This window comes from Erinaceus europaeus, chromosome 15 (genome assembly GCF_950295315.1).
Source record: "Erinaceus europaeus chromosome 15, mEriEur2.1, whole genome shotgun sequence".
In the NCBI taxonomy this organism is placed as follows: Eukaryota; Metazoa; Chordata; class Mammalia; order Eulipotyphla; family Erinaceidae; genus Erinaceus; species Erinaceus europaeus.
The window spans coordinates 47,989,327-48,061,415 of NC_080176.1; the positions used below are offsets into that span (position 1 = coordinate 47,989,327).

Consider the following 72,089-nt stretch of genomic DNA (forward strand, 5'->3'; position numbering starts at 1 on the left):
TGAAGTGGGAGAGAAAAGGGGAGAGGAGGGAGAGAGATACCTGCAACACTACCTGTCATATGGCTTCTGCTGCAGGTGTGGACTGGGGGCTTGAACTCAGATTCTTGCACCTTAGGTAATATGTGTACTCAGCCAAGTATAATAAAATAAGAAGCCAAGCGTCTTATTTTATTGATTTTTTAATGTATTTTTGTAGAAAGAAGCTCATGCATGTTTAGTTTTACCTCTGCTGGGTCATATAGATAGAGACATTGAGACAAACAGAGAGAGACAGAAAGAGACACAGACAGAGAGAAACAGAGACCACAACACCAGAGCTGTGGAACTCCCTAATGGTGGCATAGCTTAAACCTGAGACAAGCATAGCAAGGCATGCAACCTACATACTGAGCCATCTCTCCTGCCCCCAACTGTTCCATTCTTTAAATAAAATGAAAGTCTTACTAAGAAGCACATACACAAATTCATTTTGAAAGGTTTTTTTTTTTTTTTTTTTTTTTGCCTCCACGGTTACTCCTGGGGCTCAGTGCCTGCACCAGGAATCCAGTGCTCCTGGAGACCATCTTTTTTTTTAAAAATTCTTTTATTATTTATTTATTTAAGAAAGGAGACATTAATAAAACCGTAGGATAAGAGCATCTTTTAAAAAATTTTTTAAATTTTTTATTTATTTTCCCTTTTGTTGCCCTTGTTTTTTCATTGTTGTTGTGGTTATTATTGTTGTTGCCATCTATGTCATTGTTGTTAGGACAGAGAGAAATGGTGAGAGATGGGGAAGACAGAGAGGGGGAGAGAAAGATAGTCACCTGCAGACCTGCTTCACCGCCTGTGAAGGGACTCCCCTGCAGGTGGGGAGCCAGGGGGCTCCAACCGGGATCCTTACACTGGTCCTTGCACTTTGGGCTATCTGCACTCAACCTGCTGTGCTACCGCCCAACTCCCATTTTGAAAGTTTTTAAGTAGAGGATATCCAGGCTCCTGGACTCCTGCCTATGACTGGCACAGCATTACATGGTATCTGTGCATTAAGTATCTCCTCACTCAATGAAAAGTAACTGTACTTAATTTCCCATGTAACTTCTGTATTCTTCAATTTCTGGCAGAGTGTTTCTTTTTTATTATTATTATCTTTATTTATTGGGTAGAGATAGCCAGAGATCAAGAGGGGCAGAGGAGATAGGGAGAGAGACAGAGAGGCACCTGCAGACCTGCTTCACCGCAAGTGAAGCTCTCCCCCTGCAGGTGGGGACCAGGGGCTCTAACCTGGGTCCTTGTGCACTGTAATGTGTGCACTTAACCATGTGTGCCACAGCCTGGCCCCTGGCAGAGTGCTTCATGGGTAAGATATGTGAAGAAGAAAATAAAAAATATAGTGTATTGGGCCATATGGTGGTTCACCTGGTTAAGTGCACACACTACAGTGCCCAAGAACTCAGGTTCAAGTCCCTGGTACCCACCTGCAAGGGAAAAGCTTCACAAGTGAAGCAGGGCTGCAGGTGTCTATCTCCCTCTCTATCTCCCCTTTCTCTCTCAATTTCTCTGGCTCTATCTAATAATAAATAAAATAAAGTAAAATGATCAATGTGTATATATTGCAAAATTATCACTTAATAGCAAGTTGTTGACTGTGTGTACCTGTACCTTTTTCTCCATAAATTTTTGCAGTTAAAGAGTTTACTCCCCAGAGTTTAGACCCAGAACCTGTATATTAATGTTGTAAGAGTTGGCGCTGTATATGTTAACGCATTATATTCAATTCTCTGCTTTCTTTCTGGTTTATTTTTTCCTCTGCTTTGTTTCAAAAATTTCCAAAATGCTGTAAGGCATGAATTCCTTTAAACCAGCTTTCTGATTTAAAAAATGACTGGTTATCTCCAGTCTCCATTCTTTTTTTTCCCCACTCAGGATTACTTCATTTTGCATCTTTTGTGCATCCAAATCTATGTAGAAAGGCATTGGTAGTTTTGATAAAGTTACTGCCTTGACATGAATGTCATTTTTTAAAGTAAAAACAATTTTGGTATATACATTAGAACTTAAATTACATTCTACAAAAATGGGAACAATAGTCTCATCTATTTTTGGATACAGATTCATACATTTTATTTTTCCCTTCTATTAAAAACTACTTCATTTGTTGAAACAATGATTCCCAATACATTTGTTGTTGCATGTAAATATTTTCTCATCTCCCAGGAAAGGTTCACACCCACAACCCAACTGACAACATTCTATATGCTGTGTGTTAAGTTCATTTAACTGTTCATTTTAAACATGTACATTTCATGGTAGATAAATTACACAACCTTGAAACTTTAATTGAATAATTATTTAGATTCTATTTTGTGTAAGATACATTTCTGGGTATAAAATATATCATTCCACCTTACTTATGAGAGATGAATTTTATTTCCTGTTATGATTTTTCTTAATTGATTTAATAATGATCGACAAGACCATAGGATAAGAAGGGTACAATTCCATATAATTCCCACCACCAGAGTTCCGTATCCCATCCCCTCCAATCCCCTCCATTGGAAGCTTTCCTATTTGTTATCCCTCTGGGAGCATGGACCCAGGATCATTGTGGGGTGCAGAAGGTGGATGGTCTGGCTTCTGTAATTGCTTCTATACACTAGATATGGATATTGGCAGATTGATCCATTCTCCCAACCTGTTTCTATGTTTCCTTATGTGTCTCTGGGGTCTATGTGATATCACTACTTTCATCCCAATTTTACATTAAATAAAATCTTTAGAGGAGAGGGAGTGGGGGAGAGGCGAAGGAGAGGGAGTGGGGGCTGGGTGGTGGTGTACCAGGTTAAATGAGCATTGTACAAAGAGCAAGGACCCGTGCTAGGATCCTAGTTTGATCCCAGTTCCCCACTTGCAGGTGGATCACTTCATAAGCAGCACAAGCAGTGAAGTAGTTCTGCAGATGTCTATCTTTCTCTCTCTCAGTCTTTCTCCCCCTCCTCTCTCAATTCCACCAAGGGAGGGAGGGAGAGAGAGACAACGAGAGAGAGACAGAAAGGGGGGCACTTTTTTCATTATCTGTGGTGTTTTCCTCATGCTGTAGTGTTTCCATATGATGCTCAGGTTCAAATTTAGGGCCTTGCAGGTGGTAAAATGTGTGCTCTACTAAGTGATCTTCTGGCTCCTAATCTTTCTTCTATATGTTGATGTTAATTTCCTCTAAAATTCTGTTTATTTATCCCTCCTTACTATTATCATCCTCTCTCACCTACATGCAGTATCTGTAATCTTACTTTTTTGAAATTGGTTTAATGAAAGATAATTATGACATTTTGTTAGCTTAGAAAAAGTGTAGTTACATCTGTTTTTATTGTTTAATGCCACACTATAGGTGTAGACAGCTGAAGATTCAACTTCTCTATATTTATTATGTGTTTTCATACAGTAATTTTGTTTCAGTACTATATCGTCTTTATAAAATAAACACATGAAGACAGATGCTCAAGCCAAATAATATTCACATATTCAGATTCACACATTCAGACACAAAGCTCTAGTATAATGTCCCCTGTTGTGTCTATAGAAATTTGTTTTCATTATTTTATTTTAGTCATGTCTCATTACTCATTTACAAAGTATTGTTTCTGCCACAGTATGACTTTATTTATTTTTTTTATTATCTTCATTTATTTATTGGGTAGAGGTAGCCAGAAATTGTGAGGGAAGAGGGTGATATAAAGAGAGAGACAGAGAGACACTTGCAGCACTGCTTCACCACTCGTGAAGCTTTCCTCCTGCAGGTGAGTATTGGGGCTCAAAGCTGGGTCCTTGTGCACTGTTACATGTGTGCTCAACCAGGTACACCACTACCTGACCCCTAGATATTAAAAAAAATAGTATTAGAGAAAAATGTGAGTAATTACTTTGTTTACTATATTCTTCACACACCATTTAGATGACCTACAAATGTAAGTTAAAAATACTGAGTTGTTCTTCACGTTCAATTCATTGTATCTACTTCAAGGGAGTCCTGCTTACTTTTCTGACTATATTTCTTTTCATTTGTACACTACTAGTCTTCAGTTGTGAGTATGATCAAGACAGTCCCACAAATAAAATTACATGCTTATCATTATACTATATACTGTTTTACATGTTATAGTTAAGATATATAAATATATGTGCTTGATTAGCAAATAGACCAGTTACTTTATTCATACTATAAGAATAATTATTTGGTTTAATAGAAAATATGGGTATTTGATATATAATTTATATATATAATTAAAGTGGAAAAGAAATATACTTTGATTTTACAGAAATGTTTCCCCAGATCAATAACAATAAATAATTAACATCTCACTGGAAATACTCTTCAACCTTAGACTAGTTCACAATTGCATTATTCTTTTTGATCTAAATAGCATAAACAAGCCAAAGGCAAAACACTCTATTGGCTGTTGGTTTTAGGATCTGAAACTGACTTTTGATCACTTGCTTTCAGGTCTCTTTGACCTTTGTTGTACTAGGTTGAATTTTCTGTGTGTTTGTGATAAAATAAAAGAACCTAAAAAATTCATGTTCTGTGGGAGTTGGGCGGTAGCGCAGTGGGTTAAACGCAGGTGGCACAAAGCGCAAGGACCAGCGTAAGGATTCCAGTTCGAGCCCCTGGCTCCCACCTGCAGAGGAGTCGCTTCACAGGCAGTGAAGCAGGTCTGCAGGTGTCTGTCTTTCTCTCCCCCTCTCTGTCTTCTCTTCCTCTTTCCATTTCTCTCTGTCCTATCTAACAAGGATGACATCAACAACAACAACAAGACAACAAGTGCAACAAAAGGGAAAATACATAAATTTTTTTTAAAAATCATGTTCTGGTATAACCCCACTGATGGTTCATGATACTGTCTTTCTCCATTCTTTTTCATGGTTCAGTTTAGATTTTCCTGTTGAAAATAAATTGCCTCTCTGATAAACTGAAGTCATTTCCTTTACTGATTTTAGAAAATAGTCAAGTCAGAAGGAGACTTATCTAGAGGATTGTGCTGCATATAAATAAACACATTCCAAATGAAGCCCACGATCTTTACTGATCTGGAGAATAACAAATGATTTATTTACTCTATGTATTACCTTTATGTAGTTTGTCTTTTTCTACTTAATGGAATGTGTATTTCAATTAAATTCAAAGGAGAATTTTCTACCAGGAAAGAAGGGAGGAGAGAGATAGACTATATAGATTTTGACAAAAGCATAAATTCTTATGAACATCCTGGGATTGTGTTTCTCCATTTTACCTTATGTTTCATTTCTTAATGGCTGACCTTTGAAATCTTAGCTTTACTAAGTCTCAGAATCCTATATGTGTGCAAGTGTAGGGTGAGAGAGAATATTATGTGAGTTAGGGCTACATATGATTTCACTCTTGTATCATAAAAGAACATTGAACTTCTTTCTCTCACCTTGCAGTATTGGATTGTCAGAGAAGTTATGGCACATTTTTGCATAAGAACATTGAAAATCATTTTTAAATTTTCAGCTGGATGGACAATATATGTGTATGTAGAACTGGACCGTCATGACTGTCAGATTTCATTGTTCCTTGACCAACTTTTTTATTATTTCTATTTCAGAGAGAGACATAGAGATACCACATCACCTGATAATCAGAGTTCAAACATGGGCCCCCACATATCCAGGCATAATCCTTGTCAGACAAACTATCTCCTGGCACTGCAAATATATTTTATGGCAGCCCTGTTTTTCTGATCATGGAGGCTGGAAACTTTCATCTTTCTAGAGTTCAGTAATAGATTCACCTGGCCCGTTAAGATTCACCAGTAGTTCACCTGGCTAGTTGTCATCCTCCATGCTAAGACCCATAAAAGGAATTGTTGACAACACAGAAGACAGAAAAATAGAGCTAAATAGTCTTTTCTTATCCTCAAATGAAAACAAGGTGAGGAGGTGGCAGATATGAATGAACTTTCCCATAAAATGAATTTTTCAGATTTTTACATTTTGGACTAATTAAATTTCCCTTTAGAGACAATAAGAGGGGCAGATATCACATATCAGAAGAGGAAGAGTTAATACTGATAGGCAACTACTAATCCCTTGGCTCACTTACTTTGGGACAGACTGGCTGATTTGTCTGGGTATCACCTAATTGGTCAGTAGGAAAGTCAGGGTTTTGCTCCAGCAGGTGCAAAACCTGTTGTTTACTTAATAATGCCAGCAGCTGCTGCTGCTTGTGCTGTTTCAAAGCAATTAAAGAGTATGCTGTTTATTAGGTTGCCAGGTGCTAGCTTCTCTGTGTGTTGTGACAGGTGGGGCAAAATTTCATGGAAACACCTGCCAGCCTCCAAGACAGGCCTGTGCTAACTGGCTATTATGTATATAACATTTAATCTGTTGTGGGTTTAGCTGACAGAGGAGGAAACATGGTTACAACACCCTCCACCTAAAATTGGAGAGATACCATATGTAAGCACTTTCTTGCCCTCCAATGCAGACAAGCACATGTTAAATATAATGAAAACTTTACAAGTTTAAATATATCAGATGCCTTTAGAGATTGTAGAAAGCACCCCAATAGAATATGTTATATAGAGAGACAAATGCTAGCTATTATCATTACTAAATTGGCTTATGAAACAGTACATCAAACAATGCTGAAAAACTCCCCAATGCCTTTTATTTTAGTAACACTTTCTTAGCAGGGTTAGAAGTACTTTAATGCCCATGCTAAGAATAAACAGGTGAAAAGAACCACTACCATTTTGGACTTTTAAAAAAATACATATATAAGTTGGGATCTTTGATTTTCTTTTTTCACAAACAGTGGAAAACTCCTTATCCAAGAGATGTTTAAGACATTTTGCCAGAGATGTTTTACATCAAAGTTCTTTTCTCTTTGGGGAAATAACCCCAGAAAAACTCAAGAAACACAAATAGAGTTTCTTTAAAATATGTTTGACAAGTCTTAGTTGTCTACCAGGAAAAAAGTTCTTCCACCAATTGTAACATTATGAGAAGTCAACAGATTCCATTAGCAAGTCCAATAATGCTATCCCTTGGGAAAAAATGTGTAATTGCCTACTGGCACTGTAGCCATCAGAGCTAAAAGATACCTGAGAAGAAGTGGGGCTATATCTATGTGTCACCATCAACAACTGTACTGTAAACCATAACCTCCTCAATAAAGTATATAATAATTGAATGATCAATAGTAATTAATCTATCCATTTTATTTTTAGTAACAATAAGATTGTGGTATTTGGAGTATATTTTCTTTTATGAACAGTGCCTTCAGAAAAGAAATTTTAAAGTTATTTAAATTAAAACACAGTTACTGATAGAGAAAATACTTTTATCTAAGTGTCAGTCCAGGGGTCAGACCTAGTGTCAGGTCAAGGGGCAGGCCAAGTATGAGTCATCACTGGCTGAAGAGAGGTTCAGGGAGTTGAAGCTTTAGCATGTGAAAGTAAGGACATAGAGCCAGGGAGAGAAGGAGAGACTGAGGCCACCATGCCCTTAGGCCATAGGCCTCTATTTTGGCCATTCATTGTTCAAGGGAGGGGGAAATTGCCAGGTCCTGCAGCACTATGAAGCATAGGCTACCAGGCCCCTAAGTGGACAGGTTAACTCTCCTCTGTCTTAGTTCATCTGTCTTCATCTCCATGTCCATCTGTCTCCTTCTGTCTGGCTCCAAGCAGCCTTTCTTTTCCTTTTTTTAAAAAAAAATTTTTTTTTTATTTAAGAAAGGATTAATTAACAAAACCATAGGGTAGGAGGGGTACAACTCCACACAATTCCCACCACCCCATCTCCATATCCCACCCCCTCCCCTGATAGCTTTCTCATTCTCTATCCCTCTGGGAGCATGGACCCAGGGTCATTGAGGGTTGCAGAAGGTAGAAGGTCTGGCTTGTGTAATTGCTTCCCTGCTGAACATGGGCATTGACTGGTTGGTCCATACTCCCAGTCTGCCTCTCTCTTTCCCTAGTAGGGTGTGTCTCTGGGGAAGCTGAGCTCCAGGACACATTGGTGGGGTCTTCAGTCCAGGGAAGCCTGGCCAGCATCCTGATGGCATCTGGAACCTGGTGATTGAAAAGAGAGTTAACATACGAAGCCAAACAAATTGTTGAGCAATCATGGACCCAAAGCTTGGAATAGTGGAGAGGAAGTATTAGGGAGGTACTCACTGCAAACTCTAGTGTACTTCTGCTTTCAGGTATATATTTTGCAGTAGTTTATGGATACGTGTGAACATAAGCTCTCTCTCACAGAAACTGGTGTATATCTAGGTTTTGGGACTTTGTTAGAAAGTGAACTACCTGAGATGAAATTAGAGTGTACTATAAAAGGAAAGGTCTCACCCGAGTAATGAAGCTGAAGGGTTGTCATTCCACATGTGAAGTCTCTGGACACAGTCTGAGGTGAAGCATGTTGAGGTGGCAATCGTTGCGTTGGTTAGGTTGTGATCGGCGGATGCAATATTATTTGATATGGATTGGGAGAGGCATATGGGAAAGTGGGCCCTATCCAAGGGTTCCAGGACTGGGGGAAGTAGGGGCTCTATAGTGGAGATGTGAGGTTCCTGCTGTCTTAGGGTTCAAAAAGACAATCGATAGTTAATGCTATCATCACATTATTTGTTAATTGGGTTAACTTTGAAAAGTCCCTTTGTTATGGTTTGCTGTACAGTATCCAGTATCTTGTATATAGCTGTGCTATTGGATGCTTCTGATCTACTTGGTCTAGGCTTTTGAGAGAGTCCGCATATCAAATACACAGCCTATATATTAAAAAGATTCAGTTTGTGTTTTGAAAAACTTTGAGACATACAACTGATTTTCCCCCTCTCAAATTAATTAACTAGTGATTTATATGTCTACATTTTGCTAGGAGTGTACACAAACACCATTCCCACCACCAAAAGACTGTGACCCATCCCTCCCACCCACTCCCACCCCCCACTGGCCCAGGAAGCTGCATGTCTACCCCTCACCACAGGGCTTTTACTTTGGTGCCCTACTTACAATTTGGTCAGGTCCTGCTCTTAGTTTCCCTTTCAGATCTTCTTACTCAACTTCTGATGATGAGTGGGATCATCCCATACTCATCTTTATCTTTCTGACTTAGCTCACGTAACATAATTCCTTCTAGCTCTGTCCAAGATGGGTCAGAGAAAGTGGGTTCATTGTTCTTGATAGCTGCATAGTATTCCATTGTGTATATATACCACAGCTTTCTCAGCCACTCATCTGTTGTTGGGCACCTGGGTTGCTTCCAGGTTTTAGCTATTATGATGCATTGGATCGACCTTCTCGTGGTGTATCCCGTGAGTACCCATTCATTGGGGAAACTGACGATTCTTCCTAGCCGACTGAATCCACATGGATCCCAGTCACTTTCAAAGCCAGCAACAAGCAGCTCCGGACAGCTTTCAACCTGACCTGTTGACTGGCTACGGAAGATGGGCAAACGCTAGAAGAAGAAGAAGCTATTATGAATTGTGCTGCTATGAACATAGGAGTACACACCTCTTTTTGGTTGGGTGTTATGGAGTCCTTGGGGTATAACCCCAGGAGAGGAATTACTGGATCATATGGAAGGTCCATGTCTAGCCTTCTGAGAGTTTTCCAGACTGCTCTCCACAGAGGCTGTACCAATTTACATTCCCACCAGCAATGTAAAAGGGTTCCTCTGTCCCCACATCCTCTCCAGCATTTGTTGCTGCTGTCCATTTTGATATATGCCATTCTTAGGAGTGAGGTGGTATCTTAGTGTTGTCTTAATTAGCATTTCTCTGACAATCAGTGACCTAGAGCAGTTTTTCATATGTTTGTTAGCCTTTTGGATCTCCTCTGAGGTGAATGTTTTGTTCATATCCTCTGCCCATTTTTGGATGGGGTCATTTGCTTTTTTGCTTTTTTGGTGCTAAGTTTGCTGAGCTCTTTATATATTTTGGTGATTAGTTTCTTGTCTGATATATGGCATGTGAAGATCTTCTCCCATTCTGTGAGGGGTCTCTTTGTTTGTTTAATAGTTTCTTTGTATGTGCTGAAGCTTTTCAGTTTGATGTAGTCCCATTGGTTTGTTTCTGCTTTAGTCTTCCTTGCAATTGGGTTTGATTCATCAAAGATGTCCTTGAGGTGTAGGTGGGAAAGTGTTTTACCAATGTTTTTCTCTAAGTATTTGATTGTTTCTGGTCTGACATCTAGGTCTTTGATCCATTTGGAGTTGATTTTTGTTTCTGGTGAGATAAAGTGGTTCAATTTCATTCTTCTGCATGTTACAACCCAGTTTTCCCAGCACCATTTATTGAAGAGAGCCTCCTTTTTCCATTTAATGCTTTGGGCCCCCTTATCAAAGATTATATGTCCATAGGTGTGGGGATTTCTTTCTGGGCTTTCAATTCTGTTCCACTGGTCTGTGTGCCTATTTTTGTTCCAGTACCATGCTGTTTTGATGATGATGGCTTTATAATATAGTTTAAGGTCTGGAAGTGTGATGCCTCCATTTCTGTTTCTTTTCCTCAAGATGGTTTTGACAATTCTAGGTGTTTTCAGGTTCAGGATAGCAAGAATAGACAGTTATGCAAATCTACTATCCACTGTATATTCTAGGGGTAACAAGAGGGGAAAGGGTATTAGAGCACAGATACACACATAGAGAGCCCACTCTGAGTCAGATTTCTTCCCCAAAATAATTCACAAATTCAGAAAGGCAAAGAAGAAGGAAGTAGTGTATGACAAGATAAAAAACAAAAGAGGCAAGAGAGAGAAAAGGGAAAAGATAAGAAAAAGAGATGTTATTAAAGAGCAGTGAAAGGAAATTCCCAAATGTGTATCAGTGAATTCAAAAAGCACACTGTTTGGTGGTGTGGGGGCTGTGGGTTGTGACTTTGGAAGCTGTAGGATTAAGGAAGAAAGGATGAGAAGAGTGAGAAAAAGATAAAAGAGAGAGAGAGAGAAAAAGAAAAAGATAAGAAAAAGAACTGTCATAAAAGGGCAGTGAAAGGAAAGGGTTTTTTTATGTATTTATTTTTAATTATTTAATTAGCTATGCGGGGTGAGGTGGGGGGGGTTGGCTACTTAGAATGAAAAAAGGCCAGAGGTTTCAGAAGTGTATAGACTTAGAATTAATGATACTCCCTGGTGGGACAGAATTTGGTAAAGAAAAGGAGCTCCTAGCAGGGGATCTTGCTAGGAGCTGGTCCCCAGGGACTGGTTATGGGGGGGTGGGGTGGCAGGGAAGGAGGTATGCTTAGAAATTAAAAAGAAGAAAAAAATTTTTTTCCTACTCTAATTCTTAACCCAAATTAAGTTATAGTCACCTCCTTGGTGTTACCGCTCGTACCCCTTATTGGCTGGCCTACTAAGGGCGGAAAATCCTACCGTTTCCAGGAGATGTGGTCAGAGCTCAGCCACTAGCAGCTTCTCAGTCCGCCATCATCCGGGAACCCAAGCAGCCTTTCTACAGTGGGCTGACATCAGATGTCAGCATTACATCCATTCAGTGCGTAGCATCATTTTATCAGGTGCAGGTCATCATTTTATCAGGTGCAGGACATCGTTTCCATCAGGTGTTGCACATTATTACCATCAGGTGTAAAAAAGTGTTTTGTGCAAAATGTGTGCTTTGAGCCAAAGTTAAACACTGGCTTTGAGTCAGGGTGTAGTTCTGTCCCAATACTAAATTATTTGCACTTGAGAAAAAAATATACAAATCAAGCTAAAAGTAAACACCACCACCACCACCACCACCCCAGATAGTTCTGAATCATTGAGGAGGAGCCAGAGAGAGAGAGAGAGAGAGAGAGAGAGAACTTGGAAAGCAAAAGCCTTTCTGGTTTGAATGAACAAGCATATCAACACATCCTTTTGTGTTAATTTTAATGAAGTCCACGTGTCTTAAGGAGACTGTTGCATAGAATAGTGATTGAAATCTCAGATTAACTAACTGCCAACTAAAGAAACATTTTAGGCCTCATTCATCTCATATGCTTTTGCTGTTGTCTGATTTTACTTATTTATGAGAGAGGGAGAAAGAGAATAGCACTGCTCAGTTGTGGGATATGGTAGTAGGAGGGATTGAACCTGATAGTCCTAGGGCCTTGAGCATGTTGGTTTGGTGCACTTTCTCCCTGATCCTCAGTTTCTTGTCTGTAAAAACAGAGATAGCAGGTACACTTTCAGCAGAAAGCTACTGTGTAAATTTCCATTAAATGAAAAAATATAAAAATACTGTGATAGTACTGGACACAAATGAAATAGTAGTGAAATTTTTACCTTTTTCCATATCTATATGTAGTTGAAGTTTCTTCAGAGCAGTTTGTGTTAAGAGCGTCCTTGTTGGTTCATAATCACTGAGGACCACAGCTTAGCACCTACAGTTGTAAGGGGCCATCAGCATATGATTTATTGCTGTCTCTGAAAAGGATTTCTGTGTGAAATGTAAGTCTTTGATCTTCTCCTCCCTTCCTCTCAAAGAAAGACTTCATAGTCATATTATTTAATACTCATGAAACTCAGTTTTATTGAGCAAATCAAGCTGCAGGTAACCTTCAACTTCCCATTTTATCTAGCATAAACCTTCATTAATGTTCACCATTGTGATTAGGTTACATTTAAAAACTATCACAATAATCTAGCGGCTATTATAGCTGAGGGGGAAAATGCCAACAATTTGAGTTTGTGATAAGAATTTATATTCCCTTTATCAAAACATCTTTCAAACAATATTGAGAAGCTGGATTTTTAAATCAAGAAAAGCACCAGGTGGCAAATTTTTACATTTTATATAAAATAGAACTGACCTTTTGCTGCTGTTGAACACAGGAAAAAGAGGATAAAAGGATGTGGAATCACAGCAGATAGAATTCACACAGGAAAAGAAAATGTTCACCTATGACAATCTAAAGATGCACTGCATCATAGATTTTATGAGGTGGGTGTTACCACATAGAGATACGGGACAGTTGATCATATGAGAAAAAGGAGGATGGTGTTTCTATAGGAACCAATATAAAAGAGTGAACGTCATTTTCTAGGTAGGTAATGAATAATGAACTATGTGGTGGACAAAATGATGAGGAAGAAATATAGAACATATTTGTCAGAGAAAGAGATGAAAAAAAGTCTTCTAAAACTTCTAGGATTGTGTTTATAAATGCTAGAAATAAAGAGAAAGTTCCCCCTTGTTTACTTTTTAGAAAGACTTAGAGCCAATGTTTTGGCATGTGTTTGCTTTGATGTTCATATTTAAAATTGAGGTTGTTTTACTGAAACTACAGATAGACAAATAGACTGGCTGTGATTTGGGATCTGCCGCACACTTGACATTACCAGGATATTGGAAGCAGCAATTATAAGACGAAAAAGACTAGCCCGAGTCAGACTTTTTGGTATAGACTTTTAATTTCAGCTTTGTGTCTTGGGCCAGTTTCTTTTCAGTTAATCAGTTTCCTTTTCAGCAAAATAAGATAAAATTTTACACCTCAGAAGGTTACTAAAAAGATTAAATAGATAATGTAAGCAGAACATACAAAAGTGAACTTGACTGACAGCCAATAAATACAAATTGTTAACTATAGCTATGTACATATACGTTTATATATTTTGTGTATTTACTTATTATTGGATAGAGAGAGAAAAACTGAAAGGGAAGGAGAACGTAAAGAGGGAGAGAGAAAGAGACATCTGCAGCATCGCTTCGCCTCTCATGAAGGTGGAGAATGGAGGCTTGAACCTGGGTCCTTGCACATTGTAACATGTGCTTAACCAGGTTCGCCACCACCAGCCCCCATCTATAGTTATACGTAAGAGTAAATTAGTTCATTTATTTTTAGAGCAAGACAAATAATATAAATGTATGAAAGTGGAAAAAAAGAACTCAAACTCGGGGGTTGGGCAGTAGCGCAGCAGGTTAAACGCACATGGCACGAAGCACAAGGACCAGAGCTAGTATCCCAGTTGGAGCCTCCGGCTCCCCACCTGCAGGGGGATCACTTCATGGTTAGTGAAGCAGGTCTGTAGGTGTCTATCTTTCTCTCCCCCTCTCTGTCTTCCCTTCTTCTTTCAAGTTCTCTCTGTCCTATCCAACACCAACGGCAGCAGTAACAACAACAACAATAATAACAACAACAATGATAGACAACGAAAGGGAAAAAATAGCCCCCAGGAGCACTGGATTCGTAGTGCAGGCACCAAGCCCCAGCAATATCCCTGGAGGCAAAAAAAAAAATATATATATATATATATATATATATATTTAAAAAACCCTCAAACTCAGAGAACATATAATTGGTGGTTGCTAGGGGTTGAAATGGAGGTAGCGTGGGGGGAGGTGATATGGATGAAAGTGCTTAAACAATTCAAATGCGGACTATGTTTGCAAAGATCTGAGCAAACATTTTATTTCTATTTTTCAGAAGAATTCACTACTTCAAGTAAACTTTTTCACATAGAGACACAGACACAGAGACAGAAAGAGCGAGCACCAAAGTGTCCCCACAGTGTCATGGAGACAAATTTATATCTGGGTCAAGCACATGACAAATCACATGCACTATCCAGGTGAGCTATTTTATCGGCCCTTTTTTCATTTATTTTAACAGTCATTTTTTTCATTGGCTATATTTTAAAAAGGTATAACTAATTCTCCTTATAAAACCAATGCTTATATAATCAATAGGGCATATGTAATTAATATGTACTATGCACTAATATGGCTATGATAATAACATTATCATTCCTTTGGAAATTGTATAGTCCTCTTAGTCTCTTCACATTTTCTCCCAGACTCTTCACTTTCTCTATTAATACAACCCTGAATTTTGAGTTTGCTCTTCCATTAAGTTTCTTTGTATGCTATTAGTTGTGTGTGTCTGCCTAAAAACTACATATTTTTGTCCATGTTTCTAAACCTTATACAAACATTGTCACAATATATTTGACTCCTTCACTCAGCAAAATGTTTCTGATATTCATGACTACTGAGATTGAAATTTCTAGCTCATTAATTTTTATTTATATGTATGTAAAATAATTTATTACATAAGATAGCACAATGTATTTACTCTTGATAATGGACATTTTTGTTTGAATACTAAAAATAATATGTTGAAAACTTTAGATTTCTGGTCTAACATTAAGTTTGGAAGTCATTTGTTCCATCCTTAGGAAAGTTGAACATATTGAGAATCTTTTTTTTCTTAAATAGGGGATGGGTGGTAGCGTAGCGTGTTAAGCGCACATGGCACAAAGAGCAAGGACTGACCTAAGGATCTCGGTTTGAGACCCAGTTCCCCACCTGCAGGGGGGGGGGGTCACTTCACAAGTGGTGAAGCAGGTCTGCGAGTGTCTAGCTTTCTCTCCCCTTCTCTGTCTTCCCCTCATCTCTCCATTTCTCTCTGTCCTATCCAACAACAATAGTGAGAGTCTTTTTCATATTCATCATAAAGTTGAGGTCACAAATTAATTGACAACAGAAAAAATTAAAGAAATAAGCATCTGGAAACAGAGTATCACAGTATACTAGAGCTGAAATTTGGAGCAGATATATAAACATCTTCAGATATAAATATCAAAGTAAAGAAAGTATAACTGACAAATTATTGAGAACTCAAGATAAAAAAAAAAAAATTGAGAGTTAAAACTCCAAGAAGATCCAGTCTCAAGAGGCCTCTCCTTTTGTGCCTTTTAATTCTCTAAACCCAAAAAGGTTCTCGCAGTAAAAATCAGAAGAGATTCCCTTGTGTTTGTGGCAGGACGTGAGTAAGTCGCCATGATGAAATACATGCAAGACATTTTCTCCTTAGTAAAACATGCCACCAAAGGAAACTTTTTTTATCAGAGCCCAACTAAGCAATGTTATAATAGAACCTAAATGACCCGAGGCAAGTAAAATATACAGCTCCCGTAACTTCCAGTCTTCCAGTTTCTCCGAAAAGGCAAAACAACTGAGAAACAGTAGTAAAGGTCACAGGTTCACTAAAAAGCTGAGACTTCATTAATCATAAGAGCACAGAATACTTCCTCTATCCTTAGTTTTTATATTGCATCAGTAGGACTCCTGTGTGGTAATAGGGAAAAAAAAAGAAACTTTACAAAGGAACTATATGGTTAAGACTTCATATAGTGTATGTATTTTCTTTGTAAGATTTATTCTAGAGCCTCTAGAAAAAGAGTCTTCTAGAAAACCCAGATAACAATAGAAAGAAAATAAGTCCAACAGAAGAAATGCTAGTCTCTGAAACCCGAGATGCTGGCACAGTCCACACAGATTAAGTCCAATTAGACAAACATGAATGCTCACATCATATCTGGCTTTCAACAATAGCAAAAATACAAATAAACTAAGAATAGAACACAGGCGAGACAGAGCTAGTAGCAAACCAGATTCAGGTATGATAGAGATGCTAAAATTATCAGACCAGCACCAATACAAAGCATATATGATGTGAAGTCAATGTCACAAGAGCTAGAAGAAATGAAAGAGAAGCAGGAATGTTTTGTTATTATAATTTACTAACACTACCTGTGAAGTTGTGTAAGGCTTACTTGAAGAGGATGTGAATTTGTTGCAAATATATTTTCAAATTCAAGGTCAACAACTAGTGAAAAGGAAAAATAATATAATTGATATGCAAAGAGAAAGAAAATTAATTATAGAAAATGATACATTTAATACCATAGAAAAAAGAAACAGTACAAGACAAAAAGAACAAAGAGCAGGGACTCCAGATAAAAACAGTAGCGAATTTATTAGATATTAATTCAACTACATCACTTTAAATAGCAACAGTCCAAATGCACTTATTAGAAGGCAGAGACAGACTGATAAACAAGCAAGCTATAGCTATTTTATGTAGAGGAACCATATGTGAAAATAAAGATATGGTGAAAGAAAGCTGAAACTATTATTTTCAGATGATGTGGATTTGAAAGCAGTAGAACTTATCAAGAATAAGGAAGGATGTTATCTAGATGAAGAAATACCAACCCTTAATATGTGTGTTTCAACAGATTATCAAAATATGTGAGGCAAAACTGATGAAATTCAAAGAGAAGTAAATGAAATCACTACTGTATTTGAAGACACCAGAGCCTCTTTATTGGCAATTAACATATTTAGCAATCAAAAACCTCAGTAAAAACATCAGCACACTCTGAGATTCATAAAATACTTCATCCTATAGTAGAAGACAGATTTTTTTTCAAGCTCCTACATTTGCCAATATACGCTAGGTTCTTCATCATCAAACACACCTTAATAAGTTGAAAATACATAATTATGCAAATTGTGCTGAGACCACATGCATTGTAAGCAAACTAGATATTGATAAAATGAAGGCAACCAAAACTTACCTCCCAAATATTTTCAGATTGAAGAATACAACTCTCAATAGCACATGAATCAAAGAAGTCTCAATAGATTTATTTTTAATTTCTTTATTGGGGGATTAGTGATTTGCAGTTGACAATAAAATGCAATACTTTGAGCATGTGTAACATTTCCGAGTTTTCCACATAACAATTTGACCCCCACTAGGTCCTCCTCTGCCATCGTGCTCCAGGACATGAAACCTCCCCACCCTCCCTTCCCAGAGTCTTGTACTTTGATGCAATACACCAGTTCCAGCCCAAGTTCTGCTTTGTGTTTTCCCTTCTGTTCCTATTTTTCACCTTCTGTCTCTCTCAATAGAAATTTAATAATATTTTGAACTACATAGAATTTTTTAATTTGTTTTCCCTTTTGTTGCCCTTGTTTTTTGTTGTTGTTGTTGTTGTAGTTATTGTTGTTGTTGTTATTTGATGTTGTCGTTGTTAAACAGGACAGAGAGAAATGGAGAAAGTAGGGGAAGACAGAGAGGGAGAAAGAAAGATAGACACCTGTTTCACTGCCTGTGAAGTGACTCCCCTGCAGGTGGGGAGCCGAGGGCTCAAACCAGGATCCTTACACTGGTCCTTGCGCTTGACACCACATGGCTTAACCCGCTGTGCTACCGTCCGACTCCCTATATAGAAAAAATTTTTTTAACTACTGAAATTTGTGTAAAGCAGTAAAAAGTACAGTCTTTAAAGGGAAAAATGTAATTTTGGATTTATATATTAAACAAAACAAAGATTTGGTGCTAGAGATGGCTCAGCTAGACTGCACATCTCTCTCTCATGCACTCCATCCAGAGCCCAGTCCCAGACACCACATGAAGTCACAAAATACAAAAGATGGGTAGAATTCCATAAATAACAGTGTTTTGGTATTTTTCTTTCCAGCCCCACTCTCTATTTTTCAATCTTTCTATAAAAGATATATAGGGAAAAAATTGGACTGGGGAGGTAGCTCAGTGGAAATGCCATGTATGGAGCACTGGGTTAAATCCTTGGTACCATATTCTCTCTCTCTTTCTCTCTCTCTCTCTCTCTCTCTCTCTCCATATGTCTCTGAACAAAGATCAGAAATTGGACATTTAAACTTCAATCATAAGAAACTAAAAAAAAACTATAAAATAAATAACATACAACAAATTATAACAGAAAAGAAATACAAATATAAAAGCAGAAATCAATTCAGAAAATCGTTAAAAAATGAATCTCTCATAAACAGAAATTGAGAAGTAAGAACAGGTAAGAAAAACACAAGCAGAACTTGGATTCGGTTTTACCAAAGTAAAGGACTCTAAGGTGGGTGGAGGGCACTTTCAGGTCTTGGTGCATGATGGCAAGGGTCTAAGACCTTAGCTGTGGCAAAGTGTTTTGCAGGAAACTTGAGAAATTTTACACATGTATCAATGACTATATTCACTGTGAACCACTAGTCCCTCTAATAAAAACTTTTTAGAATCATTCAAGCCAAGACTTGATTCTTTGAAAATATCAGTAAGAATTCTAGAACTCCATTCAGGTTAATTAAGAAAAAAAGAAGTAAGATATAAGTTCCTAATATCAGAAATGAAAGATGGATCACCATGACTATTCAATGGACATTAACATACTATATGCAATTTTGTACTCATCAACTTGATAACTAGATGAAATGAGACAATCCTTGAAAGACAATCTGATAAAACTCACACATGGAGAAATAGATTTATATATGAATGGATTTATATAAATTTAATGAAATTTATCTAAACTTAACTTTCCCACACAGAAAGGGAATACATTGAAACTCATGTTATGAGGGCAGTGTTACTTTAATACCCGAAACAAAGGCACTGCAACAAGAACCATGATATCTTTTAGTAATGTAACTGCAAAATTCCTTAGCAAAAACACTAGCAAATACAATGTAACAGTGTAAAAAATAATATTAATAAAAGGGAGAGGAATTTATATATCACTATCATGTGGGCTTTAGTCCAGGTATGCAAAGTAGGTTCAGCATTTGAAAATCAATTAGTATAATCTACATTTCTTCAGCAGGCTTTGGAAAAAATTAGATGATCATGTCAACAGATACAGAAAATATTTGACAATTTGATGTAGTCCCATAGGTTTATACTTGCCTTAGTCTTCCTTGTAATTGGATTCGTTTCATTGAAAATGTCTTTAAAATTTATGCGGAAAAAAGTTCTTCCAATATTTTCCTCTAAGTATCTGATAGTTTCTGGTCTAACATCCAAGTCCTTGATCCACTTGGAATTTACTTTTGTATTTGGTGAAATACAGTGATTCAGCTTCATTCTTCTGCATGTTTCAACCCATTGTTTCCAACACCATTTGTTGAAGAGACTCTGCTTCCCCCATATAATAGTCTGGGCCCCTTTGTCAAAGATTAGATGTCCATAGGTGTGGGGCCTCATTTCTGGGCTCTCAATTCTATTCCACTGGTCAGTGTGTCTGTTCATGTTCCAGTACCAAGTAGTTTTGATGACAATGGCCCTATAATATAGTTTGAGATCTGGCAGTGTGATGCCTCCAGTTCTGTTCTTTTTTCTCAAGATTGTTTTGGCAATTCTGGGTCTTTTCTGGTTCCAGATAAACATTTGTAGCATTTGTTCTATTCTCCTAAAAAATGTGCTTGGGATCTTGATGGGGATAGCATTAAATTTGTAGATGGCTCTGGGTAATATATTCATTTTGATGATGTTAATTCTTCCAACCCATGAGCATGGAATATCTTTCCACTTCTTTGTGTCTTTTTCAATTTCTTTGAGTAGTGACTCATAATTTTCAGTAGACAAGTCTTTCACTTCTTTGGTTAGGTTTATTCCTAGATATTTTATTGTTTTTGTTGCTATAGAAAAAGGAACTGATTTCTGGATTTCAATTTCTTCTAACTTAGTGTTTGCATAGAGGAATGCCACTGACTTTTGAATGTTAATTTTATAGCCTGACACATTACTGTATTGCCTGATGATTTCCAAAAGCTTCTTGCTAGATTCCTTAGGTTTTTCCATGTATACTATCATGTCATCTGCAAATAAGGAGAGTTTGACTTCAAATTAAAAAGCTTCTTCACAGCAAAAGAAACCACTACCCAAATCAAGAGACCCCTCACAGAATGGGAGAAGATCTTTACATGCCATACATCAGATAAGAGTTTAATAACCAACATATATAAAGAGCTTACCAGACTCAACAACAAGACAACAAATAACCCCATCCAAAAATGGGGGGAGGAATTGGACAGAATATTCACCACAGAAGAGATCCAAAAGGCCGAGAAACACATGAAAAAATGCTCCAAGTCTCTGATTGTCAGAGAAATGCAAATCAAGACAACAATGAGATATCACTTCAATCCTGTGAGAATGTCACACATCAGAAAAGGTAACAGCAGCAAATGCTGGAGAGGGTGTGGGGTCAAAGGAACCCTCCTGCACTGCTGGTGGGAATGTCAATTGGTCCAACCTCTGTGGATAACAGTCTGGAGAACTCTCAGAAGGCTAGAAATGGACCTACCCTATGACCCTGCAATTCCCCTCCTGGGGATATATCCTAAGGAACCCAACACATCCATCCAAAAAGATCTGTGTACACATATGTTCTTGGCAGCACAATTTGTAATAGCCAAAACCTGGAAACAACCCAGGTGTCCAACAACAGATGAGTGGCTGAGCAAGTTGTGGTATATATACACAATGGAATACTACTCAGCTGTAAAAAATGGTGACTTCACCGTTTTCAGCCGATCTTGGATGGACCTTGAAAAAATCATGTTGAGTGAAATAAGTCAGAAACAGAAGGATGAATATGGGATGATCTCACTCTCAGGCCGAAGTTGAAAAACAAGATTAGAAAAGAAAACACAAGTCAAACCTGAAATGGAATTGGAGTATTACACCAAAGTAAAAGACTCTAGGGTGGGTGGGTGGGTGGGGAGAATACAGGTCCATGAAAAATGATGAATGAAATAGTGGGGTGGTATTGCTAAATGGGAATCTGGGGAATGTTATGCATGTAAAAAAAAAAAAAAGAAGTAGAAACGCAAAGCAGAAATTGACTGAGTTTGGAGTATGGCACCAAAGTAAGAAAGCAGAAGTATACTAGAGTTTGCAGTGAGTACCTCCCTAATACTTCCTCTCCACTTTTCCAAGCTTTGGGTCCATGATTGCTCAACAATTTGTTTGGCTTTGTATGTTAACTCTCTTTTCAGTCACCAGGTTCCAGGTGTCATCAGGATGCCGGCCAGACTTCCCTGGATTGAAGACACCACCAATGTGTCCTGGAGCTCAGCTTCCCCAGAGACCCATCCTACTAGGGAAAGAGAGAGGCAGACTGGGAGTATGGACCGACCAGTCAACGCCCATGTTCAGCGAGGAAGCAATTACAGAAGCCAGACCTTCTACCTTCTGCAACCCTCAATGACCCTGGGTCCATGCTCCCAGAGGGATAGAGAATGGGAAAGCTATCGGGGGAGGGGGTGGGATATGGAGATTGGGCGGTGGGAATTGTGTGGAGTTGTACCCCTCCTACCCTATGGTTTTGTTAATTAATCCTTTCTTTAATAAAAAAAAAAAAGAAAATATTTGACAAAATTGAACATCCATTTGTGATGATAATCCTGAGCAAACGGAACTTCATCTTGCTAAAATATATCCCCAAATTTTCAAACACTAGCTTCTTCTAGATAATAAAGTCCAGGGTAAGGTAAGTAAAACTACAGAGTGGTTATGTGGCCAAACTTCTTTTGCCATAAAAATGTTCCAATGTTTTTTGAGGTAGCATAGCTGTAAATGACATGTTCATTTTGTGTGATGTTTTGATAGTAACATATTGGAAAGCAAAAGTAAATCTACACCTAGAATATCTATCTGTTTTCATGAGTAGTTATATTGCAAGATCTTTGTAGTTAGATCAGAGAAATACAAGAACTTCCATCTTTCTACTTCAGTCTCCTTCTGTTCTCTGTATTAGTCAAATGTACGTCAGAATAGAATAAGAACTCCAGGCTACAGAGAATAAGACAAAACAGTGACATTCTTGAGAGCGTGTTTGGAGGTTCTAGCACATGGAGCAGTGACGGAGGAAGGGGACACCCACCTAACCAGCCAGATCAGCAAATCAACCCTGGCAATCAATGGGGTGACAGATGTCTCAGCCAGATCGCCCTCACATCCAATAATAACATTCTTATATTCTGCTGCACCAATAATACATGAAGTATTCTTTAAGATTTTGTTTCTACTACTGTATTGGGACAAGAAGAAACATTATTTCTTTTTTTTTTAATTTGTTTATTTCCTTTTGTTGCCCTTGTTTTTATTGTTGTAGTTATTATTGTTGTTATTGATGTTGTCATTGTTGGATAGGACAGAGAGAAATGGAGAGAGGAGGGGAAGACAGAGAGGAGGAGAGAAAGATAGACACCTGTAGACCTACTTCACCGCCTGTGAAGCGACTCCCCTGCAGGTGGGGACCTGGGGGCTGGAACCTGGATGAGTAAGTAGGTCTTTGCACTTTGCGCCACATGTCCTTAACCCACTGAGCTACCACCGACTACCCAAGAAGAAACATTATTTCTAAAGGGAGGAGCAGTACTGCTGTATATAAGCTATATGCCAGGCAGAGCAAGAAAAACATGATTTGATTGATCTAGTAAAGTGGCAATAAGCAGTGACCAACTTGAGCTATAATAATAACTACAGATAGATCTTCCAAAAATACAGCTATCACAGATCAAAACTGATTATTGAAGCTATCGCCTTTCTCAGAATGACTGTTAGAAGACACATGACTATTGTGAATGGAAATGCATTTTACTCACAAATGAAATGAGTGGGCTCAAAGCCAGAGAACATTCTTGATTGGGCTCTTACTTTTAGTGCCTAAATTTAGCTAGCTGTATTTTGTAAAGTATTGTTGTATTCAAATATTGAAATGGAGGCTTTGGTCTGTATCATAAAATCTCATGTTCACTGCAGAGACATCATAAAGCTTTGTAATTATGCACACAAGAAACAGCCAATCGGGGGTACAGTATGCATAGCAGATGTTGGATTCCCAAGTTACATTACTGTTAACAAGTTGCCCTAGAAGATTTAAAACAACTATTTGGATCATTCATGAAAAGAAATGGGAGGAAATGCCATTTACAAGTTGCCAGCAGTTTTTAATTCTTTATAGACAGAACCTACAAGTCACATATTAATATAATGGCTAAACTTATATACACTTTTTGACAAAAATATCACTGAAATTATGTAAAATCATATTCAAATCAAATCACAGAGCACATACATTTACTATTTTATATGTTGTCATGTTATATGCAGTCTGTATCAGGTTTCAGATTCCCTTGTATACCACTATACAAATACTCTTTTTTCCCCAAAGTCCATTAGAGGGTCTTGCCTATGAATTTTAATTGCAGAATTCCAAAACAATATTTTTTCTTATTTTTTCAACATTTGCTAATAATGTCATTCTGAAGGAAAGGCTGCTCTAGATATTCATAATCGTTTTTTACTACTTTACATTTGTTAGTATAGGCTTATGAAATTCATGATATACTTGTTATAATCTTTTTTAATTTTATTTATTTATTTTCCCCGTTATTGCCCTTGTTGTCTTTTTATTGTTGTTGTAGTTATTGTTGTTGTTATCGATGTTGTCGTTGTTAGATAGGACAGAGCGAAATGGAGAGAGAAGGGGAAAACAGAGAGGTGAAGAGAAAGACAGACACCTGCAGAACTACTTCACAGCCTGTGAAGTGACTCCCCTGCAGGTGGGGAGCCTGGGGGCTCGAACCAGTATTCTTACGCTGGTCCTTACGCTTTGTGCCACGTGCACTTAACCCACTGCACTACAGCCCAACTCCCATGCTTGTTATAATCTAATACTGTTGTCATTTGCTAAATCATACCAGCTTTGGACATTGATAGGTCTTTGAGATTGGCTTTCCTAGTAGTTCAGCTGTCTCATCCTATTTGAAAAATTACCTACTTCCTGGTACTACACAATGTCCCAGGTTTATCATATTTTCCCTTCCCAGGGTTTAGAGTCAAACACTTCTCTTTTTTTTTTTTTGCCTCTAGGGTTATCGCAGAACTCGGGTGCCTCAACTATGAATTCACTGCTCCTGTTGGCCTTTTGTTTTTTTATTTCATTTTTATTGGACAACACAGACAGAAATAATTGAAATAGGAGGAGAAGATATAGAGGGAGAGAGAAAGAAACCTGCAACCTATTTCACCACTTGTGAAGTGTCCCCCCTGCAAGTAAGGAACCAATTGGGATCCTTGCGCAGGTCTTTGTGCTTTGTACTATGTGGCTTAACCCAGTATACCACTGCCTGACCGGCGAGTCAACCACTTCTCTAAGGAACTCTGGCTGCTTTTATTGAAGATTAAGTTGTAACCCAAGATCTGAACTGCTAGGTAAGTTAAATGATACAAGAGTCCTACTACCCGTACATTCCTATCAATTCTAAGTTGGAATAGATGTGTGTATGCTAATCTATGGGTACAAACACCTCTATATTTATTTCTGCACTTATTTGTATATACTTTTTAAAAAAAATAACAAGGATACTTGTGATGTGATTGAAATATAACGTCACAAAATTCATTCTAACCTTCCTCTATACCTTATTTTTTTTTGTTGTTGTTGTTTGTTTTTTGCCTCCAGGGTTATTGCAGGGGCTTGGTTTCTGCACTATGAATCCACTGCTCCTGGAGGCTATTTTTTCCCCTTTTTTTGCCCTTGTTGTTATTGTTGTTGGGTAGGACAGAGAGAAATCTAGAGAGGATGGGAAGACAGAGAGGGGAGAGAAAGATACACACCTGCAGACCTGCTTCACCGCTTGTGAAGCAACCCCCCTGCAGGTGGGGAACCGGGGGCTCGAACCAGGTTCCTTAAGCCAGTCCTTGTGCTTTGTTTAACCGGCTGCACTACCGCCCCCTCCCACCTTATTTATAACTTCTTCCTACAATGGTGAGAAGCCTTTATTATTATTATTTTCCATTTTCTCCTCTAATTAAATTTTAAATCTTTTAGTGAGCCTTTGCATCTGACCTGTGAACTCTGCATGTGTTTCTAGTTATTTTCTCCACCCTTTCTATCCCTCTCATAGGTGGATTAGGATGGCTAGCGTAGACTGGGATTGGGTATTTATTTCCTTAAGGTCAGGTAGACTCTGATTGAATGCCAGTGGGTTATTAACGAGTAGCCCTGGTTAATTAGATTCTCCTGATGCCAAGCCTATTTAAGACCAGAGTGCTCTGGTGTCTTCCATAAGTACTTTTCCTTTCCCTCTGCCTCAAGAGATCTTTGTTCTCCAGATACCTGCTTGAACTCCAGGAAGTGCGTCTCACACGTTGCTGAAGCCCCTATGTGACTCCCATGGACTTATTTCTCAGATTGCTCCACATGGGGCTTTGCTAGTGATTTGACAGGCACCGTGCAGATATTCCTGTGCCAGCTCTGGTTCCATGCTACATTTCTCTTTATCATTCCCTGCTAAGTCTGGTAAGTTGTTAAGTTTTGAATGTGTGTGTCCGTGTGCGCGTATGTGTGTGCACGCTCTGGATAGCAGCTCGGCCTGTATGTTCCCCAGTATTGATAATCAAAGAGTTGTTAATACTTCATTCTGTTAGACATTTACTTCTAAGCTCGTTATATGTGGAGCTGAAAACACGGCTAGATTAAAAGAAAAAAAAAACATACAATTAAGGTTGCTTTACGTTCTGTGAATTATGCATAATTCAGAAGAGTTAACCCCATTCTTGACGCATTTAGTCTACATCATCCCCCCTCTTTGCAACTAATGATTTACTTTCTTTTTTCTCTTTTTTTTTTCCCTTTCTTTGGAGGGGGGGGGGTCTTCAGGGTTATCACTGGGGCTTGGTGGAGACATTACAAATCCAAATTACAAATCCACTGCTCCCAGTGACCACCCCCCCCATTTTATTGGATAGGACAGAGAGAAATTGAGAGATGAGGGGAGATAAAGATGGGGAGAGAAAGATAGACACCTGTAGACCCTCTTCACAGCTTGCTGGAGAGCGGGGCCTAGAACTCTGATCCTTGCCTATGTGATATGTGTGCTTAGTGGGGTGCTCCACTGCCCAGTCCCCAAAACAACTTTGAGGGTTTTGTTTGTTTGTTTGTTTTTTAATTCAGAACACTACTCAACTCAGGCTTGTGATGGTGCTGGAGATTGAACCTTGGACCTTAGGGCCTCAAGTATGAGAGTCTGTTTGCATAGCCATTTTGCTGTCTCCTCCACCCCAAACCCTGTTTTTTGTCTGTTGTTTTACCAGAGCACTGATTAGTTCTGGCTCATGGTGGTGTGGGAAATTCAAGGAGGAGGGAGGTAAACGGGGGGGGGGGGGGGGGGGGTGTGGAGTCTCGGGCATGAGTCTCTTTACATAACCATTATGCTATCTACCCTTCCCCCTGTGTATTTTCTATTTCACAAATATTTAGTCATATGAAAGGAATCATATAATAATGACTTTTTTGTATGGCTCTTTATACTTAGCAAAATGCATGGAGGAGTCTAACCCATGATGTTGTTGGAGCTGATAATTTTTTCTTTTGTATTATTAAGCAGCATTGCGTTGATATGTTTGACATACAGTTTCTTGAGTCTTGGACTTTAGGACATCTGCATTAGTTTTGAATTGTGGTAGTTGGAATAAGGCTGCAGTAAATATTTGTATCCAGATGTTGGGGTAAACATGTTTATATTTTCCTCTATAAATATCAGGAATTGGAGTATTGAGTCATGTCAAATGTTTGATTTCATGTTAAACACTAACTGCTTTGGGGTAGCTGTACCAATTTGTTTTCCCATCAGTATTGTATGAGAGTTATAATTGCTTTGAACCCTGACCGGCATTTTTAATTTTAGCTTTTTTCCTTCTATAATTTTTGACATGTAGTAGCATCCCATTGTAGTGTAAATTTGCATTACCCTAAAATCTGGTGATGTTCAGGTTTTCTGAAAACAATTTTAAGTATCTTTTTGAGTCAGTTGGTGAATCGAGAGGAAGAGATTGAGCATTTTCAGCAAAACTTGGGGCTTAAGGAGAGAAACTGGGATTTCTGTGTCTGGGCAGGAATTATGGGGGTGAGTATAAAGTATCAGATACAATGCTAGTTTGCAGCCTGGATATGCAAGCTTGGTTTCCCAATTCCTGGAACATAATATTAGCATCATTAGAGATGGAAACATGCAATTGGTAGGAAAGGATTCTTGCGCACTGTACGTAGAAAATAATAAGTCTTTTTTTTTAAATTTTTTATTTAAGAAAGGATTAGTGAACAAAAGCATAAGGTAGGAGGGGTACAACTCCACACAATTCCCACCACCCGATCCCCATAACCCACTCCCTCCCATGGTAGCTTTTCCATTCTCTATCCCTCTGGGAGCATGGACCCAGGGTCGTTGAGGGTTGCAGAAGGTAGAAGGTCTGGCTTCTGTAGTTGCTTCCCCGCTGAACATGGGCGTTGACTGGTCGGTCCATACCCCCAGTCTGCCTCTCTCTTTCCCTAGTAGGGTGTGTCTCTGGGGAAGCTGAGCTCCAGGACACATTGGTGGGGTCTTCAATCCAGGGAAGCCTAGCCAGCATCCTGGTGGCATCTGGAACCTGGTGATTGAAAAGAGAGTTAACATATGAAGTCAAACAATTTGTTGAGCAATCATGGATCCCAAGCTTGGAATAGTGGAGAGGAAGTGTTAGGGAGGTACTCACTGCAAACTCTAGTGTACTTCTGCTTTCAGGTATATATTTTGCAGTAGTTTATGGATACGTGTGCACATAAGCTCTCTCTCACAGAAACTGGTGTATATCTAGGTTATGGGACTTTGTTAGAAAGTGAACTACCTGAGATGAAATTAGAGTGTACTATTAAAGGAAAGGTCTCACCCGAGTAATGAAGCTAAAGGGTTGTCATTCCACACGTGAAGTCTCTGGATACAATCTGAGGTGAAGCATGTTGAGATGGCAATCGTTGCTTTGGTTAGGTTGTGATCGGCGGATGCGATATTATTTGGTTTGGATTGGGAGATGTATACGGGAAAGTGGGCCCTATCCAAGGGTTCCAGGACTGGGGGAAGTAGGGGCTCTATAGTGAAGATGTGAGGTTCCTGCTGTCTTAGGGTTCAAAAAGACAATAATAGTTAATATTATCATCACATTATTTGTTAATTGGGTTAACTTTGAAAAGTCTCTTTGTTATGGTTTGCTGTACAGTATCCAGTATCTTGTATATAGCTGTGCTATTGGAAGCTTCTAATCTACTTGGTCTAGGCTTTTGAGAGAGTCCATATATCAAATACATAGCCTATATATTAAAAAGATTCAGTTTGTGTTTTGAGAAACTTTGAGACATACAATTGATTTCCCCCTCTCATATTAATTAACTACTGATTTATATGTCTACATTTTGCTAGGAGTGTACATAAACACCATTCCCACCACCAAAGGACTGTGACCCATCCCTCCAGCCCACTCCCACCCCCCACTGGCCCAGGAAGCTACATGTCTACCCCTCACCACTGGGTTTTTACTTTGATGCCCTACTTATAATTTGATCAGGTCCTGCTTTTAGTTTCCCTTTTAGATCTTCTAAGTCAGCTTCTGTTGATGAGTGGGATCATCCCATACTCATCTTTATCTTTCTGACTTAGTTCACTTAACATAATTCCTTCTAGCTCTGTCCAAGATGGGTCAGAGAAGGTGGGTTCATTGTTCTTGATAGCTGCATAGTATTCCATTGTGTATATATACCACAGCTTTCACAGCCACTCATCTGTTGTTGGGCACCTGGATTGCTTCCAGGTTTTAGCTATTATGAATTGTGCTGCTATGAACATAGGAGTACACACCTCTTTTTGGTTGGGTGTTATGGAGTCCTTGGGGTATAACCCCAGGAGAGGAATTATTGGGTCATATGGAAGGTCCATGTCTAGCCTTCTGAGAGTTTTCCAGACTGCTCTCCACAGAGGCTGTACCAATTTACATTCCCACCAGCAATGTAAAAGGGTTCCTCTGTCCCCACATCCTCTCCAGCATTTGTTGCTGCTGTCCTTTTTGATGTATGCCATTCTTACAGGAGTGAGGTGGTATCTTAGTGTTGTCTTAATTTGCATTTCTCTGACAATCAGTGACCTAGAGCAGTTTTTCATATGTTTGTTAGCCTTTTGGATCTCCTCTGTGGTGAATGTTTTGTTCATTTCCTCTGCCCATTTTTGGATGGGGTCATTTGCTTTTTTGCGGCTAAGTTTGCTGAGCTCTTTATATATTTTGGTGATTAGTTTCTTGTCTGATGTCTGGCATGTGAAGATCTTCTCCCATTCTGTGAGGGGTCTCTCTGTTTGTTTAATAGTTTCTTTGGATGTGCAGAAGCTTTTCAATTTGATGTAGTCCCATTGGTTTGTTTCTGCTTTGGTCTTCCTTGCAATTGGGTCTGATTCATCAAAGATGTCCTTGAGGTGTAGGTGGGAAAGTGTTTTACCAATGTTTTCCTCTAAGTATTTGATTGTTTCTGGTCTGACATCTAGGTCTTTGATCCATTTGGAGTTGATTTTTGTTTCTGGTGAGATAAAGTGGTTCAATTTCATTCTTCTGCATGTTTCAACCCAGTTTTCCAAGCACCATTTATTGAAGAGAGCCTCCTTTTTCCATTTAATACTTTGGGCCCCCTTATCAAAGATTAGATGCCCATAGGTGTTGGGATTTACTTCTGGGCTTTCAATTCTGTTCCACTGGTCTGTGTGCCTATTTTTGTTCCAGTACCATGCTGTTTTGATGATGGTGGCTTTATAATATAGTTTAAGGTCTGGGAGTGTGATGCCTCCATTTCTGTTTCTTTTCCTCAAGACGGTTTTGGCAATTCTAGGTGTTTTCAGGTTCCAGATAAATGATTGTAGTGTTTGTTCTATTCTCTTAAAGTAGCCTGGTGGAACTTTAATGGGTATTGCATTAAATTTGTATATGGCTCTGGGGAGAATATTCATTTTGATGATATTTATTCTTCCAATCCATGAGCATGGGATATCTTTCCATTTCTTGGTATCAGTTTCTATCTCCTTGAGTAGCGACTCATAGTTTTCAGTATACAAGTCTTTCACTTCTTTGGTCAACTTTATTCCTAGGTATTCTTTATTGATTTTGCTGAAACAGTAAATGGGAGTGATTTCTGGATATCTTCTTCTTCAGATTTAGTGTTTGCATAAAGAAATGCCACTGATTTTTGTACATTGATTTTGTAGCCTGATACCTTGCTATATTGCCTAACAACTTCCAGTAATTTTCTACTGGATTCTTTAGGTCTTTCTATGTATACTATCATATCATCTGGAAATAGTGAGAGCTTGACTTCTTCCCTTCCAATCTGTATCCCTTTGATTTCTTTCTCTTGCCTGATTGCTGTGGCAAGAACTTCCAATACTACATTGAAGAGTAATGGTGACAGAGGTAGCCCTGTCTAGTCCCTGATCTGCGGGGGAATCCTTTCAGCTTCTGTCCATTGAGTATCATGTTGGCTGTAGGTCTGCTATATATGGATCCCACTATCTTGAGGAATTTCCCATCCTTTCCCATTTTTTGTAGAGTTTTGAGCATGAATGGGTGTTGGATTTTGTCAAAGGCTTTCTCTGCATCTATTGAGATAATCATGTGGTTTTTGGCTTTGCATTTATTGATGTGGTGAATGACATTGATTGACTTATGGATGTTGAACCAGCCTTGCATTCCTGGGATGAATCCCACTTGGTCATGATGAACAATCTTTTTGATGTGTTGCTGTATCTGGTTGGCCAAGATCTTGTTTAATATTTTGGCATCTATGTTCATCAGAGATATTGGTCTGTAGTTTTCCTTTTTTGTTCTGTCCCTATCAGCTTTTGGTATCAGCGTGATGTTGGCTTCATAAAAGGTGGAAGGGAGTATTCCTGTTTCTTCAATCTTATGGAATAGCTTAAGAAGTATGGGTATTAACTGTTTCCTGAAAGTTTTGTAGAATTCGTTTGTGAAGCCATCTGGTCCAGGACTTTTGTTGTTGGGGAGATTCTTAATAACAGTTTCAATTTCTTTGTCTGTGATTGGTGCATTTAGATTTTGTAGTTCTTCTTGGTTCAGTTTTGGAAGTGCATAGGTTTCTAGGAATTGTTCCATTTCTTCCAGATTCTCTAGCTTGGTGGCATATAGTTCTTTATAGAAGTTTCGCAGAATTCTCTGGATTTCTGTGGTGTCAGTTGTGATATCTCCTGCATCGTTTACAATTCTACTAATTTGAGTCTTCTCTCTTTTTTGTTTGGTGAGTCTGGCTAGGGGTTTGTCAATTTTGTTTAATCTTTCAAAGAACCAACATTTGGCTTCATTGATCTTTTGTATGGTTCTTTTATTTTCGATGTTGTTTATTTCTGCTCTAACTTTAGTGATTTCTGTCCTTCTGGTTGCTTTAGGGTTCCTTTGTTCCTCTTCCTCTAAGTCCTTGAGGTGTGTAGTAAGGTCGTTCATTTGGGCTTCTTCTTGGTGTTTAATATGTGATTGTATGGCTATAAGTTTCCCTCTCAGTACTGCTTTCGCTGTGTCCCAAATATTTTGATAGGTTGTGTCTTCATTTTCATTAGTTTCCAGGAACATTTGAATTTCCTGTTTGAGTGAGTCTCTGACCCAGTGGTTCTTAAGGAGCATGTTGTCTAGTTTCCAAATTCTATGTCTTTTAATAATTTTCCGTTTGTTGTTAAAAGTTAGTTTTACTCCACTGTGGTTGAGAAGATACTTGGGATGATTTCAATGCTCTTGAATTTATTGATGCTGTCTTTGTGGCCTAACATGTGGTCTATCCTTGAGTATGTGTTATGTGGATTTGAAAAGAAGGTGTATTCCAGTTTTTTGGGGTGGAGGAGTCTGAAAATGTCCAAGAGGTCTAGTCTGTCAATCTCTTCATTCAATTCTCTTGTATCTTTATTGGTTCTCTGCTTTGTTGATCTGTCTAAGTGTGAGAGTGGGGTATTGAAGTCTCCCACTATTATTGTATTACTATTGATGTATTTTTGAAATTCTTTCAGTAGATGCTTAATGTATTTAGATGGTCCCTCGTTGGGTGCATAGATGTTAATAATTGTTAAGTCTTCTTGGTTGATTGATCCTCTAATCATTATGTAATGTCCTTGCCTATCTTTTATTACTTTATTTAATTTAAAATCTATCGTGTCTGAGATGAGAATGGCTGTTCCTGCCCTTTTTTGTGGACCATTAGCCTGTATGATAGTTTTCCATCCTTTCACTTTAAGTCTGTGTTTATCTTGTTGTGACAGATGAGATTCTTGCAAGCAGCAGCATATGGTTGGGTTATGTTTTCTGATCCATCCCCCCACCCTGTGCCTTTTGATGGGTGAGTTTAAGCCATTGACATTTATTGATATTATGGATTTAATGTATTGTAGTGCCATTGTTCTAAAAAACAGTTTACTCTGACATATTGCAAGTATTATAGTGATGTTCTTGTTTATAAGAGGTCTTTTAGTACCTCTTTCAGGGCCGGCTTGGTGATAGTTGCCTCCTTTAACTGTTGTTTGTCTAAGAAGGTTTTGATCCCTCCATCTAGCTTGAATGAAAGTCTAGCAGGATATATTATCCTTGGTTGAAACCCTTTTGTATTCAGGGCTCGATAGATATCTTGCCACTCCCTTCTGGCTTTTAGGGTTTGAGTTGAGATATCTGCAGATAGTCTTATGGGTTTTCCCTTGTATGTGACTTTTTGTTTCTCTCTTGCAGCCTTTAGGATCCTTTCTTTATCCTTACTTCTTCTCATTGTGACTATGATGTGTCTTGGTGTTTTCAGGTCTGGGTTGATTCTGTTTGGTACTCTCTGGGCCTCTTGCACCTTGATATCCTTTCTGTTATTCAGGTCTGGGAAGTTTTCTTGTATTATTTCCTCTAGAATGTTTGCTTCCCCTTCCTCTCTTTCTTCCTCTGGCAGGCCAATTATACGAATGTTACTTCTTTTGAGATCATCCCATATGTCTCTGTTGTTGTTTTCAGTGTCTCTCAATCTCTTTTTAAGCTCTTTCACCTCTTTCTTAGTTTTCTCTAACTCATCCTCTGTCTGACTAATTCTGTTTTCTGCTTCTGTTAGTCTGCTTTCCCTTGCCTCAGCTTCTTTCTTCATTACAGCTATTTCAGCTTTCAGTTCTCTAATTGTCTCAAGATAATCAGTATTTTCCTTGGGGGTCTCAACTGTTGTTTCCCTAATACTGCCATTCCTTTTCTCCAATGTTGTTTTCATTTCTGTGATTAATAAGTTTATTATTGCTTGCATACTTTTCTTATCTATGGTTACTTCTGACTGATTTGTGGTTTCTTCTGGGCTCTTGTCTTCATTCATTGGGGTAGCAGTTTTATTTGTTTTTAATCTACCCATTTTTTTTAATTTATGTGTTTCTCTCTTTTTTTTATGCTCTGTTGTTCCTCAGTTGTTGTGTTTTGAGCAGAAGTAACACTGTACTAAATACCTTTATGACAATTGCACTCACCAACCTCCGGAATTACAGCAGCAACTGAAGTAAGTATTGAAGGAGTTTAATCGTTACCAATTAGCCAAACAATTTCTCCAGTCCGTGAAAAATAGTAACCAAATCCCAGTGAAGAAAGAGAAAAGAGAGGATAGCAAGAATAGACAGTTATGCAAATCTACTATCCAGTGTATATTCTAGGGGTAACAAGAGTGTAAAGGGAACTAGAGCAGAGATACACACATAGAGAGTCCACTCTGGGTCAGATTTCTTCCCCAAAGTAATTCACAAATTCAGAAAGGCAAAGAAGAAAGAAGTGTATGACAAGATAGAAAAAAAAAATAGAGATAGAGAGAGATAAGAGAGAGAAAAGGGAGAAGATAAGAAGGGTTGTAATTAAAGAGCAGTGCGAGGAACTTCCCAAATGTGTATCAGTGAATTTAAAAAAAAAAAAAAAAAAAAACCCTGTTTGGTGGTATGGGGTATCCTGCTAGTAGCTGGTCCCAGGCACTGCTTATGGGGGGGGGGGGGGGGGCGGCGGGAAGGATGTATGCTTGAAAATTAAAAGGAAGAAAAAAGAATTTTTTTTCCCCTATTCTAATTCTTAACCCACATTCAGTTATAGACACCTCCTTGGTATGACCGCTATGGCCCCTTATTGGCTGGCCTGCTAGTGGCAGAAAATCCTATTGTTTACACGAGATGTGTCCGGAGCTCAAAGGCTAGCTGCTTCTCCGTCCGCCATCTTCCGGGAGACCCCCCCCACTCCAGACTTTTTAAGAGGATTTCTCAAAAATGAAAACTAGCTCCAAGTCCTTTGATCCAATGAGAGCTATACTCAAGAAGTCTTTGGATCCACCCACAGGGTCGCGGTGGACCCTGGATTCTCCCAAGAGGAAGCCCCCGAGCTAAAGTGCTCTCTCCGGGTCCTCTGCTTGCCGCGCTCTGCAACCGGCAGAGGAGCCGCCTTCTTGGGCGGGCGGAGGACAATGCCCGGCGCACTCACCTTGCTCGGCGCCGCTGGGGAATTCTGGAGCCCCACTAGTCCGTGTCACCTTTACTCTAATTCTTAACCCAAATTAAACTGTATTCACTTCTTTGGTGCCCCCCCTTATTGACTGGCCTGCTAAAGGCAGAAAATCCTACCGTTGCCTATGATGCGATCAGAGCACTCGCTGTCAGCGACTTCTCAGGCCGCCATCTTCCTAACTCCCCGAAAATAATAAGTCTTACGGACCAGTAGTGGTGTACATGGTTGAGCACACACATTACAGTGCAGAGACCTGGGTTCAAGCCTCTTGTTCCCACCTGCAAAAGGGAAGCTTCATGAGTGGTGAGGCAAGGCTGCAGATCTCTCCCTGTCACTATCTTCCCTTTCCCTCTCAATTTCTCTTTATCCAAATATTGAAAAGGAGTCCATCAGATAGATGTATGTTTAACTACAGAGGTATTTTAAAAGATTCTTAAATACTTTGGGAAATACCACATGAATTTGAATGGGAGGTCTCAGCTTCACTTATTCTATTAAAGTTCCTAGTAAATAGAAGAGGGGATTTGATAATAGTGACAGCACTGCAGGCAGGCAAAAAAAAAAAAATTGAGGTGTGAGGGACCTCAAAGATTTCTGCTTCCCAATTAAATCCTTTAAGACTAGCGCTGAGTCTAGGAAGAGGCAATAAATCAACCAACAAGGCTGGTGAAATAGCTCATTTGGATAGTATGCTGCTTTGCTAGGTGTATGGCACAGTTTTTTTTTTTGTTGTTGTTGTTATTTGTTTGTTTTTGCCTCCAGGTTATTGCTGGGGCTTGGTGCCTGCACTATGAATCCACTGTTCCTGCGGCCATGTTTCTCATTTTATTGCCCTTGTTGTTGTTGCTGGATAGGACGGAGAAATTGAGAGAGGAGGGGAAGACAGGGAGAGAGAAAGACAGACACCCACAGACGTGCTTCACTGCCTGTGGAGTGACCCCTCCCCACCCCTACAGCTGGGGAGCCAGGGGCTCGAACCAGGATCCTTTTGCGGGTCCCTGTACTTTGCACCATGTGCGCTTAACCAGCTGCATGGTAGCCCAAACCCCCACAGAGCAGGTTTGAGCCTGGCCCCCACTGCACTGAGGGAAGCCTTAGTGCTGTGGTCTCTTCATTCTCTGCCACTTGGCCTCTCTGTCTCTACCTAAAAAAAGAATAATGAAAGCCAACTGACAATGTAAGCTCAAAGGACTGTTTTGTTTCAATCAAGGGCATTTTGGCAACCACTATGCTACTTCAGATTTTAGGTCAGAAGGATTGAGGGGGAGGCCCAGACGCTGACTGTGAAATCCAGAATGGCTCTGGGACATGAAAGAGGAAAAGGAATGCAACTTCAGCCTGTTAGTGGAATCAGTAAAGTGAGTCTGGCAATGATGAGGATGATGAGTCCATGATGTGTGTGAAATAGCCTGTGGCTTGTTAGTGAGGTCCTATATCAGCTCTGGCTTGTTTCATAAGACCTGATGAGGCCTGAGGAAAGCATGGTTCTATCTGGTTAATAAGTTACTCTACTAACAAAACACAGCCTTCTTATCAGCGAGTTTGATTAGAAAGGTGTGTGGCCAGGCAGCTGCACTCCTAGTTAGGTGCTCACATTACAGTGCACAAGGATCCAGGTTCAATCCCCTGGTCCCAGGGCTGTAGGTCTCCCTTTCTCTACCTCTCTCTCTCCTTCCCTCCTTCTCTATCTTCCCCTTTCCTCTCAATTTCTCTGTCTATATCCAATAATAAAAATAAAAATATTTTTTTAAATGTGTGTGTGAGCAAATGCAAATGTATGCTAAAGTGAATCTTAAACCCAGACTCAGGAGTCAAGTGACAACACTTGGAAAGATTCCACCTAGTATTTTTTAAATAAGTGAATGAAGAGATAGTAATAAAGTCAATGACCTGGAGTCACAGTTGTCATGGAGTCTTGAGCAAAGCAGAATCATGCTGTCACAGGAATTTGGATGCGCCTGATAGTATCCCACATTTTGGTCTCCTTTCCAACAAAATAGAAGTAAAATGAAAGCTTCTTCACTTATAAAAGGCAAACTTCATGAGCAGTGCATGTCTCTCCTCTTCCTCTGCCTGCCTCTCTTCACCACCTTCTTCTCTTTAAATTTCTCTCTATCCAAAATAAATAATTAAGAAATTAAGTAAAAGCCAACTTTATATATGTACCACAGCTCTATAGCCCTCTATTTTCCATGGTGGATATATTTTTGGTCCTCTGATCCTTGAAAGCAATGCGTTTTGTTTTGCTCTGTCTACAACAAGATTCTTTCTCTCAGAACATTAAAGTTATTATGTTACATTATGACTTCACATGCTTTCCATAAACCAAGACAAAATATAGTCAAATATCTTCATTGCTGACTGGATCAGGAAGTAAAGCTTGCATTTAGTCATGTGTTGTGTAATTACAGGGAGCAGAAAAGTGACTGACAACATAAATATTGAGGCAAAAATTTTTGTTTTTAATTCTCAAATGTGAGCTGTTCCCAGTGAAAGAGAAATAATAAAAGCCCCAGATCCAAATGCTCATGGACCAAGAAGATGCCCCCCTTGCCTGATGCTTTCCTAATGATGCGTGTCAGCAGCCATGATTGCAGGGTAGCCAGAGTCCATTTTCAGATGGCTGCTTTCACAAACTGATCTCTAGGTTGACAAGCCCTGTTGATCTTTTCTTTGGCCATACTCTCCCCTCTTCTTACAAATGCCCAGAAAACATAAGGGCCTGTTCCTTTCTGGATGAACAAACTGAAGGCTCCAGGTTTGGCTGGAGGACAGAGAAATGAGCTATTGTCCTAGCTCATCCTAAGAGCATATTTCATATCTGTCACACTGGTTCTCATGAGTGCTGATGCTTCCTGGACTAATTTCAGCAGAAGAGAGTGAACCTGTTTTGTGACAACTATTTCTATCTGGGAATATCTTTCTGTTTTAAAGTAGAAAGGTACCTTACTGGGATATTAACAAACCAAAATACCTACTTGTAACACTTAACATTAAACTCATTTGTTACAGGGTCAGGGAGATTGCATAATGGCTATGCAAAATTGTTGTAGTGCCTGAGGCTCTGAGGCCCCGAGGCCCCAGGTGCAATCCAAGCACTACCAAATCAGACTTGAGTAGTACTGGTAAAAAAAAAAAAAAAAAATGTATTGGTTACACATTTGCAGAAGGGAGGGATGCTAAAGTGTGAAGCAAAGCAGGATATTCTCAGTCATATTTAACATCACTTAAATGTTAGGAAGTGCCAGTTATGTATTAACTCCATTGCAAAAAAGGAATGACTTTGTGGCAAAGATTTGTCAAGAGAAAACAGTGGGGCTGGCAACACACCATAATAGTTATGCAAAGAGACTAATGCCTGAGGCTCTAAGGTCCTAGGTTTAATCTCCAGCCTCACAATAAACCAGAGCCAAGCAGTACTCTGGACTTTGTCTCTCTCTCTCTCTCACTGCCTTAGAATCTTGAAAAAACAGTGGGATTGATATGTGAAAAATTCAGAAAATGTCATGAAGGTAAATATAGCCATTTTTTTTCTTGACACGATTGTAACTGCAGCTGTAATAGAATGATAGTAACCAATATTGGCTATAAGAAAAAATGAACTTGGGATCTTAATTATCATGGGACTCCTATTGGTACAGTGCACTGTCTATATTAATGAGAAGGTAATAAAGTTTTATTTATCTTTTGCAATACTGAATTTTATTTGCATTGAAACCTAATCTTAACAATTAGGCTGTTTCAAAAATTTAATCTTCTCAGAAGATTGTAAGAAAGAGCTGGTAGTCTATGTCTGAATTTGCATTCATCTAACTTCTAACAGTTAGCATATCACATAACAGAAATTGCCATATTTTTTTCTTTGCTTTCTTTTAAAATTTTATTTGCTTCCAGATTTATTGCTGGGGCTTGGTGCCTGCACTACAAACCCACTGCTCCTGTGGCTTTTTTTAAAAAAATTTTTTTGATAGGACAGAGACGTTGAGAAGAGAGGGGGAGTGAGAGGGGGAGAAAAAGATACCTGTATAGACCTGCCTCACTGCCTGTGAAGTGACCACCCTCCCTCCCCCATAGGTGGGGAGCTGGGGCCTCAAACAGAGATCCTTGTGCTGGTCTTTGCACTTCATACTATGTGTGCTTAACCCTGTGTGCTACCGCCTGACCCCGCCATAAAGTTTTTCTGACAGCAAATTCATAGAATTGTGTTGGTATGCTTTTAAAAACCCCTTCTGTTTTATTTGGTTTAAATCCCCCCTGCTTCACACTATTGTATTTACATAACCACTTCATTCTATTTACATAACCGCTGTTAACAAGCACCACCCTCCCTCCATGGCATTGGTAGTTTAGTGGTAGAATTCTCACCTGCTCCACCCCCTCTCCTTGTCACACCCTGATTTTCACCAGTCACTTTTCTCTCCACCCTCTCTGCGTCACATCCTGTTCACACCCTACTTGGGAAGTATATATAAAGACAACATTGTTCGTTTTACTTAGTTGTTAGTTTAGTCTAGCTTGGTATAGATTGCGCTGCATCCTGCATGAATAAAGAGATACTTCGTACAGCTCAACCATGAGTCCCTGGTCGTCTGTCTCCCATCAGTGAAGTTCAGCCCGACAGAATTGAGGTAGCAAATTTGGGGGCCCAGGAGGCAGCACACCAGGTTAACACATAGTATGAAACTTAAGGATTCACACATGGATCTGGGTTTGAGTCCCCAGTTCCATACCTGCAGGTCTGCAAGTGTCTGTCTTTGTCTCCCTCTCTATCTTCCCTTCCCCTCTCAATTTCTCTCTGTCCTATCCAAATAATTGAAAAAAAATGACCACCTGGAGCCATTGATTCATAGTACCCACAATGGTCACCAGGCAGGAAAGAAAATGCATTTCGAGATATTTCTACCATGAAGACAAATAAATAACTGAAAGAACAAATAGTAGGCTGTGAAAAGGTACATGAAGAAAATGACCACAAAGGGCTAGGGAGTCATCTCACTGTGCAGGGCACATGTCTTGCCATGTACTGCATTCAGGTTCAAATCCCAAGACCCCATGGTAGTGCCACAGCGATAGGAGAAACTCGTATTTCTCTTGTCAGTCTCAATCCTGAGGCCTTTATTCTGTGTATGTGTGTGTGTGTGGAGGGGGGGGGGCTGTTGCGAACAATTAAATTGAAGAATACATATTTTTAAAAAAGGCAGTCTACATATATTATATTAGACGTGTATTAAGGAGAGGTCAGTTATAAGTGCAGCTTTTATTATTCAATAAAGTATTACTTAAGCTACTGTTAGAGACTTTTTGTGTGTTTTTACTGAGATGTGTTATTCCAGAATTTATAGTGATGGAATATCTATTGTCAGGCGGTCAACATTTAGGAGATAACAGTAAACATGATCTTGCCCTTAATATATAGTTGAGAGAGGGAAAGTTTTATTGATTAAAAGTTCCCATAGAATGAAAATATTCATGTAATTTATAACATCATACAGTTAGTAATATTCATTTATATAATTTATATATTCCATTCACTTCTAATTTAGAACTATAACAATTGCATCAATGGAGAACTGTGTACATTCTATTATAGATCTGATGATAGAGGTAGATTTTAGAAGATATTTTTGAAGGAGGCCAGGTGGTAGCACACCTGGTTAAGCACTCACATTACAGTGTGTAAGTCCCAGGTTCAAGCCCCTGTCCAACCTTCAGGGAGAAAGCTTCACAAGTGGTAAAGCAGGGCAGTAGGTATCTTTCTGTCTCTTTCCCTCTTTACCTCCCCCTCCCATCTCAATTTCTTTCTGTCTCTATCCAATAATTATATATATATGAATAAAAACTGCAGAATATGGCTATAGGCTATATATGGGATAAGTAAGAAATGTCTAGGATGAACTTCCTGTAACCAGGATTGTTTAATTAGAAGAAAGGTGGTATTGGTTAAAAGAGAAAATGATATGGGCCATTGATTTTGCATCTTATTTTTTGTATTACTATTTTTTTTTTTTGCCTCCAGGTTTACTGCTGGGGCTCAGTTCCTACACTATGAATGCACTGCTCCTAGAGACCATTTTCCCCTTGCTATTATTGTTATTATCATCTTCATTGTTGGCTAGGACAAAGAGAAAATGAGAGAGGAGGGGAAGACAGAGGGGGAGAGAAAGACACTTGCAGACCTGCTTCACTGCTTGTGAAATGATCCTCCCTGAAGATGGGGAGCCTGGGGCTCAAACCAGGATTCTTAAGCACCATTGGCTTTGCACCATCTATGCTTAGCCCACTGTGCTACTGCCCCAGGCCCTGTTTTTTTTTTTTTTTTAACAGTACTGAAGGTAACAGTAAGGCATAACATTTGAGATCAAATTTCTTGAAGAGACATATATTTTAAATAGGTAAAACTATAGACTTGAAAGAATTGGACAGGATTTAGTAAAGACAGGGTTAAAAATATGAGAGAAATCATACCAACTCTTCAAGTACAATGAAAAAGAAGCTAATTTTTTTCAGGTCACTTGCAAGAGTTTGAGGTTATATTTCATATGGAAGAAGCTCACGAAATTCATTTGGGATTAGAGTGAGAGCACCAGGTAAAAACCTGTGAAATCCTTAGAGAAAAGTGAGATACTGGACCTGATATTTTTATGTCTTTTATTTTTATTTTATTTCCTATTTATAGGTATATCTGCAAATTTTCTTAGTTTACAAAAATATAATGCTGCTTGTTCATATAGATTGATTGTATATTTCACTTGTGTTGAGTCTTAAACAGAAAAATCTTTAACTCAAGTTAGATTGAGTCTGTTAAACTTTGCATTCATTTAAAAACCTGACAAAAAAAAATTTAACCAGAGCACTGCAGAGTTCTGGTTTAAGGTGGTAATAAAGATTAAACCTGGGAGCTCAGAACCTCAGGTTTGAAAGTCATTTGCATAACCTTTATGTTGTCTTCCCAGCCTTAAAAAATTACTTAAATTGTATCATATTAGGGTATATCTCTACTTGGATCATATGCTTAATCATTTGAATAATTATTTTTAAAAATTTGTTATTATCTTTATTTATTGGGTAGAGACATTCATAAATTGAGAGGATGGGGAGATAGAGAGGGAAGGACACAGAGACAATTGCAACAATGCTTCTCCACTTGCAAAGATTTACCCCTGCTGGTGGGAACCAGGGCTTAAACCTGGGTTCTTACACATTGTAACATGTGCACTCAACCAAGTGTGCCATTGCACCAGCCTCTTGAATAAATGTTTATGTATTGACTTGTTAGATTCTATTGTTTTAGAAATGATTACTTTTTTACTAGTTTATTGAGAAAGCAAGCAGATATACCCATTGCACAGGGAGAGGGTTAAGGTAATCATGAACCCAAACACAAAGCAGCACAATGCATTTTGACCTACAAACTATTTGATAACAAGTTAAGAGTTACCATACAAGGTTTGATCACAAGCTCACAATGCAATTTTCCCTAGGGGTAAATTACAGGCACTTCAGAGGAGGGGTAGAAGGGGGGCAATTGAGTAACAGGACGTTTGTGGTGGTTTTCAAGTTTGGCCAAACACAATGTACAGTAATTTATGGCCTTTGTTTTAAGGGGAGTGTGGAGGGCATGTGCAGAAAGGTAGCCCCCATCCGGAGAAACCATCCATCATTAGTTCATGAGGTCTGGGGAAAGAGCCTGGGGGCGACCCACTTGGACATCATGAAAACAATGGCCTAGACTTCCTGGGCAGTGGGCAGCCACTCTCCAACACTAGTTCAGAGCCTCATGTATGGTTCATCTCTTTAATAGTAACTCTTTACCTTTGTAAAACTATAATTAAGAGATATGCTTTATATTTGCATTTGGTAGTGAATGTCTTCTTCACTTTAAAGTTGTTATTCCTCTTACTTGCTTAGCAGCAGCAGCTATAATTTAAGCAAACTACCAAAAAATTCCCACCAATTCACTTTAATTGTATTAAATCTATAAATAACTTATAAAGATTTAACATTTTACAGTAGTACAGTAACCACTTGAAAAATCTCTTTGAAGTAGACATCTCTTTTTTCTTTTTGATATTTTATTTACTTTTGGATAGAGACATTGAGAGGGAAGGGAGAGATTGAAAGGGAGAGAAAGAGAGCAAGAGAGAGACCTGCATCCTTGCATCATCACTCATGAAGTGTCCCCCATGCAGGTGGGGAGCAGTAGACTTCTTCATAAGGGCATTTTTCTTTACTATAGTCCACTCATTTCCTATTTCTTTGTATAAGTGATTTTATTCCTGTCACTGGGAATTCACCATTCCTATCTGACCTTTCAGGGAGAGATAGAGGAGAGACACCACAGAGCAGAAGCTTGTTCCAGTGTAGTGGGGACCAGAATGTGGATCTTGCTCAGAGCAAAGAAGGCACCTTCCCAGGTGAGTTATCTTCCTGGTCCTAAATAACTTAATATATTATCTGATGTTAAACACTACCTCTAAAGCTTTTATTTCTTTATAGAGAGGATGTAGTTAATAGTAAATGAGCATAGTAAAAATAATCACATCCTCTGCATATAATAGTTGCATCTCATTTCTAATAACTTTGTTTTTGAGTTTTGTCTATTTTTTTTTTCTTTACCAGAGAATTGCTCAACTGTAGCTTAAGGTGGTATGGGAATTGAACTTGGGACCTCCAGTGACTCAGACACAAAAGTCTGTTATATAAACTGCTATGCTTTCTCCTTGACCCTTCACTGGTTTAATCCTCTTAATTTACAATAAAAATTAAACAGTTATAGTAAAGTGGGTATAAATATTCTCTTGTTGCTGACTGTAGTATGTAGTGATCTAATGTAACATTTCTCATTCAATGCTTCATAAACAATAGTCCCACAATATGATCTGTGAAACATGAAGGTAAAGGATTTCATATTTTGATAAACTCTTTATCGTATTATCCCTGTTTGAGATTAGTAGTTCACCCTCTTCTTTATCTTCAAGACACTTCTACAAGATACATTTCACTTGTAAATGATTTTTTGAAAACGACTCCCTGGGGTTTTCAACTTTTCTGGTAGGAAAAGCCGATAAAGAGATGACAGTGTTGTCTAGGCAAACTAGAATGGCCACATGAGCAAAACAGCAATTCCTGTCACTTTCAATTGCTTAATGAATAGTTCTTACTTGCATATGCACGTCAGAAATGAGATTCCATCTTCTGCTTTATGTAGACATGCCCAGTCTTGATGAATAATTACTCAGATGGCTCCTGCACACCGTATATTTTGGCAGAGGGCATATGCAAAAACTGTAGGTAACCCTGGTCATTTCCCTTGAAACAGTGCATGGGGGCTGGAGGTTTGCACTTCTGTGCAGAGTAAGGGGAGTTGAGCGGGATCTGGAATAATGGTTCAGTGCTGTCAGAACCTCCTGAGATTGCTCCTTAATAAGCCTAGAAGGCTGAGAGTAATCTGATCTCAATCTTTGTAGTTATTTAAAATGCCTAGAACTTTTTTTTCACCCTTAACTAAGAGGCTTATTAGCTGTTTCCCAGAAATGAAAAATGTTTGCCCATCACAATATTAAATATTTTAGGAACATTAAAATATTTACTATAGGTAAGAAAAGTTTTTTTGTAAATTATAATATGTAAGATTTAGTTTGAGTTTATTGGCAGAAGTGTAGAAACCTTTAAAAATAAGTGCTTTTTTTTTGTAATTGGGGAGCTTTACAAATAGTCATCTGCTGATGACAAGAAAATGATCTTGTAAAATTGATTCCCAACTCTAAGATTACATGTTTCTGTGAAATGATAAATGGAAGCCACATCACAGTAATAATCCTTGTTATTTCCTGATGATAAATTATGCTTTACAAAAGTGACATGACTGTAATGACTATGTGACCTAAGAAAACATCAAGGGATTAAAGTCATAGTGCTTCATACATGTGGTTCAAAAACAGTAAAGCAACTATAAAAATCAGTAGGCCAGTGATTAAAAGAACCAACACTCTTGAACTCACTCTTAGATGATAGGTATTCTGTGGAATGATCTTCAAAAGTATACTTGAGAAGAAAGGAATCCATATTTCCTTTAGTGTTTTAAGTTAAACTACAATGACTCAGGAGTCTGGCAGTAGGTAAATGGAAAAAGAAAGCAGGTGATGCAAAAGGTGTTTGTAAGATAAGTTTATACTAGTTTGGTTTAATTCCCAAAAGGGAATGCCATTAAAAAGTGTATTCTGGGGGCCTGGCGGTGGCATACTGAGTTAAGTTCACGTGGAGTGAAGCACAAGGACCAGCGCAAGGATCCCAGCTCAAGCTCCTGGATCCACACCTGCAAGGGGTCACTTTGCAAGTGGTGAAGCAGGTCTGCAGGTGTCTGTCTTTCTCTCCTCCTCTCTGTATTCCCCTCCTCTCTCCATTTCTCTCTGTCCTGTCCAACAGCAACAAAATGGAAAAGATGGCTGCCAGGAGCAGTGGATTCCATAGCATAGAGCCCCAGCAATAACCCTGGAGGCAAAAAAAAAAAAGTACACTCAGGACATTCTGGGGAACTATGCAAAGAGAAAAATACCTTGGAGTTTATGCTTAGGAAGATCCAATTTTTTTTTAAAATCAAAATCAGCTTCAATGAGAAGCAAAACTATATCTATACCTAACACTAGTAGCTGATGCCTATAGGGGTTTATAGAGAGGTAACCTTTTATTGTAAAGAATACGATGCTAGAGGTTTGGGTAGTGGTGCACCTGCACCTGTTTGAGCACACATTTTACAATGAGTATGGAGCTGGGTTTGAGCTTCCATTCCCCACCTGCAGGGGCAAAGCTTTGCGAATGGTGAAGCAGGTATAGCTCTTTCTCTATCCCTCTGTATCACCCCTTTCCCTCTCAATTTCTGGCTGTCTCTATCCACTAAGTAAATACAGATTGTGTGTGTGTGTGTGTGTGTTTAAAAAACAGCACTGTCTATTTTTAAAAGAATGATGAATTCACAGGACTTTGCCAGACCATGACATCTTTAACTGATCAAAATACCACATACAGATAACACCAAGAGATGCACCCACATAAGAGGGTATCATTAACTCTACCCTCCAGAAGTGATGGCATTGTTATTCATGTCATTATCTGTGAGTTATATATAAAATGCTACTTTGTTGCTGCTGCTATGCTTAATTTTTAAGTTTTTACTCATCTTTTTTATAGCAGGCACAAAGAGTGAGGAGGTTGTCAGAGTGGGGTGGAGGTGGGGGTTGGAGGGGTGGGCGTAGAGCTAAGATGGAGAAAGCTTCATCATACAGTGACAGTGTATAGAACCTGGGTCACACAGACGCAAGTCCTACACTCTACCACTGATGAGCAACTTTCCTGGCCCTTCCTCACTATTAAGCTTAAGCCAAGTATTTCCTTTTTAATTCTGATGGTAAAAATATTTTACCTTCACATATTTATTCTCTTGCACTCCCTTTCTTTAAATCTAGAACCAGATTTCTAACCTGTACCATTTTCTTCACATTGAAGACCTAACATTTCCTAAAAGCTGCTCGGCTGGAAATGGCTTCCCATGGCTTTTATTTTTCCTATAAAGCTTAATTATCATGAATTTTAGTATGAATTTATTACTACGTTGTTTTAAAAATGAGAAAATAATGGACGATATTTATTCACTACTGTTAGAAAGCAGCATTATTCAGAGTAATAAAAAGGTGTAAGCAATTAAATTTCTTTGAAAGATGAATGGATAAATCTGATGTGTATATTCAAAGGAATATTCTGCTTAAGAAGAGATGAAATTTGGATACATGCTGCAACACAGATAAACCTTGGAAACATTGTTAAATGACTTAAGCCAGGGGTATACTTTTTATAGTTCCACTTCTAATACATTTAGAATTATCAGATTTACAGAGACAGCAGAATGGTGATTGCCAAAGGCTGGGGGGTAGGGTTGGTTGTGTGTGTGTGTTTTGGTAAGAAGCTATTGTTTCTATGCATGGAGATTCAGTTTTGGAAGATGAAACATTTCTGGAAATAGATATGGGGCCAGCTATGTAACAATGTGAACTGTAGTGAAGCCCACAGAATCCTACACTTAGAATTTACCATTTTAAGCATTTTTATGCTATGCATGTTTTGCCACTTTGATCAAACAAAGAGGAAGGGAAGATGGAAAATGGCTAATCTAGTACTTTGGAAGGTAAATACTGAAGACTAGGCTGCAGGGCAGGAGCCTAGTATGAAAACTTACTGTTTATCCTAACATTGTTGAAGTAGGTTTTTTTTTTTTTGGTTATAGAATTTTACACTGGGTTTGCATGCTTGCAAAAATTCTAATAATTCACTCCCCCCACCCCAGCTTTTTGTTTGCATGGTATCTTAGAGTTCCTTGAAGTATAATATACTCCCAAAGTCTCCTGGCTTATTTCAGCTACCAGCACTTGGTCTGCAAAAGGTGTAACTGTGACTTCTTGATGCTCTTTGAGTATAAAAGAGTATAACTGCCTCCACCTGGGACTAGACTCTTCAGGAGTGATCCAGGTCTACTCCCACTAGTGTAATAAACCTCTTTCCGCTTTGCCCATCTGGCTTTATCTTGTTACTGGGTCTGAATCTGGTGGTCCTGTTCAAAATGGTGATGGTGGAGATCTTGTCTGGTTTCCGATTTTGGGGAAAAAGCTTTACACTTTTTCTCACTGAAGATGTCAGCTATGGGTTTGTTGAAAACAGCCTTTATTATGACGAGAAGTTGTCTTTTTATTACCAATTTCTTAAGGGTCTTTATCATAGATGGATGTTGGATTTTTGTCAAAGGCTTTTTTCAGCATAGTTGATATGACCATGTGATTTTTATCTTTTTCCTTGTGGTGTATTACATTGATTGTCCGGCAAATGTTGAACCACTCTTGCTTCCCAGAAATGAGTCCCACAGTCTTGGTGGATTATTCTCTTAATATGTTGTTGAATTCAATTAGTCAATATCTTACTTTTTTTACAATGTATTCCTGTTGGATTTTGTCATTTTTTTTTCTATGTCTACTGATAAGATCACACGATTTTTTTTTTACGCTATTGATGAACTACGTTATTGATGAACTACGTTAGTTTAGTTTCATATGCTGAATCAGTCTGGCATATCTGGACTGAAGTATAATTAGTCATGGTGTATAAACAACTAATTTCAATTTGCTAATATTTTGATGACTTACATCCAGTTTCATTAGAGGCACTGGTCTGTTGTGTTCTTTTAAATTATGTCTTTACCTGGTTTTCAGCATTAGAATAATGTTGTACTGAAAGAAATCACTCCCTGTATTTCTAAATCTCGGGGTATGTATATGATTTATTTCTTTGGTAAAAATTCACCAGTATACACTCTGGTCCTATCCTTTCTGTTAATGAAAATTATTAATTATCAATTTAATTTTTGAGATGTTATAAATTCTTGGAATACATTTTAACTTTTCAGTTTTTTGAGGAATGGGTTCCTTTCATTATTATACAAAATTGCAAGACCAGAGGAATAGCTCAGCCAGTAGGGTACCTGCCTAACTATGAAGGCAGCTTGTACTGGAACCTACATGTGAGTGCTGTGACTTGAAAGAAGCTCTAGGGCTGTGACCTCTTTCTCTCTCTCTCTCTCTTTCTCTCTCTGTGTGTGTGTGTGTGTGTATGTAAATGTAGCCAGGAAATAGTGAAATCATGTGTGCATGATATCTTCATTCCTGAAGAAAATAAACAGTTACGGACATAGAGTTGTTAAGAGTATTTTAAATTTTATTGGGGGGGCTAGATGTGTACAGTATAGGCTTAAATATGTAAAGCACAACCCTTGATTGGGGTCTTGGAGAAACAACAGGATCCCAATGTCTCTTCATCCTGCTCCCTTCCCTCCTTCTCTAGGGTCCTTTGCTTTGGTGCAGTATGACACATCCAGTACAAGTTCTGCTTTCTGTTTTCCCTTACTGTTCTTTACTCTTTTTTTTTAAATTTTTTATTTAAGAAAGGATTAATGAACAAAAACATAAGGTAGGAGGGGTACAACTCCACACAATTCCCACCACCCAATCTCCATAACCCACCCCCTCCCATGATAGCTTTCCCATTCTCTAGCCCTCTGGGAGCATGGACCCAGGGTCATTGAGGGTTGCAGAAGGTAGAAGGTCTGGCTTCTGTAATTGCTTCCCTGCTGAACATGGGTGTTGACTGGTTGGTCCATACTCCCAGTCTGCCTCTCTCTTTCCCTAGTAAGGTGTGTCTCTGGGGAAGCTGAGCTCCAGGACATATTGGTGGGGTCTTCAGTCCAGGGAAGCCTGGCCAGCATCCTGATGGCATCTGGAACCTGGTGATTGAAAAGAGAGTTAACATACGAAGCCAAACAATTTGTTGAGCAATCATGGATCCCAAGCTTGGAATAGTGGAGAGGAAGTGTTAGGGAGGTACTCACTGCAAACTCTAGTGTACTTCTGCTTTCAGGTATATATTTTGCAGTAGTTTATGGATACGTGTGCACATAAGCTCTCTCTCACAGAAACTGATGTATATCTAGGTTATGGGACTTTGTTAGAAAGTGAACTACCTGAGATGAAATTAGAGTGTACTATAAAAGGAAAGGTCTCACCCGAGTAATGAAGCTAAAGGGTTGTCATTCCACACGTGAAGTCTCTGGACACAGTCTGAGGTGAAGCATGTTGAGGTGGCAATTGTTGCGTTGGTTAGGTTGTGATCGGCGGATGCAATATTATTTGGTTTGGATTGGGAGATGCATACGGGAAAGTGGGCCCTATCCAAGGGTTCCAGGACTGGGGGAAGTAGGGGCTCTATAGTGGAGATGTGAGGTTCCTGCTGTCTTAGGGTTCAAAAAGACAATCGATAGTTAATGTTATCATCACATTATTTGTTAATTGGGTTAACTTTGAAAAGTCCCTTTGTTATGGTTTGCTGTACAGTATCCAGTATCTTGTATATAGCTGTGCTATTGGATGCTTCTAATCTACTTGGTCTAGTTGGCTAAGATCAAGTGTAGTATCTGTTCTTTACTCTTAAGTTCTACCTGTGAGATCATTAGGTGTTCTTTCTCTTTCCGATTTGCCTCACTGAACACGATGCTGTCAAGTTCGGACCATGCTATTGCAAAGGAAATAACTTCATTTTAACAGCTGCATAGATTCCAATGTCTATATATATGTACCATGCATGCTTCCTTAGCCATTTATCTGTTCTTGGATATCTGGGTGGCTTCCAATGTGTGTACACTCTTATTCACTTTTACTTCCCCTTGTTTGCTTTTTGTGTTTCCTGTTTGTTTTTGTTCCCTTTGGAGTATATTTAAACTTTTTATATCCTCAGGATCTATACTGATGTTAATTCTCTCACTTCTGATAGTACTTGAATCTATTTTTATCATAATACCTGAGCTAGAGGCTTATAATGCTCTGATTTTTTTTAACAAGCCATCTGTTAACTTTTGAATTTGAAGCCATTAGTTTCCTACTTTTAATTTGAAGTTCTGCTGTAATTTATATTTTGTCGCAATTTTGGATTTAATCTGTTCTTATATAGGATGCTATTTTGTTTTCCTGATTTTATTTTCAAACATTGTTTTTACTCTTATAAGTAATTTAAATACTTGTTTCACTATATTTAAAAAATCTTGTTTTATACTTTAATTTATTCCAAAGTGTTTTTAATTCCTTGAGTTCTTTTTCTTCTATAACTTTTGAACCATTGTTCAATTTCCATGTATTTAAAGGTGTTTTCAGCTATATATCTATTGACTTATTTTTTCGTTTCACTGTTATTTGAAGCATGTGTTTTTACATACAAATTATCAGGTGTATCTCATTTTCCAGAATGTTGTCTATTTTGGAGAAAATATTTTATATGAACTTAAATATGTGTAATTACTTACTGGATTAAACTATCTATAGATGCCAATGATATCAATCCAAGTGATCAGCACTACTATAGATTTCAACAATGATCCTGATTAGTTTTTAGCCTGCTAAATGTATCATTTTTGTTAGAGACATGTTTCAGTCTATAACTATAATACTGAAATTATATATCTCTCTTAGTAGTATAGTAATTTTTGTTTCCTAATGTCACATACACAGTAAGATTGATTTTTGTATTGGAATATTGTCACCTTTGTCATTAAGTAATATCCTTTGTGTCTCTGACAATTTCTTCTGCTTTGAATCTGCTCACATAAAATCAATAGCAATAACTACTCCTGCTTTATTTTACCTTTACTTTTACTTTTGTTTTTGTCATTATCATGGCTTCACTAATCTGAGATGACTTTTTCAGATAGAAAAAAATAGAGAGAGCAAGAAAGGTAATATTGCACCAAAACTTTCTGGTTGGTGCTGGGATTGAACCTGGATTGAGTTCTTGACAAATCAGAAACACTATCAAATTGAGCTACTTTGTCTGTTTTACTTTCAGTCAAATTGTTTGGTCATTGCAGATGACATATCTGGGTCATATTTTTGGTTCATTCTGGCAATCTCACTTTTAATCAGTAAGTTCATAACATTGAGATAACTGACCTATTATTTTTTTTCCCAGATCTATGCCTTGATTTTTCTTGCTCTTTTTCCTTTTCAGTCTTTGTGACATTATCTTACATGATCCCATTTTGTTTTCCATCACAGCATAGCAGTTATGGTTTTGCGGTTTTTGTTTTTTTTTTAGTTTTATTTTTGCCCTACATTTTACAATACACACTTTGGCTTATCTGAGTCCAAAATACATACACATCCTATATACCTTGTTGTAACAAAATCACCCTGAGCCTATATAGGTAGCATGTTCCCCCACAAGTTTTCTTTTCCATTTTTTTTTTTGTTGAGGTTAATGCTTTACAGTAAATTACACATAAGTACAATTTCATTATACACTAAGACCCCGCAATTCTCTTCCACCCCTCCCTCTTTCCCTAGAGTCCACGGCTTTGATGCAATACACCATGCCCAGTCCACATCTTACTGTGTTCTCCATTCCTGTCTTAATTTACTAAGTCCAGCATATAAGTAAGGCCATTTGGTATTTGTCCTTTTCCTTTTGGCTTATCACACTTAACATGAAATCTTCTAGTTCCATTTAAGATGGTACAAAGGAGACTATTTTATGTTTAACAGCTGAGTGGTGTTTCATCTTGTATATATAACAAATATTTTTTTAGCCACTTATCTGCCATCTGGGTTACTTTCAGGTTTTGGCTATTACAAATTGTGCTGGTATGAACATAGATGTACATTGATTTCTTTTCTTTTTTTCTTTATTGAGGGATAAGGTTTACAGTTGACAGTAAAATACAATAGTTTGTGCATGTGTAACGTTTCTGTTTTCCACATAACAATCTAACCCCCTGCCGAGGTCTTCTTCTGCCATCATGATCCAGGACCTGAACCCTCCCTCTCCTCCCCAGACCCCTTTATCGGTCCAATACACCAACTCCAGTCCAAGTTCTGCTCTGTGTTTTCCATTCTGTTATTTTTCAACTTCAGTCAATGAGTGAGATCATCCCACATTCATCTTTCTCTTTCTGGCTTACCTCATTTAAAATGATTCCTTCAAGCTCTAAAATTTCTTCTTTTTAATTTTTTATTTTCTCTAGTTGGAAAATGGTGTATACATTTTGTTTTAGTTGAGACTTATTCTGCTTGATCTCTAAGTTTCTTGGATCTGCACTTTGATATAATTAATTAGGGAAGTTCCTAGACAGTCTTATTATAAGCATTTCCTTTTTTGTCTATTTACCAGAGCAATGCTCAACTCTGGGTTCCTTATGGTGAGGTGACTGAACCAGAGACTTAGGGGCCTCAGACAGGAAAGTCTGCATAAGAATTATGCCATCGCCTCCCACTTCTATTCTCTTCTTAGAGTTTGTATTTGGTATACATTACATCTTCTGTAGTTGTTCTAAATTTTCCATCTAAGTTTTATAGGAATCTTCAATGACTCATGTCCAATAGCAAGAAAGGCAAAACCCAAAATAAACCAATGGGACTACATCAAGTTGAAAAGTTTCTGCACAACAAAATAAACCATCATACCAATAGACTCCTTACAGAATGGAAGATCTTTACATGCCATACATCAGATAAAAGGCTAATAACCAAAATATATGAGTTCACCAAACTCAGTAGCAACAATAAAAACAAAATAGAACTCCACATATATGTCTACGTTCATTGATAATCAAATACATAGAGAAAAGAAACCTTCTCCAATTCTTCCAAGTATGACCTTGTTGGAGACCTGTCTTATAAGAGTACTCCTGCAATGGGCAGCTCACTCTGTTGCCCTATGTTATACTTATCTAGGGGGCCTCCTGGCAGTGGCACACCTAGCTGACCACAAGTTGCCATGCACAAGGACCCAGGCTTGAGCCCTCACCTCCCACCAGCGGGGAGATGCTTCCTTAGCAGTGGAGCAGGTATGCATGTGCCTATCTTTCTCTCTCCCTATCTCCCTGTCCTTTGTCAATTTCTATCCTAATTAATAAAATAGAAGGTATTTAAAAAAGGCAAAAACGGCTGCCAGGAACATTGGAATGGTAGTTCCAGGACAGAGAACCACAGAATTTTGTGGTAAGGAGTTTTATAAATTTGTATTTATATTTCCTGTATGTAACTGTGTTAACCAGTGCATCTTTTCTGAATAGTAAGAGGGAGTTGTGACAAATAGCATTCACAGCTATAAGCCCTAGCTGAAGCTTTAGCTCCCTGTATCTGAGTGTCACACTCTATCTCAAACTATGGTATCTATGTAATATATGTCAAGTGCCACCATATTCTTTAGTTTCTTCAACAGAAAAATTGCTTCTGATAATAAAAACTACCCTGCTGCAGGCTTAGATAGTATGATGGTTATGCAAACAGACTGTCAAGCCTGAGGCTCCAAAGTCCCAGGTTCAATCTCCTGTACCACCATAAACCAGAGTTGATCAGTGCTCTGGTAAAAAACAAAACAAACAAAACAAAACAAAACAAAAACTACCCTGCTATATCTTTGTGAGATAAATGAGCCAATGATTATTGTACAGATGTCTTCAGTGTTTGCTATGGTTGTGACCATAAGGATCACAATAATTACAGGCAGAGCAGGGGATATTGAATTGATTTGTTAATAGTAGAGATGTTTGTAGTTAGTTGTAGGAGGAGTGAAAAAATCTAACAGGAAAAATACAAAAGCTAATAAGATTGGGCAGACAACTCTTTGGTACTACAGGGAAGAATGAAGTGTAGATGGAACACCCCATCTAGTTATGATTAATTCTGTTAACAATTCTGTGATGTAATCTTCCTCTACCTCCATTTTTTATGAGTATTATAAATGGATTTTATAAATTACACTTTTGATGCTATCTTGTGAAAAGAACCCCTAAATTCTATCTCAGAATCCTATAAGCACAAATAACATTTGTGCAAAAATGTACTTTACTAACAAGTCTTGAACCAGTATCTTGTTTATAGGGTAAATAATGCTCTCCAACTTCTACCTAAGACAAATTACAAGGGGAACAGAGTATTAGTATTTGCCTCTGAGTTCTCAAGGTGAAATTGCTGGGATCTCAACATTCTTTTTTTCTCACTCAATGTAAACATTCATTAGACATTACCCATGGGCATTCCTGAATGTTCTCTAGGCATTTTTATTGGGTAATACTCTTTAATGATTGGGCATATGTTTCTTGCAGTTTGGTTCTTCTGTCAGTATAAGGTCCTTGCCTTTACCACTCCCGATAGTATTCATGGAATAACCACCTTCCCTAAGTTTCTAATGATAATAGTTCTTCAGTCTTTTTTCAACTTTTTTATTTTTATGGAATTTACCATTTGAAAATTGGAATTTTCTTGATATTTATTAGGAAAAACAATAGCAGTCCCTGTTATACAACCCAAACATTCCATCTAAGTAGGGACCCCGAATTAGAACCTTAGAGAATGTTCCATAGATCTAGAGGGGAAACTGAGGGAATTAAGTCTTTCTTGATGTGCATTTGAGATCCTAGGTCCTGAAAATAATTATTCAGCAAACTTTATCCAAATCCCAACTGGAAAGCTCTGAGAATCTCATGCAAATGTTATCAATCTGTTCTCATGAACTTGTACTCTGTACGGGGTTTCCACTTGAACTTTTTACTGGAACTAGACTCTGCTGACTAGTTTATTGCAAGGTCAGTGGCTTATAGCTTCTCTTATTGTGTCTTATCTCTGTTATCGGTGTGTATAAAAATCCATTGGCACATTTGTTTACAAAGTATTTTTGGTACAGTTTTGTGCTAGTAAAGTAACCTCAGATAAAGATTTTTTTTTCGATCCTGATTCTCCTCTATATGGCAGATAATCATATTCTAATATGTGGTTTCTGAAATTTATATGATAAAAATAGTGTATTTACCAAAAAGTGTTTACAAAAACAGAAGATTAAGTAACCTGCCCTGAAACAGTTGGTCAGAGAAATCAAGTTCAATACAGTCTACATTATCATTTGAATATGTTAATTTGATTTGGCTTCTATTAATAAATTGCTACAAAAAAGATGACCGATTTTGGAAAACCTACATTTTCCTTCTTTGGAGATAACAGCAAATTCATACAAAGGTTATATATAAAGTAGTCTACAGGAAAAGTAAAGCAAATACTACTGAGATTCTGTTACAGAACTGAGTCACCAGAGTGGTAGTAAAGAAAGACAAATGAGCAGTGGAACAGAGACTTTGATACATTGGTGGTAGGCATGTGGTATTTTAATAGTTAATGAGAGGTAACATTATACTCTTAAAACATGAACAGCTTCTGCACCCCATAGTGACACTGGGTCCATACTCCCAAAGGGATAAAAAAATAGGAAAGCTGTTGGGAGGGAGTGGGATTCGGAGTTCTGGTGGTGGAAATTGTATGGAGTTGTATCACTCTTATCCTACATTTTATGTCAGTGTTTCCTTTTTATAAATAAAAATTTAAAAGAACATGAACAGCTTTATAAAAAGATCCAGGTCAACTACAGGAAAAGGACTTTTGGGACTTTCCTTCGGACAGACTTGGAAATACTTCTTGTAATATCATGATTCTCGGGAATTCCTCTAGGAAATTGAGCACTTTTAACATTTCGCCTTCTCCTTTCTTGACTATGAATCTATTTCTTCAGTTTATGAACTAGAGAAAACAAAGGTCTTTATCACATTAAGTATCTTCAATGCTGGCTATATTTCAATGAGTTTTTCTCTAGTCTGGTGTTCTCTGAGGATGTTTTGATTCTTGCATACTCGTTTTTAGCAACACAAAGATTGTCCATGAGGTGACAATTTCTCAAATTCATTGAAGCTGGTGTTTGTTTGTTTGTTTGTTTGTTTGAGCTCTTTGGATTTCTACATACTTGCCTTTTAGCAAGAGAACTTATCAGCGGTTTGACATTTCTTCTCAGTCCTTGCAACTATTTTTTTTTTTGGTGTGTGTGACCTATTTTGCCACATCTTAAAATCAGTTTTCAGCAAACTGAACATTCCTGAATAAAGTAGGAGGCACACCAATGAGTCAGTAACAGGACATAGTAGAGGCTGGAAAGTGTGTTGAGGATTCAGGTCACTAGGCAATAATAGCTTCACAGCCACTTCACCTTATAGATCACATCAAAACCAAAGACAACAAAGGACAAACAGTATGCCCTCCATGGTACTGATCTATGATAGGGCACTGCACTGTAATCACAGGCCCAGCATCCACAACAAAGCCCAGGGAATACCCCAGCATTCTGCCTGGAACCCAACTAGTAACTAGCTTGCTGGATATGTTTTGGTGGTGGTTGGGGGGGGATAGGATTTGTCAATGTGATTAACTTCCAAACTTACAATATGCATATCCATGTTTCCATGTGCACATGTATGTGTGTGTGTATATATATATATATATATATATATATATATATATATATATATATTAATTTTGGAGTATCAGAGAAAGCCCTATATCTATAGAATTTAGATTATTTTGTAGAATGATGTCCTCATGTTATTGTATGTCAGCTATAGGAGCTGGGGATGGCTCATCTCCACACAAGCATGGGGTTTAGTACAATGAACTATGAAACTAAATGGTTAATATTTGACCATGGAAGACTCAAGGTCCGGTGTGATAAATACTTTGTACTAGCTTTCATAGTAATTCTTCTTAGAGGTTTAACTTGCTTATGTTAAAAATCAGGGACTAATGTTCAGCAGGGAAGCAATTACAGAAGCCAGACCTTCCACCTTCTGCAACCCACAACGACCCTGGGTCCATGCTCCCAGAGGGATAGAGAATGGGAAAGCTATCAGGGGAGGGGATGGGATATGGAGATCGGGTGGTGGGAATTGTGTGGAGTTGCACCCCTCCTGGGTGTGGAGTTGTACCGCTCCAACCCTATGGTTTTGTTAATTTATCCTTTCTTAAATAAAAAATAAATTTAAAAAATCAGGGACTATAATAAAATAATCTTATATAAGATGACTACATTTATCATGTATATGAAATTTACCCCAGTAAGAGTGCAAGAAGAATTGAAGTAAGAAATTATTCTTTATTTTTGCTATTTTTAATTTCTTTAGATTTTTAAAAAATATTTAGCAAAATGTAGACATATAAATCAGTAGTTAATTAATATGAGAGGGGGAAATCAATTGTATGTCTCAAAGGTTCTCAGGAGACAAACTGAATCTTTTTAATATATAGGCTACGTATTTGATATGCGGACTCTCTCAAAAGCCTAGACCAAGTAGATTGGAGGCTTCCAATAGCACAGCTATATACAAGATACTGGGTACTGTACAGCAAACCATAACAAAGGGACTTTTCAAAGTTAACCCAATTAACAAATAATGTGATGATAATATTAACTATTGATTGTCTTTTTGAACCCTAAGACAGCAGGAACCTCACATCTTCACTATAGAGCCCCTACTTCCCCCAGTCCTGGCACCCATGGATAGGGCTCACTTTCCCGTATGCTTCTCCCAATCCATACCAAATAATATTGCATCCGCCGATCACAACCTAACCAAAGCAACGATTGCCATCACAATATGCTTCACCTCAGAGTGTATCCAGAGACTTCACGTGTGGAATGACAACCCTTCAGCTTCATTACTCGGGTGAGACCTTTCCTTTTATAGTACACTCTAATTTCATCTCAGGTAGTTCACTTTCTAACAAAGTCCCATAACCTAGACATACACCAGTTTCTGTGAGAGAGAGCGTATGCGCACACGTATCCATAAACTACTGCAAAATATATACCTGAAAGCAGGATTACACTAGAGTTTGCAGTGAGTACCTCCCCAACACTTCCTCTCCACTATTCCAATCTTGGGATCCATGTTTGCTCAACAAATTGTTTGGCTTTGTATGTTAACTCTCTTTTCAATCACCAGGTTCCAGATGCCACCAGGATGCTGGCTAGGCTTCCCTGGATTGAAGACCCCACCAATGTGTCCTGGAGCTCAGCTTCCCCAGAGACACACCTTACTAGGGAAAGAGAGAGGCAGACTGGGAGTATGGACCGACCAGTCAACGCCCATGTTCAGCGGGGAAGCAATTACAGAAGCCAGACCCTCTACCTTCTGCAACCCTCAACGACCCTGGGTCCATGCTCCCAGAGGGCTAGAGAATGGGAAGGCTATCATGGGAGAGGGTGGGTTATGGGGATTGGGTGGTGGGAATTGTGTGGAGTTGTACCCCTCCTACCTTATGCTTTTGTTCACTAATCCTTTCTTAAATTAAAAATTTAAATAAAAAAAAAATAACAAAAAAAAAAAATTTGTTTATTCCCTTTTGCTGCCCTTGTTTTATTGTTGTAGTTATTACTGATGGCGTTATTGTTGGATAGGACAGAGAGAAATGGAGAGAGGAGGGGAAGACAGGTTGAGAGAAAGACAGACACCTGCAGACCTGCTTCAACGCTTGTGAAGTGACTCATAAGAGTTTATATAAATATAAATGTGGTATCGCAGGAAGTATATTTTTTAAAAGATCTACTTAGCCTTTACATTCTATTCCTAGAAAGAATGCCAGATGATGAGAGCCTTATAGAGATAATTATTAAAAAGCTCACACTTTAAAAATATTTCTAATGAAATAAAAGATATTTTTGTCTTCTAAACATGTCATATATGTATATGTAGTCAGTTTCTCTAGTAGTCGTTTTGATACTTCACCAGAAGCCTTTTGATTTACTTTTTATTTAGAAAGCATAAATGAGACAGAGGAGGGGAAGCAATTGTGCATGTAATATGCTTGAGCAAAGACAATTTCTACTGTCAGATAAGAGCAGCTGGTGCTTTTTGGTTCTGTTTCGCTCTATCTCTCCCTCTCCCAGTAGGAGGAAGGCTGTAGCAATCTGTACACAGAAATAAGTAGCATTACATTTATTTAGAACATTTTATTTAAGAACTCATATGATCAATCCCCTTTGCTCACTTGTAAGTGAATAAATTAGTGTATATATTGACCTTTATAGTGTGGTAGGTTCTACTGATTACTAACCAATTGTTTCATAACAGAAATATAATGCACTGTAATGTGTGTACTTAACAAAGTGTGTCACTGCCTGGCCCCTGTCTCTTTTGTGTTTCTGTGGTATCAGTTGTAATTCCATCTTTCTGTTATGATGTTTATTGTTTTTCTGTTTTCATAGTGATACCAGCTAGCAAGGGGGTGTTATCTCCTAGATTTATCCTTTCAAATAACCAGGTCATGGCTTCATTGATTAGTTGTATCATCATTTCATTTGTTTCTTGGATTTAAAACTTTTTTTTCACTTTTCATGTTGGATTTTGGGGTCTGTTTGTTGCTTCCCCCCAGGTCCTTTAACTATAATAGTTTTGATTTTTTTCTTGTCTGTATTGCTATGAACTTAATGCTACTTTTGATCCATCCTATAGACTTTGATAATTGTGCAACCACTTTCACTATTCTCCAGGTAATTGTATATTTCTTTTGCCATTTTATTGATATAAATGCTGTTCGTTGACCATTGTTTGAGATTTTCCCCATTTATATTTGACTTCTACTTCAAAGCTGCAGTGATCCAAGAACATGCTCACCTCGATTTCAGACTTTGCATGTTGACTATGATTGTTTTTGTGCCTCAACAGAATGGTCAGTTTTGGGGAATTCTGTGTTAAAGTGTGGAAACATAAGATATTTCTATTTTAATTTACTTAAGGACTCCATAGATGCTCCACCAATTATCATAGAAAAGAAATTATTTGATCGGCTATGGCTTAAAGTCTAGGTAATTGTTTCCTATGTATTGTCCTTAGCAGTTTGATTTTATGAGCTTTGAAGCATTTGTAGATTTGTTCATTTACACAGCATTAGAAGCTCCTGTCTGTGGCCTATCTGTAATGAACCCTACTTCATTCAGCTGACACTTTTAGATAAATGCTGTTCTAGGGTAAATGCATGCATTGTTTAAAACAGCTACCATGCAGGTGGACCAAGGGTATTATCTGGGGAGATGGTGCCAGAGTTGGAAATAGTACTAGAAAGCTGAATCTGAGCAAAGAATAGTTCCAAAATATGGGGAAAGTACATAAATATTATTAATTGTAAAGCCCACTGATTTGATCTGAGGCCCATATTCAGCACAGCAGCCTGTGTAACCTCTTCATCCCTGTAGGTCTGAACTTGCAGTCTGTGGTAATAGGTAGGGACATTCTATGCTGCACTCATTGCTGGACCCATCTTTCTCAAGGGGTAGTGCATTTTGGCCCAACCTCTCTTCAGAGAATGGGGCTGTTACAACCATTGCTTATCCACATTGCGGGCAAGGTCCTGTAGGAGCCAATAGAGGGGTCCAATAAGGGGCCCATTATGTTGTTCCTGATGGAGATAGATGATCAGTGAAAGTAGAGAGGGATCTGTTAGAGTTCTAGGCCTATCATGTCTATGTGGGAATCTAAGAATTCCCTGAGGAAGGCCCTGGCAGATAAGGGGCCTGGTAATAACCAAAAGAGTCATCATTAAAATATGCTGGTCTCTTGTCATTATCCAGCTTTTGTAGTCCTTACTTAGCCTCACAAGATTAGTGTTGGAATAATTGAGGAATATTTCATTTCTAAATTGATAACCTTTTACAAGTGAAGATCAGTTATCTGTATCATTGTTTTTAAGAGCCCTGCCCCACTAGGGAAAGAGACAGGCTGGGAGTATGGATTGACCTGCCAAACCAATGTTCAGCAGTGAAGCAATTACAGAAGCCAGGCCTTCCACCTTCTGCACCCCATAATCATCCTGGGTCAGTATTCCCAGAGAGATAGAGAATATGAAAGCTATCGGGAGGGAATGGGTATGTAGTTCTTGTGGTAGGAGTTCTGTGGAGTTGTACCCCTCTTATCCTATGGTCTTGTCAATGTTTTCATTTTATAAATAAAAATAAAAAAGAATTAGGCAAACTGGTACACATGGTATTTTAGGGAAAATTAAAATTTTATGTAAGAGCCACTTCTTTTAAAAAATTTTTTATATTATTTATTTATTCCCTTTTGTTGCCCTTGTTTTATTTATTGTTGTAGTTGTTCTTGATGTTGTTGTTGGATAGGACAGAGAGAAATGGAGAGAGGAGGGGAAGATGGTGGGAGAAAGAAAGACACCTGCAGACCTGCTTCATCACTTGTGTAGCAACTCACCTGTAGGTGGGGAGCTGGGGTATCGAACCAGGATTCTCACACCAGTCCTTGGGCATTGTGCCACCTGCGCTTAACCTGCTGCACTACCACCTGGTTCCCAGAACCACTTCTTTTTAAAAGGTACTTCCACCAATTGCCAAACATATAGATCCACTACAGTGTGAACAGACAGATTGACCATTTGGCTGGGTTCAAACATGCTTTTTTTGGAGGCTATACTGCATTTCAGTGAACAGGGAGATCCAACAAGTTATGTGTAAAAAAGGAAAAAAAAAAGACTATTTCTGAGTATGATTCTGCCACATAGAAGTGCAAAGGAGGGTGGAAAAATTATATCAATATTAGGATGAGCTATTTTTTCTCAACTTTCATTTTATGTTGGTCTGGAAACCATTGTTACTTTTATAAAATTAACTCCCTGGGGCTCTTTCAATTAAAATACAAAAAGAAGCAAGTAGCATTCTGAAATCCCAAATTTTCTTTACCTCACAACTTGTTCAACTTTCATATTTGCTGACGTATTCATATTTGTGAAAAAAGTTATTCTCATTTTACACATGGAAAAACAGATCCACCCCAGTGGTTGTCTGTGTAAGGCCTAATGCCAGAATCCTCACTGGTAGCTTGCAGACTCTTCATGAGCATATATTTCTTCCTATCTAATCCTCAAACCTCTGACTCCAGAGAAGCATGGGGTTCTGCAGGTTAGGAACATTTCATATATTCTACTTGAATAGGTTTCCTAATGAATTTTTATTAGAAATGAGAGGGAGAAAGCTCTATAGGCACAAGAGAAGAGAAAAATCGAAAGATTTACTATAAATGTCTCTTGAGGTTATAAATGTGTTAAAAGATTAGTGGGGAAATAAGGATAATGCATGTTTGTAACACAAAAGGAACAATTTTTTTTTTTTTGCCTCCAGGGTTATTGCTGGGGCGTGGTGCTTATACTGGCGGCCATTTTTTCCCCCATTTTAGTGGACAGGACAGAGAAATTGAGAGAGGAGAGGAAGACAGAAAGGGGGAGAAAAAGATAGACACCTGCATATCTGCCTCATCACATGTGAAGCAACCCTTCTGCAGGTGGGGAGCCAGGGGCCTGAACTGGGATCTTTGCTCTGATCCCTGTGCTTTGTACTCTGTGCACTTAACCCGGTGTACCACTGCCCAACTCTTCAGGAACAATTCTTCGAAATGCAGTGTGTTATAGTGAGCAGGAGAGTAGGTGGGCAAGGAAACATCTTGAATCTAAAATAGAAGAACTAGCAGGTCTTGTGTCTGAGACAAAACAATTAGGAGAAATTTGAAAACTCTTATATTTTTCAGTTTTAGAAAGTGATTATAAAAACTTGTGAATCATTGTATATGCTAATTATTTTTAAACTTTATCCACTAACCCTAAAATATCAACTAACCCATATCTAAAACATGAAAACTAGCATTTATGTAATTCGTTACAAATACTGTTCTATCTTCTTAAATGGTGCTTCATAGTTAAGTATGTATTGAAAAGAGTTTGATTAAGTAGCTAAGGTTGTCCAAAGAGTATACCAGTACAAGTTTAGCAGGCCCAGTTAAAGTAGACATTGCCTACTGATCATCCGTAACTGTTGATTTAGGATTTAATTCAAATGTCAGTAGAACTGCACTTTTATGTCACGTTTAGCAGCAGTTTTTAGATTAACATGGATAAAATATTGATGCCAAAGCAGTGGCCACTAAGCATGGTACTTTGACCTGGGTTTTGCTTCTATAGATAAACCTCCAATTTACAAAGACCCTTTCCATTTTCTGACATTCTCCTCCTCATCCAAGCTTCGGTCTAAAGCAGACACATGTAGTCAGAAAAATGCTCCTTCTGAATCTGAAACTCTGTAGCCAGTCTTCCACGCCCCAAGAGGCTGCTGATGGGTAGGTTCACCCTGATTCTGACCTGATCTCTTCTAAATGAAGAAAGAAAAGTGACTTTAAGAAAAGGTTCATACCAATTAGTTCTTGTGGGAGAAGAAAAATGTGAGAAAGAAATCTAATCTAAATATATCTGAAGCAAGAAGTGAGAGTATATCTTCTATTTAATTCTAAGATCTTCTCTAGAAATCTGAATTTGACCTCTGGCATTGGGAATAGCAGTATCTGAGCTGCATAGTAATGAAGGGAAGAAGAATTAACTTAGCAGTGGCACGGGCATGAGATCAAATTCTTGCTGCTATAAGGCACAACAATACTCTGCTGTCTGCATGGGATTCCTATACACAAGAGCTTCACTAAATGTCATACTGTCACATCTTCCAAATTGCACACAACTCATGAGCAATTTTCACTTCATTAGTTATTTAAAAAAAATAAGAAGAAACTTCTATCTCAGTGCCCAGTGACTTCCAGCCCAGTGCCAGACACCCTAGAGAAACTTTTTTATAGTCATCAAGAGATGCCACACTCACTGTGGTTTGGCCTAATGCTCACAGTTCTCCTATCATGTCTAGAACGGATAGAAAACATGTACAGTCTCAGACATTTCTGTATTGAGCTCTACTGAAGGTCCCTCATAACAAAAGGTTTGTCATAGATGATACTCATAAATTAGGGTTGTTAACAGAGATTAAAAGTTGTTTCCCAAGTCTCATGCATTATTTAAATTTTTAGAATATATTTTTACTTATTCATTATTGTATAGAGACAGAGAAATTGAGAAGGGAAGAGGAGATGGCGACAGACACCTGCAGACCTTCACTGCTTGTGAAGCTTTCCTCTGCAGTTGGGGACTGGGAGGTTGAACTGCTGGATCCTTGTGCATTGTAACATGTGCACTCAACCAGGTGTGTCACCACCCCAGCCCCTCATACTTGATTTCTGTAAACAAGGTTTTTACTTGGAAGACATTTCATTTCAAATGCATTTTCAGTCTTCCTATGAACTGTTCTTCCGTTTCTACTTGCTTTCCTTAACAGTCTTTGATGTTTAGATATCAACATGTTCTGCTTTTTCTTTACATTTGATTTATACTGGTGGGGCATGCTCATTGTTCAGCTTTTGTTCTAATACATATAATAAATTATCCCCATGTCATAAATTCCTGTGGCATCTTTTCCTACCTGGGACTCCTGCCTCTTTGACTTCCAAGTAGAAAACTGGGTATTTGAGTTCAGTCTGCTTTGATTTTTGCCAATAGGTATGAAAATCATGGGCCTAGATAAGTCTTGTCCAGTAAGATTCAGGTACCAGTTTGCAATGGTTTTCTTTTGCAGTGTCATTGATAACCAAGTTTCTGAACTCACCTCAGTCAGGGAGAACATTTGCTTAAAGATTACCAAATTCAGGATGGTAAAACTTCTGAATTTCTACTCTTGGCAAGAGTAGTTCACTTATCTTAATCTTTATCCTTTCCTCCACTCTACCCCCCCCCCCCCCCCCATTTCCCACAGCTTTTCCTGCTTCCCTCTCAGGAGAAAAAGCAAGCAAGGGAAATGCATTTTGATCATATATTAATCAGGGAAGTAGAGGAAGTGAAACAGAGGCAGAAGTCATAGCAGGTAGGACTGCTGGATGAATCCCTATTTGTTTTTGCAGAAAATATCTATTCTTTCAGCCTTTTAGTACCCAAAATGACAAGTCCTGACATTGTTTCTTTTTTGTCATTTCTCTATTTATTTTTATATTGCAGAATTACATGTCGACAGGGATTTGAACCCACACCATTCCCAACACCAGAGTTTTGAATCTTCAGTCTCCCCACTGCAATCTACCACAGTTCCCCTAAGGTTGTAAACCTGAGCCAACTATCTTCTCTACATCTGTCCACATTTATACGTAGTTGCCTCTTCATTTTTCTGATTGAACCCTCTCCCTCTCTAAGCCACTCATGACATCATAAATACCTCCATATGTTCCTCTCCTTTTCCTTCTCTCTCTGGGTGCTGATGGAGCTGGAGTGCAGAGTCCTCTTATCTTCATCCTATCAATTCTTCCCTACTGGGAGTATGAATCAAGGTTGTTTATAGGGAGCAGAAGGTAGGAGTTCTGGCTTTTGTAACTGCTTCTCCGCTGAGCATGGGTATTGATTTATCAATTCATACCCCCCAGTCTGTTTCTATCATTCCTTAGTGGACCAGAGCTCTGGAGATGTGAGGGTCCAGGACACATTGGTGAGGCCGTCTGTCCAGAGAAGGCAGGATGGAGTCATGGTAGCATCTGTAACTTGGTGTTTGGAAGGATGGCATGACCTAAGTTGAGACAAAATGGTTAATGAACAGGGACTAAGAAGTAGGATTAGAGCAAATGAGATTAGGAATTTAGGGTAGAAGAAAGCTAGGAAAACCATTTAAGGCATGTTCTTGGGGACACACAACTATGGTAGTTTTGCTTGAGTTTGGTAGCTAGCCTGAGGTTGGATAAGAATATTGTCTGAGAGAATGGTATCAGAGTAGAGAAAAGGGCTAGAACGTTGAATTAAGGCAGGGAGTAGCTCCCATTCTTATAAAAAAAAAAATCTGGCTATGGCTAAAACTATTTACCTCCATCCATTTGCTCTAGGGCCCATATATATGTATTTATATTTAGCACCAGAGCCTGTGTAACCTCTAAGTCCCTATTGGTTTGAGATTATAGTTCATGGACACATCTGAAGAACATCGCAGGCTATGCTCCTATTGGGACTTTTTTTTTTTTTGAGTAGCAGAGTAGGATACCCCCAGCATCCCTTTCGGAGACTGAGGCTATCCCTACAGTCATTGCTTTATGGTAAAGCCAAGGTCCTGGAAGGGCCTACAAGATGCTGTTCCTTATGGAAGTGACTAGTGGTAGTGGAGAGAGGGACTCTTTAGAGGTCTAAGCCCATCATGTATATGGGAATCCAACGATTCCCTCACTAGGGCCCCAGGTGATCAGGTGGTGTGATATTGACCAAACGGGCCATTATTAAGTGGGCCGGCCTCTTGCCCTTATCCAACTTTTGTGGTCCTCTCTTTATCTGATTATCTTAGAATTTCTCTCAGTTGTTTAAACATTGAGTATCTATCATTTCTTGAGTGTAGCCAGAATTTGGTTTTTGGTATCTATCTTCTTTGGACCTTTCTGTTAGGTTGCCCAGCTAATTTGGTCTAGGTCCAATCAATTAGAGAATTTATGATGCCTTCTTCAAGCACTTCAACTGTTATAGAACACTTTGACTTTGTTATATAATTGCCCCTTATCGAGAGTTGGGCTATAGCGCAGCAGGTTAAGTGCACGTGGTGCGAAGCATAAGGATCGGCTAAGGATCCCTGTTTGAGCCCCTGGGACCCCACCTGCAGGTGAGTCACTTCACAGGCAGTGAAGCAGGTATGCAGGTGTCTACTTTCTGTCCCCCTCTGTCTTCCCCTGCTCTCTCCTTTTCTCTCTGTCCTATCCAACAACAATGGCATCAATAACAACTACAACAATAAAAACAAGGGCAACAAAATGGAAAATAAATAAATTAAAAAAAATTAATTGCCCCTTGTCTATGAATAAGTGCCTGATATGTACCCAGTACCCAGTGCCTGATAATGTTTCTACTTCTGGCGATTCCTCCTATGGGCAGGGAGAAATTTGCATTCTGGAGTAACTATTCTAGGGTACATCCTCTTTTTTCTTCCAAAGTAGGAAATTTCTACTGGATTATTTAAAAAGAAAATTATTTGCACCAATCTGTCCTTCCTTGGATCTGTTTGCAAAGAAAGAATTCACATTGATTTTTGACCCTTTTGAATGCATTCCTTACTATTATTCCTATAATTTTTATTACTGTCTTTTATTAGTGATTTAATAATGATTGACAAGATTCTGTACAATTCCAAACAATTCCCACCACTAGAGTTCCATATCCCATATCCTCCATTGGATGTTTCCCATTCTTTATCCCCTCTAGGAGTATGGACCAAAGATTGCTATGGGATTCAGAAGGTAGGAGGTCTGGCTTCTGTAATTGCCTCTCCGCTGGACATGGGCATCGACAGGTCTGTTTGTACCCTAGCCTGTTGCTCTGGGGAGGTGAGGTTCCTAGGGTACATTGTTGAGTTTGTCTTCCCAGGGAAGTCAGGTTGGCATCATTGTAGCATCTGCAACTTGTGCCTGAAAAGCATTAAGATATAAAGCAAAACAAAATGTTTATTAATCAGGAACCTAAAGGTAAAATTATAGGAGATGAGATTTGGGTCTTCATGTTGGGAGGAGCTAGCAAATCTATTTTAGGTATGTTCCAAAGGGCCCATGACTTTACTAATTTTGACTGAGCCCATCAGCTAACATATAGGTGGGCTAGGACAATTGTCTAGGAAGATGTCAGAGTTGAGGATAGGACTAGAAAGCTGGGTAAGGTCAGAGAAACGCTTTCAAATATGGGAAAAACATATTAATACTATTAAATGTAAACCCCATTGATCTGACCTAGTGTCCATGTCTAGTCATATTTAGCAGAGAATCCTGTATAACCTCTGTATCCCTGTTATACTGAGGTTGCTTTCCATGGGCTTATCTAGGAACATTTTTGCCTACACTCATTTCAGGACCAGTCTTCGAGTGGCAGAGTATGTTGACCCAGCCTCCCTGTTCTTGTACATTGAGGGCAATGTCCTGTAGAGGCCCACAAGAGGGCTTATGATGATGTTCCAGATGGAGATGACCAGTGATGGTGGAGAGAGGGATCTGTTAGAGGCCTAGTCCCATCATATCTATGTGGGAATTCAGAGATTCCCTGACTAGGGCCCTGGATGATGGGATGGCCTGACAGTGACCAAAAAATCATCATTAAAATCTGCCAGTCTCTTATCCTTATCCAACTTTTGTAGTCCTTACTTTATCTGACACAATTGGATTCAGACTGTTTGAGGGAAGTAAAATAGGGAGTAGGTGAGAAGGGTGTTTAGTTCTAGTACAGACTATTTTGTTAAATACCTTATGGTGTCTTTTTTAGACCTACTTTCTTGATGAGCTTATTATGTCATTGTAGACCATTGCATACTTTTACTTTTATATATTTTCCCCTAACTTAGGGCATATGTACACATGAATCCATATCTCATGGGTCCTGATCTATATCTAGGTTCTGTAACTATGTTAGGAAATGCGCCATCCGAAACGGAGCTAAGGAGTCCCATGATCTAGGCAAGGTCTCACCAGAAGTATGGAGGGTTGACATCCCAGGCTTCGCATCTCTGGACACAGTCTGAATTGAAACATGTCGAGTTGGAACGGGTTGCCTTGAATTGTGATCAATAGACACACAATCCAGAGAAGCATGAAGGAAAATGAGCAAAACCCCAAGAGGTTCCAGGACTGGGGAAAACACGAGGTTTTTTAGAAAATGAGGACGGTTTCTTGCGAGCTTCGAGTTTAAGAAGGCAATATTAAGTGACATCAGCCAGAAAGAGAAAAATGAGTAGGGGATGACCCCACTCAGAAACAGAAGCTGAGAAAGAACAGAAAGGGAAATGCAAAGTAGAATTTGAGTTTGGTGTATTACGCCAAAGTAAACAACTCTGAGGCTGGGAGTGGTGAGAAAGGGTAGATTTTCAACTCCACTGTAGGGGTTTGGGGATAGGGACATAGACCTTTGCTGGTGGGAATGGTGTAACATATACTCCTGTTAACCTATAGTCTTATAAATCACTAATCAGTATGAGAAGGGAAAAATAGATTGAATGTCTGGAGCTTTTTAATGCATAGAGCAGTTCTCAGAATATATATTCCTTCAATTTAAGTACTGAAGGTTTCAAATAAGTAAACAGATTGGATTTTAATACCAGGCTTAAATTAACGCATTTCTAATAACTTTTTTGAAACAATAAATTGCCTATCAATAAATCTTAGACCAAGGAGACCAGAAGTAACTTGTCTTGTCAGTATAGAAGATATGTGTCATTTAATGCTATTTACAAATTGCCGGTATAGCCTGAGGGTACTTCTTCCCGAGCTAGTGCTCTCTGGGTTGGAGAGAACTCAACTGGAGCTGATCTAGGCTGCTGCGTGGGAGAGGGATCAGGAACTCGTGCTGCACTAACTTCGCAGGAGATACACTCTGGAACTCTCGGAGCCGGAAAGCAATTTCCAAGTGTCTTTAATCAGAAGAGCAGCTGTTTTTATAGTCTCCAAGTAGGGTGGAAACAGGATGTGATATAGAGAGGGTGGAGAGAAAAGTGACTGGTGAAAATCAGAGTGTGACAAGGAGGGGGCGGAGCAGGCGAGAATCCTATCACTGAACCACCAATGCCCTGGAGGCAGTGCTTTATGTAAAAGTTATTTATGTAAATAGACCAAAGCTTTGAATGGGATTAAATCTATCCCTATATAGGCATATGGTTAAGCAGAAGCCAGGGGGAGCTGGCATACTATCCAACAACAAATAATTATCATGGTTAAGGTCTTGTATAGTACAGTAAATCCTAACCATGGAATTTTCAAAGTAAATCAAGTTCCCAAATGACTTGGTTGTAATAACATTTTTTTTAAAGTTTTACTTAATTTGGGAGATGGAGGGAGATTACGCCTATAATCTAGTAATTTTTTTTCTTTCAAATGTTCTGCAAATAGTTTGCAAGCCAACATCTATATGAGACTCCATTAATATATCAAAACCCTTTCACCTCTGCAGGGCAGAGTCAAGCTCCTTAGTGTGAGGGATGAGAGCTTGAATCACGCTTTCACCTTTGTTTCCTCTCCATTCTCAAACTCTTGTCTCTAGCAACACCAAATTGCTTGAATTGCAATGCACACTGTGGTTTCATGTCTATCTCATGGTCTCCTTGGAACACTCATTTCTATAATAGGTCTCTCTTGATCATCCCCAAACAGAATAATTTTGTAGTCCTTTGACCAACTGAGCCCCACCAAATTCCTATAATTTCCTAACAGTGTCTGTGCCCCTTTCTGGCTTGTGTGGCCTGTTTAATCATTGCCTGCTGCATTAGGGCTCTTCATCCTTCTGCATCTCAGGCCCTCTCTTCCATTAGCTGTGACTCCTTTAATCAAGAATAGCAGCAGCAGAACACAGTGCTTAGCACCTAGTAAGACAAAGTTGGACACAAAGATTAATCTGAAAGGAAATTAAAATGAGCCAAGAGTTTTACTACTTTGTGGTGTTCCAGGACTTCACCATTTGTGGTAGTTCTTTTGTTTTCTTTGTTTCCATAGAGGGTGAGAGATGGGAGGTGGTGAGAAATAGAGGAAAGACAGCTGCAACACTGCTCCACTGCTTGTCAATCCCCTCCCCCCAATCTTGCAGATGGGAACCAGGAGTTTAAGCCTTAGACTTGAAGCATGGAATGTAATGCATTTATGTGCTCTACTAGGAGTGAGACTACATGTGACCTGAATTATTTTAAATGCATAACTAATTAGCTCTGCCTTTAAAAAAGCATCATTTGATAATGTTAAATACACATTTTAGTTCAGAGTAAATAAAATCACACTGGTAACTATTACTAGAAATTTTATGACTATGGTTTGTTTCCAATTGTAATTAAGCTCTTGGTGTTTATGTACCTCTTCTGGTCTAGTGACTTGGAGCATTTGCAAGAAGATTTCAGTAAATTTCTGGGCAAAACTACCTTCTCGGATACAAAGTAGATAAAACTATCCAGAGGGTTTTTGTTTTCTTTTTTTTTTTTTTTTTCATTTTCCATGAAAGATTCAGCTGCACTGTATCTATATGTTTAAATTTTAATTTGAATGTGAGGTGGTTTGCAGTTTTTTAAAAACAATACATCCTTCTACAGAAAAAAAAAAGTAACTGAAATTTGAGAATCAGGGCTGCTGACTCTTTACTGCAAGTGAATGGACACACACTTGGGCTGTGGGATGTAAGGAATAAAAATCAATGTACTGTGAAGGCTGAAATGTCCACATCAGAGCTTGTCTTTTTTCTTTTCTTTTTTTTTTTTTTTTTTGCATGTCAAGGAATTAAGTTTGGAGATGAAATTAAATGTGCTAATAGTTGACCTTAAGATAAAGGGTAATGGGAGCCGGGGCTGTAGTGCTGCAGGTTAAGTGCAGGTGGCACAAAGCAAGGACCAGCATAAGGATCCAATTCGAGTCCCTGGCTCCCCACCTGCAGGGGAGTCGCTTCCCAAGTGGTGAAGCAGGTCTGCAGGTGTCTTTCTCTCCCCCTCTCCGTCTTCCCCTCCTCTCTCCATTTCTCTGTCCTATCCAAAAACAATGACATCAATAACTACAACAATAAAACAACAAGAACAATAAAAGGGAATAAATAAATAAATAAATAGTAATGAGGAGGCTGAGCCAGTAGCACAGAGGGTTAAGTGCATATGGTACAAAGTGCAAGGACTGGAATAAGGATCCTGGTTTAAGCCCCTGGCTCCCTACCTGCAAGGGGGTCACTTCATGGGCGGTGAAACAGGTCTGAAAGTGTCTATCTTATCTTCCCCCCCCCCCCAGTCTTCCCCTCCTCTCTTGTTTTCTCTGTCCTATCCAACAGCAGCAGCAATGGCAATAATAATAACAACAAGGACAACAAAATGGGGAAAATGGCCTCCA

The 72,089-nt window shown here is 38.6% G+C and overlaps 1 long non-coding RNA gene across 1 annotated transcript; it reads left to right on the top strand.

Annotated features, from left to right (window-relative positions):
* Window positions 1-25,694: 25,694 nt before the first annotated feature.
* On the top strand, window positions 25,695-53,326 carry LOC132533162 (uncharacterized). The gene is made up of 3 exons (XR_009545074.1): window positions 25,695-25,895; window positions 43,243-43,341; window positions 53,239-53,326. It is a non-coding gene; the product is annotated as an uncharacterized LOC132533162 (long non-coding RNA).
* Window positions 53,327-72,089: the final 18,763 nt, after the last annotated feature.